General features: G+C 38.0%; 1 pseudogene; it reads right to left on the bottom strand.

The window, feature by feature from the left end:
- Positions 1–28,537: 28,537 nt before the first annotated feature.
- On the bottom strand, positions 28,538–30,133 carry LOC113878950 (annotated as a pseudogene).
- Positions 30,134–72,089: the final 41,956 nt, after the last annotated feature.

Here is a 72,089-nt window from a genome sequence, read left to right as displayed (position 1 = left end):
CATTTGTCTTTCTTGTAACCACAACACATTCACCAAGGAGAACACACCAAGAAAGAAAAAGGAGCAAATCGTGAACACAGTCTGATAAACTCCCTGAGATTGATATTCATGACATGTTCAAAGAGTTGTTTTCTTTATTTTACTGTCAAATCTCAATTTTACAAAGTATATTTTTATTTCCCATCATCATGAGATTGTGTGTATCCTGAAGCTTTCTAGAAATTTTTTCCTGTTAAATAAAGGTAAAATATAATCTATTTTATATTCACACTGAGTCAAATAATATAATTCAAATCATACACTGAATTTAGATGATGAAAATAATTTAGTCATTCTAATCTCTATAAGATAGAAATTTTCCCTCTGAGTTGGGCTCTGTATGTATTATAGAGGAAAAAGGTTATCAGATAACCATAAATTAAAATCACATTCCGGCAGAGCATTCTAATCTTTGAATAGCATCATGTTTCTTTCTGAAATGGTTTTTAGTGTTGTCATTGAATTTGCATGTCTGTACTATTGAAATAGCCTCCTTATGATTTAGAGGAACAATAGCTTGCTCTGGATAAAATTTTTACTTAATGTTTTATTTGAATCTTTTAGCTTATCATAACACTCAATAAAATGTATTTTTTTTCTGATTTGCAACTGATAGAAAAATACAGCAAGCACAAGCATCTCACATACAGATATGGCAAAACTTGAATCTCACAGAGAATGTCCTATGCATACTGATAAGTAGGAAATTATGAAAACTCCTTGGAAATTTCAGCTCTAACTGTTCATGCAATCAGAAAATTCTAGATAAGAATGCCCTATGAGCAAATTATTTATATTTATTTTCAGGTGAAGTTAATTTAAAAATACATTTACAAAAGGAGTGACTATTTAACTCTTCTGCTATTTAACTAAAATAGCAGAATTTTTGTCTTGAAAATGAGACACATTCAAACTCACCAATAGAATGTAGATTTAAAATCTGAATAATAAATAGTGTATCCAGATGGAAAATCATGTATTTAAGCCCATAGATTAAATGGGAATCAAATAAATGGCGAAACAAAAACTAGAGCACATCCAGGTTGATATTTTCTACAATTTTTGTTTTGGCTTAATTTAACCCCTGTCCTGGTTATCACTGCTCATGCAAGACATGGTTGCCTTCATATCCTCAGTTTATGAGTCATCAGCAGACTTACCGGGGTCCAGTCTGTCCTCAGAAGTTAATTCATTTCAATCAAAGTCTGTCCAAATTCACTTTAGCAGGATGACCTTCCCTGATAACTCTTTCTAAAATATCAACCGGCCCCTTACTTATTTCACTTTATGTTTCATGAGAGCACTTGTCACCAGCTTGTATGGTAGGTATGGGTTTGCCCATTTAGTCATCCTTGTCTCCCCACACTGGAATGTAAGCACAGGTTTTTGCTTGGTTCTGTTCTGTCTCAGCACCTCAGGACCTGGCTAGATGCTCAATAAATATTGGTTTTACGAATGAATTCATTTGTGGTTGAGGGAAAGATGCAATTCTGTTCTCACCCAGAGTGTAGCTTCATCCAACTAGAGGGTGACCTAGGATTCAACTTTTCCAAATTAGCAATGCATTCTCCACTTCCTGGCAGCACTCTCCAGCTTCCATCCTCCCACTCCTGCTTCAGCAGGATTCCCACATTCAGGTCTAGCTCTTAGCTGCCCTAGGCTCTTATTTCTGGTGACCCCACAAGGAGCAGCATCTTCTTTTCCTTGATAAGATTCTTCTGTTTCAAAGCCATTTCTACTGCAAATCCACTGGGATTTCACTGTGTCGTCTAGTCACATCTTTCCAGTGAGTTCAGACTTCCCTCCTCAGCCTGCCCAACATTTCTGCACGTTGTTACAAGGGCCTTGAGGCCTTGCATTTTTCGTCTTGGACTTCCTTGCCAGTGTCTCCTCCATAGTTCACTGTTTACTCTGCTCTTGTGTCAAATTTTTAGAGTACTTCTGGCTTGTGTCTATGCCTCTCCACTGAAGTAATTATCTGTAACTTATGCCTTACTTTGGGATAATGGGCCATAGTTTCAAAGTATTTGTATGTATGTTTCTCTGTTTAGTTAAAAATAATACATTTCATTAACTGGAAAGTGACTCTTGTTATTTTTAATGACAATCCCCTTTGCACTTATGTTTTCAGAAAATGTGTCTATCGATGCTTTCAAATTGTGGTGCTGATGAAGACCCTTCAGAGTCCCTGGACTGCAAGGAGATCAAATCAGTCAATTCTAATGGAAATCAATCCTAAATATTCATTGGAAGGCCTGATACTGAAGGTAAAGGTTCAATAATTTGGGTACCTAATGCCAAGAACAGACTCATTGGAAAGACCCTGATGTTAGGAAAGATTGAAGGCAACAGGAGAAGGGTTTAGCAGAGAATGAGATGGTTAGATAGCATCACTGACTCAAAGGAGATGAATTTGAGCAAATTCCAAGAGACAGCAGAGGACAGAGGAGACTGGCATGCTTCAGTCCATGGGGCTGCAAAGAGTTGGACATGACTTAGCTACTGAACAACAACCTTAGTACAATCTATTTTTGATCCTAATAGAAAACATTTTTCCTCTTTCTGTGACCTCAGGAAAAATCTCTTCTCAAAGGTAATAGATTCACTTCGCTTGTATGCATGTTCAGTCACTTCATTTGTGTCTGACTCTTTGTGACGCCATGGACTATAGCCTGCCAGGCTCCTCTGTCCAGGCAAGAATACTGGAATGGATTGTCATGCCCTCCTCCAGGGGATCTTCCTGATGCAGGGTTTGAATCTGAATCTCCCATGTCTCCTGCACTGCATTGGGATTCTTTGCCCCTGAGCCACCAGGGAAGACCTGATAAAATCACCTTAAATTCCCCAAAACTTCCCAAAGATTATCTTCCCAAATACCACATGCAAGTCTCCCCAGTTATGGTTCCTATAGCTCCTGAAATGGTCAATCATATTCTATCCCTAATTTAATTTAACCTACATTGCTTATGCCCCATAATGAATGGGCAAAATCTAATAATTAGAGATAATAATGGAAAAATAAACAATTAAGCACATACTGTATCCTCAATAAATTACATGCTTTTTGCGTCCATAAAGAACTTTACAAATGTTGTTTACTCTCATTAAAATATGTGAGCAATAATAACTTCACTAATGAGATAACTAGGTATAAAGGCATTAAGAAATTTCAAAGGGCAAGCAGTCCTTAAGTGGTTAATTGAATCTAATTGCTCTTCTCCACTATGCTAATGAACCTTCTTTGCCCTGCTCCTGAAGTTCATTTAATCAGAGCAGATCTGAATGCCTTGCCCTTGTGTGCTCACATTCTAATGAGTTGCCCCAAGAAAATCAGAAGAGAGGATGTATGTAAACAGGAAACCCCTGTGTGCATGTGTGCTGGCATTGGCTTTGGCCTTTGATCTGCTTCTCCACTGGAGAAAGAAAAGGTGTTGGAACATTTGCTTATATTCACCTTGACCTTTGTGAAAGATTTAGGGGGAGCAAAGTGGGGCTTCCCATGTGGTGCTGTTGGTAAAGAATCTCCCTGCCAATGCAGAAGGTGCAAGAAACATGGGTGTGATCCCTGGGTCAGGAAGATCCCCTAGAGAACTCGATAGAAACCCACTCCAGTATTCTTGCCTGGGAAATCCCATGGACAGAGAAGCCTGGTGGGCTACAGTCCATGGATTCCCAAAGAGTCAGACACAACTGAGCATGTGTGTGCGCACACACACACACACACACACACACACACTAGTCTAACCACTTTTCTTGTAAGTATTGGTTCTACTCATCTCCAAGTGTTCTAAATGGATACACCTGGTCATCTAGATTCAGTTGGAACATCATTAAATGCTCTGCATAAATCTAAAGAACAGGAAAACTTCAAATTGAACTTGTGAGAAAGGAAAGCACTCATTCTGAATATTTGCTACCTGAGAGCAGACTTTCTGCAAAATCTTGCTTTTCTTCTTTGTCTTGGCTATACACCATTGTACCACAGCAAGAAAAGTATTAGCTAAGTCAATATTTTGAATGCTATTACTAGGAAAAAGTTTATCAATAAATATATGTACTCATTTTCTTTCTCAGATATTATAAATTTGGGTTCAGTTCAGTTCAGTCACTCAGTCGGGTCCGACTCTGCGATCCCATGGACTGCAGCATGCCAGGTTTCCCTGTCCATCACCAACTCGAAGCTTGCTCAAATTCATGTCCATAGAGTCCGTGATGCCATCCAGCCATCTCATCCTCTGTTGCCCGCTTCTCCTCCTGCCTTCAATCTTTCCCAGCATCAAGGTCTTTTCCAAGGAGCCAGTTCTTCACATCAGGTGGCCAAAGTATTGGGGCTTCAGCTTCACCATCAGTCCTTCCAATGAATATTCAGGACTGATTTCCTTTAGGGTGGACTGGTTTGATCTGCTTGCAGTCCAACGACTCTCAAAAGTTTCTCCAACATCACAGTTCAAAAGCATCAATTCTTTGGCCCTTAGCTTTCTTTATGGTCCTACTCTCCCATCCATACATGACTACTGGAAAACCATATCTTTGACTAGATGGACCCTTTTCAGCAAAGTAATTTCTCTGCTTCTTAGTATGTATGCTGTTTAGGTAGGTCATAGCTTTTCTTCCAAGGAGCAAGCATCCCCTAATTTCATAGCTGCAGTCACCATCTGTAGTGACTTTGGAGCCCAAGAAAATAAAGTCTGTCACTATTTCCATTGTTTCCCCATCTATTTGCCATGAAGTGATGGGACAGAAGGCACTAAAATTAATCATTTATAAACAGAATCATCAATGAGACATTAATAATAACAAAATATTTTAAATACAGTAAGGGCCAAAAATAAGGGCTGTTACCTTATGAATAGGTTAAACTAGCAGTTTGTTTAAAATGAAAGCGAAAAATCTCTACTTAAGATTTTTTTGTTTGTTTGTTTAGTCTACGGGTTTTAAGTTACTCTCTAACAACTTCAGCAATCATTTTTCAGGAGTCTGACTAATTTACTTCTTTATAACCTACATATTAATAATTATTTTATTAATGTAATTAATCTGTTAAATTAACTCTTATTTGTTCTATTTTTAGACTATTTTATATAAGTTTACACAATAATAATTTTACCTCATTTGATTTGTAAAAGTTTGCTCATAAATTCATCAGGTAATTGTTAGTTATTGCAATATGCCTAGTTTTATATCCAATTCTTAGAATGCAAAGAATAGTAAGAAAAGATGCATAAACTCAAAAGGCTTGAATTGCAGTGAGGGAGAGAGATGAAAATGAACATGCAAAATCAACTGTCAAGGGTGTATATTGGATTGATCACGGAGGCATAGGTTGCCCACTCCAGTCTTCTTGGGCTTTCCTGGTGGCTCAGTTGGTAGAGTTGGATATGATTGAACAATTCAGCACGTGATAAACTCTCTTTTAAGTTGAATGTATTTGACTTACATTTATTTGTGGCCTCATTAAATCAATCCATTAGAAAAGGAATACACTTGGGTCTTGCATAATTGTAACTGGAGGAACTGACTATCTTAGGGGTAGGTCTTTACTTGAGGGCGATTCTTCAATATTTTAGAGTCTCAGCTTGTGTAACTATCCAGAGATTTGTTTCAGTTGTGTACCAGCTGTTTGCATATAACATGAAAACAATCATGTCCCCCAAAGACTGAAGTACCCTGTATGGGAGGATAATGGGTTGTTTTACCTTTATTTTATCTTTGTTTGTATGCATTTTCTCATGCTTTTACAATGAATATTTATTAGACAGACCAGAAGAAAGAAAAATATGACGACAATGAATTGAATCAGTTCTCTGTGCCTGGTTTTTGTATTCTGATTTAGTGTCTTCCAGGAGATGGAGGCTACAGCCATTATGTTCACTTATTTATATTAATTTTTTTTGCAATATTTTTAATTTAGGGGCTTCCCTGGTGGCTCAGATGGTGAAAGAGTTTGCCTGCAATGCAGGAGACCCAGGTTTGATCCCTGGGTTGGGAAGATCCCCTGGAGATGGGAATGGCTACCCACTCCAGTATTCTTGCCTGGAGAAGTTCATGGACAGAGGATCCTGGTGGGCTACAGTCCACAGGATTGCAAAGAGTTGGACACAACTAAGAGATGAACACTTTCACTTTTATAATGGATTTAAAATGTTTCAGAGGTACAGCAAAATGATTCAGTTACATACACATGTATATATTGTTATATATTCTTTTTCAGATTCTTTTCCATTATGTTATTACAAGATACTGAATATAGTTCCTTGAGCTATATAGTAGGTCTTTGTTGTTTTATCTCTTTTATGTGTAGTAGTGTGTATCTGTTAATCATCCTCTTTTTAACACAAAGTGGCATTAAAATCAGTAGCCAAACTAATGCATGGGAATAGCAGTCTTCCCCTCCACCCTTATTCTCTTTGACCCCTGGTACTGCTGACATTCTCCTGGACCCTGCCCACCCCCCACCTTATACCCAATCACATAAACCAATCCAGGATGCTAAGTGTCATCAGTAGCAACCACACTAGAGACACTGAGGAAAAGCAATGATTAGGGAATACTTGCCTACCCTTCCCTGGTGCTGTCACATTCTGGACAAACGCTCATGCAGAGTAGTGACTTGACCTCTCTATGACTCTGGGTGAGCTATGCAGGCCCTGGCCTATTATGAAGGAATCAAGCATTTTAAAAGATACTAAGGATGGAATATTTTAAGAGTTTTTTCATCTATAGAAATATTTAATTGCTCTTACAAGAAGGCAAGTGAAATTAGAAGCCAACTGAAAGTGAAATAAAAGTGAGAATCCCTGTGGGGTAAAAACTAATGTAGATGTGGAGTTAATGCATTTGGTTTTCTTTTTGGTTTTGATTATATTCATCTAGTCTTTATCCCCACTCCAGTACTCTTGCCTGGAAAATCCCATGGACGGAGGAGCCTGGTAGACTACAGTCTATGGGGTTGCTAGGAGTCGGACACGACTGAGCGACTTCACTTTCACCTTTCACTTTCATGCATTGGAGAAGGAAATAGCAACCCACTCCAGTGTTCTTACCTGGAGAATCCCAGGGACGGTGGAGCCTGGTGGGCTGCCGTCTTTGGGGTCTCACAGAGTCGGACACAAATGAAGCGACTTAGCAGCAGCAGCAGCAGCAGTCTTTATCCTCTGTGGGGACCCAACATTTCTTTTCAAGTGAGGATAAAATCCCAGGTTTAAAAAGAAACATTGGTTTTATTAGATATTAAAGTTTTGCATTTCGTTAGTGACACTGTGATTTTTTTTCTGAGAAATACTAAGCCATTTTTTGGTAAGGCACATGAAATGCTTTTTAACTACACACATTAGCAATCTCTTTCTAGAGAGACAAATTATGTCATTTTTTTTCTAAGCCTAGGCTTATTTAAAGTTTTGCTTTCATCACTTTATGTTCATAGATGGGTTTCTGGGAATAAAATTTCCTCAACTAAGTGCTGATATCATTTGAAGTATCTCAAGGATCCTATCTGAGATTTTAGCAAATGCTGTGGAGGAAGTTCCCAAATTGGGGAAAAATGGCAAGATCATTATCTGTAGCAAGCAAGTGTTGCATGCTTTCTCCTCTCTTACCCATATGAGGTTCATATGTTCTTAATTCAAATTTTAGTTTCAAATTTATATCATTACTATACTAGCTAATGAAAGCATACAGATAATATAGAACAATAGATAATATCCTTAATATAATCTGGGCTACCCCATGTGATAAATTTAAGTTTCTGGTATATTATTTCATTCTCTTTATGCCCATTTATGGGCTTTCCTGGTGGCTCGGATGACAAAGAATCTGCCTGCAATGTGGGAGACCTGGGTTCAATCCCTGTGTTGGAAAGCTGCCTTGGAGAAGGACATGGCAACTCACTCCAGTATTCTTGCCTGGAGAATCCCCATGGACACAGGCGCCTAGAGGGCTACAGTCCATGGGGTCGCAAAGAGTTGGACTGAACGACTAAGTGCGTAGCACATGCCCATTTATAGGTGAAAGAAGTGGGATCTAGTGAAATTAGTTAATTTGCAATCTTGCGTAGCTAGTTTATGGAAGAGATAAAAATACAGTTCACATAAGTCCGATTTTGAGCATATTTATTTCACCTCCACTCTGTAGGAGTTATTTAAATGTTAAACCAAACTCAAATTTTTATCCGCATAATATTCTTGAATATAAAACATTTCAAAGGCAACAATGAACTCTGAGTTTAAAAGGGAAAGAAATATTTTGGGATTTGAAATCATTAATAGACATTAAAAGAAAAAGCTTTTCCACATTCTAAATCTTTGTCTCCCCTTTTTTTTTATGTTCTCTATGGAGTGTTATTTGCTTTCTGTGTGAAAATGAACAACCCCCATAGCCCTTAATAAAAGAAAAACTACATGCATACATGTCTATATATGTGTGTGTGTGTATGTATGTGTGTGTGTATGGGTGTGTGTTTGCAAGCAGACACAGCATGAACACACATACAAGCATATACCACACAGAAATCCACACGTTATCTCTACAAACTTGGGGGGCCAGACCTCTACTTCTGCCTAGCAAACCAATGACAGTAAGGATATAGGGTGGACTATAGTAGCTTTTTCTTAAATACAAAGTTAATTAATTTTGTTTATGAATCTTCTGTCCAAGGCTCAGTAGAGCTGGCTTACTTCTGCTCTGTAAGACATTGGTTGGGGTGGCTCCACTGGGGATAGATGGCTTTCTAGACAGCTGGTGATTCACTGTTGAACTGGGACCACCAGGTCAGTCATGGCTGGAGACTGAAGGGTGCAGTGTCTTTCCTCGTGGATCTCTCCACGTGAGCATCTTCTTGGCTGCTTGCGCTTCTTCACAGCCTAGTGACTTAGGTCCAAGTGTGTGCATCCTGGGCCTCTCAGGTGGCCCTAGGGGTTAAGTATTCACTTGCCAATACAGGAGACTTAGGAGACCTGGGTTCAATCTGTGGATTGGGAAGATGCCCTGGAGAAGGGAATGGCAACCCACTCCAGTATTCTTGCTTGGAGAATCTCATGGACAGCGGAGTCTGACGGGCTACAGTCCATGGGGTCCCATAGGGTTGGGCATGACTGAAGTGACTTAGCATGCATGCACGTGTACATCCCAGGAAAGTTAGACAGAAAAATTTTTATCAAGCTTAGGAACCATCCTCAGATGGGCTAGATTACACTGTAGATTTCGGAACACCCAGATTCTAAGAGAGAACATACAGGCCCCACTTCTCAATGGGATGAGTGACCCTGGTTGGGTGGTAGCAGGCATATGCAAGTAAAATTAAATAAGAGCTTTTGCCACTCATTCTGACTGAGCTTTAAATAAGGAAATAAAAGCAGTCGTTGCCACAGACAATCTAAAAGTGACTTTACGTTCAACTCGAGCCCTCTGTTGTAAAATCAAGCTCTCCCTGAATGCACATCTGCTGCTGTTGATGCTAAGTCACTTCAGTCGTGTCCGACTCTGTGACCCCATAGACGGCAGCTCACCAGGCTCCCCCGTCCCTGGGATTCTCCAGGCAAGAACACTGAGTGGGTTGCCATTTCCTTCTCCAATGCGTGAAAGTGAAAGTGAATGAAAAGTGAAAGTGAAGTCGCTCAGTCATGTCTGACTGCTGGAGACCCCATGGACTGCAGCCTACCAGGCTCCTCCATCTATGGGATTTTCCAGGCAAGAGTACTGGAGTGGGTTGCCATTGCCTTCTCCAGAATGCACATCTAGAAGGGTGTATATTTTAAGTCGCAAGTCTTTATCTTCCCAGCAGCACACGTTACTTTTTTAAAGGAATATGCATGGTGGATGGCAAGAATTTTATTTCTCCAAATGTTACTTAAAATTATAATTTTTTTTTCTCTTCAGGACAGCGATGAACTGATTTCATACTGATTTCATTACGCTCTCCTCAGCACCCGACACAATGCTTTGCACACCTGGGCAGTTAATAATGTAATTTGATGATGAATTCTTATTATAAACTCTTCATGGGATTCAAAACTATTTCACTGTATGATTTGGGTTATGGCATTTGACCAAAGTCTTTTATTCTCTTTTTATTCATTTAATAAATATTTATAGAGGATTCTCAAGGTCACAGTTTTTAATTACAGGCTTTGAGAATAGAATAGAAGGAATCTAATAAATACCTGATCTTTTTTTTTCCTTTTGGAAATTATATAAGGTCCAGGTCAGACGATACAATTTAAATCTATTTATTCAACTTAGGGATATACAAGGCTGTGCATAAAGGCCATACCCTTGTCCTTTGAGAGAGGGGGTGGTATTTTTAGGTATTTTAGGTCAGTTTGGAATGTAAGACAATTACCCAAATGGTCAATCAAACAAGCACTCTGCACAAATAGCCAGAGACCTCCAACGAAGATACTTCTTCCTCCATCTCAGGGAGTCTGTTGTATTTCTCTGATCATAGTTATGTTTTATGTCTGCATTTTAAAATTCTGAAATAAATAGCAAATAAAGTTATTGTGATCCTCTGGACAATTTTAATTGTTCTTTCCTTTAAATTGCATCTATTTATTTTTTATTTATTTTTTTAAAATTGCATCTATTCAAAATGGATTTGGGCAGCAAACTGAAACTAAGATACTTGTGAGAGAAGGTTATATGTATTTAAAAAAAGGCTTTTGTCACTCTTTTAAATTTACATTTCTTTTTTTTTTGTAGGTTAAAATGTTTATATTAAGAATAACCATAAAATAAAAAAGACTTGATTATGTATATGACTATTGAAAGTAAATCAGCATTTTATGGTTATTCTTAAATTTACATTTCTAACACCACGTAGAGATCGGCCCTTATGAGGCCATTCGTAGTGGTGTGACGGTTTAAATTATTCACTCTTTGGGGACTTCCCTGGGGGCCAGTGGTTAAGAATTTGTGCTTCCACTGCAGGGGTGCATCAGTTCCATCCCTGGTCGGGGAACTAAAATCCCACATGCCACTCAGCCTAAATGAATAAATAAACTCTTTTAAATTATTATTTTTTCAGCGAATGCGTTTCTGGGCCCCACACCTGATTCTACATAAAGTGTGACCCTGAAAGCAATCAGGTTGCATTTCTTTGGCTATAGGTTGAATATTTGCATTTCACCAGCTCACTCAGACACTCACTCTCTTTCTCCTCCTGAAGTCAGTGACACATTTTAAATTCCTAATGAAACTGAAGTGCTGACCTCAGTCTTTCTCCTCACCTTCTTTCATTTCTAAGAAGAGGGCTGTGTCACAGGTCTACCCAAAGTTGTGGTCCCGTCAGAGCTGGACACACACGCCCTCCTCCTTGTGGGCAGAGTCCTGTTCTCTTGGCCTCAGGGGGTTGCTGTGGAAAGAGCTCTCAGATTCAGTGCTGCTAAGTGGATGGCCGTTTATGTTTACTTCAGCTGATATGCTAAGATGTCTATTCTTCCTGTGCCTGTGTACCTTGGCACTCAGTCATATCTGATTGTTTCCAACCCTGTGGATTGTAGCCTGCCAGGCTCCTCTGCCCATGGGATTCTCCAGGCAAGAAGACTGGAGCGGGTTGTCATTTCCTCCTCCAGGGGATCTTCCTCATCCAGGGATCAAACCCACATCTCTTGTGTCTCCTGCATCTGCAGGCAATTCTTTACCACTAGTACCACTAGGCAAGCCCATTCTTCTAGTAAGCCTATTCTTTTTCTTCAGCAACTAAAGAGTGTTAATAAACTATATTTTGTTGTTTGTTTTAATTTTGTATTCATATATTGCTCCGCTGCTGCTGCTGCTGCTAAGTCGCTTAAGTTGTGGCCGACTCTGTGCAACCCCTAGATGGCAGCCCACTAGGCTCTCCCATCCCTGGGATTCTCCAGGCAAGAACATCTGAAAGGATTTTTTTGTGTGTATCAGAGCAGAACAGGGACTGTTTTGGTGCAATTCTGTATCCTCTGTTACATGTGCAATTGTTTTTTTATGGGCTCTATGTCTTTTCATGGGAGAGCATTTATACAACTTGAGATTAATATTCCTTTTCCTGGGTTGAAATGAGTTTTTTCCTTAATTCAAATATACTTCTTTTTATTGCAACTCACTTGAATTGCTCTTCAGACCCAAGAAAGGTTCAAATCTGTTTGATTTTGTAAAGATCCACTTCAACCTGAAATGATAGGATTAGAGCCTGGATCTTATAGTTTAATTAATTTGTTCATAAAGTGTGTTAGTTACTGAAACTTGTGATGCTATTCTATGTTGAATTGTGTACTGCTATAGTAAACAGCTTACACGGACTGACAATGTCTCCTGCCTTTGATGGAAACACAAGGTCACTGGAGAAATTAACCAGGTTAAATATGTTGTTATTAGAGTCATAATTAAATTTGGGGGAAATCAGTGTACTGACATTTAATACATGAATAATACAGCTCCTTGCAATATTTATCCATTGTACTTCATAAATTATCATAATACTAAAAGTCACCTGTGGAGCAGAATTTGTTCATCTCTTTCTTCCTTTTCTGGGTCCATCTGTCCCTATACTTTCCCTAACCATTCCAATGGATGAGCTAACGATTCCAGGTTTCAGCCTTTCTTACTGTCTGGCAGCAATCACACCAGGCAAACATCCACATGCATTTCTTACAGTCAACACAGCCTGCTTTGAAATAATTGGCAATAAATATACCAGACATCTAAATTACTTCTTAATGGTTTAGAATTGAAAAGGAAGCTCTATTGACTCATTGACCTTGTATAACTCCTGGAGATCTTCAGAATAAGATATTTGAAGACCATTAATTCACTGTTACCAGGTAACATGAGACAAAGCAAGCCATGTATCCCTTGAGGATCTGACCTAAAATTAAAGATTATATTTAGAATCCTATTCTTCAAAGAGTAATTAATGTGTCAGAGTATAAACTGATATTTGTTTTCACACAAGCTGTTTTTCTTAAACTGTTTAATGCTTCCTTATAAATAGTTATTACAGAGAATATGGTAAGCAGTTTTTGTACTTGTATAAACTCTTTGTAAATACTTACTGGATTAATTTTTCAATTTCTAACTTTTAAACAACATTACATTTTTTACTACGTTTTTGAAGGTACACACTAGTGGATTGTATCAGTTAGGGTTATCATAAGGTGTGAATTGGAGAAGGCAATGGCACCCCACTCCAGTGCTCTTGCCTGGAGAATTCCATGGACAGAGGAGCCTGGAAGGCTGCAGTCCATGGGGTTCCTAGGAGTCGGACACGACTGAGCAACTTCACTTTTACTTTTCACTTTCATGCATTGGAGAAGGAAATGGCAACCCACTCCAGTGTTCTTGCCTGGAGAATCCCAGGGACGGGGGAGCCTGGTGGGCTGCCGTCTATGGGGTTGCACAGAGTCGGACACGACTGAAGTGACTTAGCAGCAGCAAGGTGTGAATTTGGAGGAACTGTTCTAATTTGCTCTTAAAGAGTGATTAGTCAAACAATGTTTTAGCATTTTATGATTTCATCATTTATCTCTAACTTAAAATTAGAATAGAAACTACAAATAGAAAAATTATGTTTGATATTTTTTTTCCCTCATAACATGACATCTTTTTTAACATTGTAAGTTTTTCGAAGAACATTTATTTGGTAGAATAAGACCATACGATAATGACTGAAAAACTGATTTTATGCTTTCTATAATTTTTTTTTGTATTAACATCTCAAATCACAGTATGAGACCACGTATTAAAATGAGTTATAAAAAAAAGTGGCTCTTGTTTTAGGGAAGATGTTGCAACATCTTAGAAGTCATGCCAGTCTTTATCCTGATTTGGGAGTTGTCTTTTCAATTGGGGTTGATTCATACTCAAAATGATGACAAATATTAGCATGATATATAATATTTGCATTTTGACTAAGGTTAAAGTGATTAAGTTAGTTTTATTTAGAGTTGTAAACATTGGACATGATAATAATATATATTCAAATTTAATATTCTGAACTAAATTCAAGGGATCTAAGCTAAAGGAAATAGCTTTGATTAGAGGTTTTCTGGCTAGCAAAGCAGAAAACAAAAGAAATTGCTAGAATACTTCCTGAGACCACCCCCACATTGTTCTTTGTTCTAATCAAAGTTGGATATGGGTCAAAAATGTCCTAACACTTACTCATTGCTTCTCTGAAAAATACCCAAACTAAAGAAAATGAAAAGTGAGAAAAAGGAGTGTAAACAAGGCAGACGAAATATTCCCAAGAGGGAGATTTTACTCAGACAGGCATAAGGAACTGAGAGAAATGTTTCTCCATCATCTCAGTGAAGTGACAAACAGCATATTTGTTTCTAAAACAAAAATATAAAAGATACGATTCAGATGTAAAAGTTTAAAAATATTATTATAGGAGGTTGAAATTGGGAGATAAAAATTGGGCACCAATTTAAAAGGGAAGGGAGTAGTAAAATCTTGATGGAATGAAAGTACTTTAGAAACAACAACATAACCAGGACAGAGGACAGAATCAGAGATATGACAACAAAGGAGATCAAATTTTATCTTCAGAGAGAGCCAGACTATGAAACAGTTGTGGAGAGCATCATGAATGAACCACTGGTGATACTAAACTGCAGAGCATTAAAAAAAGAAAAAAAAAAAGTCATCAAGTAGAAGTTGTTGTTTAGTTGCTAAGTCATTTCCAATCCTTCTTCAATCCCGTGGATTATAGCCTACCAGGCTCCTCTGTCCACGGGATTCTCAAGGCAAAACTACTGGAGTGGGTTGTGATTTCCTTCTGTGGTGTGTCTTCCTGACCCAAGGATCCAACCCGTGTCTCCTGTATTGACAATTGGGTTCTTTACTACTGAGCCACCAGGCAAGTCCCGCCAAGTAAATATTCAAACCAATCACGGACAAAAACTTTCTTGAAGTAAAGAAAGACTGGCATCTGAAGATGAAAAGTCACATCATGGGGTGTGGGTGGGTGAGTGTGGGAAAGAAAGGTGAAAATTATGAAACAGACCTACCAAAAAAAGCCAGATGCTGCTTAGATTAGAAGGAATCCAAATATTGAGGAAAACATGAGCATGGCTCAGAGTTTTCTAAAATAGCTTTTAACTATAAAAGAGTAGAGAAGTTTCTACAAACGTCTGAGGAAAATATGTCCAAAGAGTTTTTTGCTTAACACAAGTATTCTTCAAATATAAAGTCAAAGATTGAGTCTCTCAATTTTACAAGATTTCAGAGGACTCTTGACAGTGAATATTGAAACTAGAAATAAAATAATGTAACAGATGGGAAATATTTAAATATTTTAATGTAGATAACTAAAGATAAATAATTGTAAGATGCATTTTTATATAATAACAGGTAAATGCTATAAGTAATGACAGTAAAATAAAAAGATAAAGTTTTGAAATTAGGAAACATCAAAAGAAATATAAATGCAAACATTTCTCCATTTATCACAACAGGGGAATGATCACAAAATAGGGCTTAAAATAAAAGTCAGAAAAGATTGTGACATTTTTCATAATAATACCTTTTCTTAGCTCCAGAAAAATCTCATGATAATTGATGTTAGATTTCATTAGCATTCAGTTCAGTTCAGTCACTCAGTTGTATCCGACTCTTTGTGACCCCCTGGACTACAGCTCGCCAGGCTTCCCTGTCCATCACCAATACCTGGAACTTGCTCAAACTCATGACCATTGAGTTGGTGAAGCCATCCAATCATTTCATCCTCTGTTGTCCCCTTTTCCTCCCTCCTTCAATCTTTCCCAGCATCAGGGTCTTTTCCAATGAGTCAGTTCTTTGCATCAGGTGGCCAAAGTATTGGAGTTTCAGCTTCAGCATCAGTTCTTCCAATGAATATTCAGGACTGATTTCCTTTAGGATGCACTGGTTCCATCTCCTTGCAGTCCAAGGGACTCTCAAGAGTCTTCTCCAACACCACAGTTCAGAAGCATCAATTCTTTGGTGCTCAGCTTTCTTTAGGGTCCAGCTGTCACATCCATACATGACTACTGGAAAAAACCATAGCTTTGACTAGATGGACCTTTGTTGGCAAAGTATTATCCCTGCTTTTTAATATGCTGTCTAGCTTGGTTATAGCTTTTCTTCCAAGGAGCAAGCATCTTTTAATTTCATGGCTGCAGTTAACCATCTGCAGTGATTTTGGAGCCTAAGAAAATAAAATCTACTAGTTTCCATTGTTTCCCGATCTATCTGCCATGAAGTGATGGGACCAGATGCCATGATCTTAGTTTTTTGAATGTTGAGTTTTAAGCCAACTTTTTCACTATCTTCTTTTACTTTCATCAAGAGGCTCTTTAGTTCTTTGCTTTCTGCCATAAGGGTAGTGTCATCTGCATATCTGAGCTTATTGATATTTCTCCCGGCAATCTTGATTCCAGCTTGTGCTTCATCCAGCCCAGCATTTTGCATGATGTACTCTACATATAAGTTAAATAATCAGTGTAATAATATACATCTTTTACATACTCCATTCCCAATTTGGAACCAGTCCATTGTTCCATGTCTGGTACGAACTGCTGCTTTTCTCAAGAATCAGGTAATGTGGTCTGATATTCTCATCTCTTGAAGAATTTTCCACAGTTTTTTTGTGATCCATGCAGTCAAAGGCTTTGGCATAGTCAATAAAGCAGAAGCAGATGTTTTTTTCTGGAACTTTCTTGCCTATCTAATGATGCAATGGATGTTGGCACTTTACTCTCTTGTTTCTGCCTTTTCTAAATCCATCTTGAACATCTGGAAGTTCTCAGTTCATGTACTGTTGAAGCCTGGCTTGGAGAATTTTAAGCATTATTTTGCTAGCATGTGAGATGGGTGCAATTGTGGGGTAGTTTGAACATTCATTGGTATTGCCTTTCTTTGGGATTGGAAATAAAACTGACCTTTTCCAGTCCTGTCAACACTACTGAGTTTTTCAACTTTGCTGACATACTGAGTACAGCACTTTCACAGCATCATCTTTTAGGATTTGAAATAGCTCAGCTGGAATTCAATCACCTCCACTATCTTTGTTCATAGTGATGCTTCCTAAGGCCTACTTGACTTTGCCTTCCAGCATGTCTGGCTCTAAGTGATTGATCACAGACACCATCATGGTTATCTGGGTAGTGAAGATATTTTTTGTATAGTTCTTCTGTGTATTCTTGCCACCTCTTCTTAATATCTTCTGCTTCTGTTAGATTCATACCATTTTGTTCTTTATTGTGTCCATCTTTGCATGAAATGTTCCCTTGTTATCTCTAAGTTTCTTGAGATGTCTAGTCTTTCCCATTCTATTGTTCTCCTCTATTTCTTTGCACTGATCACTAAGGAAGGCTTTCTTATCTCTCCTTGCTACTCTTTGGAACTCTGCATTCAGGTGGGTATATTTTTCCTTTTCTATTTTGTCATTAGCTTCTCTTCTTTTCTCAGCTATTCGTAAAGCCTTGTCAGACAACCATTTTGCATTTTTGCATTTGTTTTTCTTGGGGATGGTCTTGATACCTGCCTCCTGTACAATGTCACGAACCTCCATCCATAGTTCTTCAGGTACTCTATCTGTCAGATCTAATCCTTTAAATCAATTTGTCACTTCCATTGTATAATTGTCAGGGATTTGACTTAGGTCATATCTGAATGGTCTAGTGGTTTTCCCTACATTCTTCAATTGAAGTCTGAATTTTGCAATAAGGCACTCATGATCTGAGCCACAGTTAGCTCCTGGTCTTGTTTTTTTCTGACTATATAGAGCTTCTCCATCTGCAGCTGCAAGGAATATAATCAATCTTGATTTTGCTATTGACTATCTGGTGATGTCCATGTGTAGAGTTGTCTCTTCTGTTGTTGAAAGTGCGTTTGCTGTAACCAGTGTTACAGCAAATGATCAGTGTTATATACTAATGTTAATTGTTTCATTAACATTCACTTCAGTTCAGTTCATTTCAGTTGCTCAGTCATGTTCGACTCTTTGCGACCCCATGAAACACAGCACACAAGGCCTCCCTGTCCATCATCAACTCCCACAGTTCACTGAAACTCATGTCCATTGAGTCGGTGATGCTGTCCAGCCATCTCATCCTCTGTCGTCCCCTTCTCTTCCTGCCCCCAATCCCTCCCAGCATCAGGATCTTTTCCAGTGAGTCAACTCTTTGCATGAGGTGGCCAAAGTATTGGAGTTTCAGCTTCAGCATCAGTTAGTAAACAGTTAATTGTAAGGTGTACCCCTGTTTTATGCAGTGCTTATGAAGAAAAATAAATGATACAAATACACTATGCATGCATGCTCAGTCACTCATTCATGTCCAACTCTGCAACCCCATGGACTATAACCTTCCAGCTTCCTCTAACCATGAGATTTTCCAGGAAAGAATATTGGAGTGAATTGCCATTTCTTTCTCTATGGTATCTTCCTGACCCAGGGATTGAATCCCTGTCTCCAGTGCCTCCTGCATTGGCAGGTAGATTCTTTACCATTGAGTCACCTTGGAAGCCCCAGATAAACTCTGCATAGTATTAAAACTTCCTTAACTATAAGAGTCATTCTGATTTCAGAGTTTAGAATGTGGAAACAAGTATCTTTAACTGAAGCAACATGGTGTGTCCTTTGGTGAAGAGGCATTTATCTGAACTTCAAAAATTCCTGTTGGTTTTAATATCTGCATTTTATATTTCAGTAATTTTAAGATCTTTATTAAAAATAGCATTAATGTTATTTTGCATTTATTCATATATTCCTACATGTTAAAAATGTACATATATTCTTTCTCTCCTTCCCCTTCTATCTCTATATCTACCCAGACATTCATCCACTCATGTCCTTATATATATTTTCATCCATAGAATGACTTATGTAAATGTCTCCATCACATAGTAACTAAGGTTAATTCACGTGGTTGAATTCAATGCATATATATGTGTGCTTATGTGTATAAGAATTCATTTCTTGGCTAGTCTCTTCCTTGAAATTTTTGTAATAGACACCTATCAAATTCTCAAAGAAATCATTATTCTTAGAAAATTTGTTTTCTGTCCAGGAATAACCATAAAAAAAAGTGTCTTGCAATTTTTCTTGGGAGACCTTGTTGTATTACCAGCCAAAGGAAGAGATTTGTTCCGATTTGAGTAGGTGTGACTCTGCATGTCTAGTTTGGTGTCTGGGCAATTGCTTTATGATTTTTTTTTTTTTTTTTGCCTCATGACATCTTTGAGAAGTCAAATACATACATACATGTATCTACACACACAATTTTTTCTTTCATTGTCCTACATTTGGAAAATTACTGTGAAACAATTTTTAGAAACCTGAAAAGAAGTAGCTGAATGTAAAGTATAGAGTTTTGGGGCTGTGAAGTGCTGGTGGACATTTTTCCTGGTTTATTTCTTGCTAATAGATTGCACTGCTCAGTCATATGGAAGATCATCAGGGTCTCTGTCTCAGGCTAATCAATTTACTGCCATAGAGGAATACTTGTCATATGACAGTCATATGACTATGATTGTTATCACTGATAGTTGACTTATGATGTATTTCTTCTACAAGTAATAATTAAATTTTGATTACACTTTAATATGCTAATGTGCTGACTCATTGGAAAAGACCCCTGATGCTGGGAAAGATTGAGGGCATGAGAAGTAGGTAACAGAGGATGAGATGGTTGGATGGCATCACCAACTCAGTCGACACAAGTTTGTGAAAACTTTGGGAGATAGTGAAAGACAGGAAAGCCTGGAGTCCTGCAGTCCTTGGAATCACAAAGAGTTCAACACAACTTAGTGACTGAAAGTGAAAAACAACATAAATAATCCTTATTCCCATTTAATTACCTTAAAATTTGAGCCAAACCAAGAAAGTCATGAAGGAGAAGCATAAAATTCTAGCATTGTCCCTTATTCAAAGGATGTTACTGGGGAATTTATTTAATGTCTCAAGACCTTAATTATTTTCATCTACAAATAATTATTTTTTGTGACAAATAAATGATAAAATGTATGAAAACATTTTACCAACAGTTACCAACATGTAACTTCAGATATATACATATTTAACAAGCACTATTTATATTATGGGGTTTCCCTGGTGGCTCAGATGGTAACGAATATGCTTACCATGCAGGAGAAACAGATTCGATCTCTGGGTCAGAAAGATCCCCTGGAGGAGGAAATGGCAACCCACTCCAGTATTCTTGCCTGGAGAATTCCAAGGGCAGAGGAGACTGAGGGGCTATAGTCTATGTGGTCGCAAAGAGTCAGTCATGACTGAGTAACACACATACACACACATACACACATATGTTATATATATTTCCATCTAAATATGTCAAGAGCAAGATAATGTTCTTCATTAACCACAGTAGCTCTAAGGACAAGTAAGGAGGGAAGAACCATAAAATTACCCCAGGACCATTGATAGAAGCAATGGAGTACAATGGAGTTCCCACCTTGAAAAAGACAGAGTTGTGGAAAGTGCAGGGATTGCCCCCAGCTGGGAGCTAGACCACATACCCACTGTCTTTGGGACATAGTTCTGTCAGCCCTGTGGTGTCTGTAGCCTCCAAGCTGCCATTTGGAACTTGCTCAGAACTGTGGGAATTTAGGTGATATGGGAAATGTAATTATAAAACAACCAGAGGATAAATAGCATCTTCAAAGTTATCTTCAAATACAAATGCAAAATTTCTCCTTCATATTTGTTGGTACACAGAAAACTAATAATATGTGACATAGACAATAATCACAACAAATTTAATCCAGAAACGAATGTAAACAACTGAAAGGATCAGAGAAAATTGAAATTAGTGTACAATCATTTACAAAGAGATAATGGAAAAATGTTATCTAAAACGAAACAATATCTATGCAACTAAACCAGAGTAATTGCATAGTAAATCTAAGCAATAATAAATGGCAAGAAAATTGAAACAAAACCGATAAGAACAGCTCTGAAACATCATTTTTGTTCACAAATCTGCCCGTGAGTAATAAAAACGAAGTTCTTTTCTCCTGTTGTTTAGTTGCTGTTGTGTTCAACTCTTTTGTGTCCCCATGGACTGTAGTCCACCGGGTTCCTCTGGCTATGGGATTCCCCAGGCAAGAATACTGGAGCGGGTTGCCATTTCCTTCTCCAGTGCACCTATTGACTATGGTATTATTTTATTAACATGGTAATCTCATGGCAGGTGATAGAGAGGAGATCTGGAAGCAAATTCTGGATCTTCATTTAAATAACATATGAGTTTGGGAAATTTACTTAATCCCTACTACTTCAATTTCTTCATTTAAAAACTATTACAAAATAGCAACTCAGTAGTGAACATTGAAGACTAATCAACTGATGAAGTTCATCTCATACTGAGTCCATAATGTTAATTTTAATTACTGATTACATGTTTAGCCTTGAAATAAGCTTCCTAAATTAGTCATTTAGTGAGTATTAATTATTTTGATGAACAATGAACTTAATGTGCTATGGCTTTTTTGGTTTGTTTTACCCATAACTAGATATTTTTTCCCCTCGTGAAAGAAAATAAAATCATTTAATGCCAGATTGAAGGTCCTTGACTCACTATTCCAGGTAAACTAGTGTATATATCAAGGGTTTCACAGATCATTCTTGACTACCCAACAAAATTATGGAGGCTGAAGCTTCTGAAGCTTGCTTAAGCAATTGTACAGTGTTTTGTTTTTTTTTTTTTAATTTTTGTAGTTGTTGCTTTGTTTGTTTGTTTGTTTTTAATTTTATTTTATTTTTTTTTTTTTATTTTTTTTTTTTAAGTGAACTACATTTATTTTTTTTTTTTCTTAATTAATTTTATTTTATTTTTAAACTTTACATAATTGTATTAGTTTTGCCAAATGTCAAAATGAATCCGCCACAGGTATACATGTGTTCCCCATCCCGAACCCTCCTCCCTCCTCCCTCCCCATACCCTCCCTCTGGGCCGTCCTAGTGCACCAGCCCCAAGCATCCAGCATCGTGCATCGAACCTGGACTGGCAACTCGTTTCCTACATGATATTTTACATGTTTCATTGCCATTCTCCCAAATCTTCCCACCCTCTCCCTCTCCCACAGAGTCCATAAGACTGTTCTATACATCAGTGTCTCTTTTGCTGTCTCGTACACCGGGTTATTGTTACCCTCTTTCTAAATTCCATATATATGCGTTAGTATACTGTATTTATGTTTTTCCTTCTGGCTTACTTCACTCTGTATAATAGGCTCCAGTTTCATCCACCTCATTAGAACTGATTCAAATGTATTCTTTTTAATGGCTGAGTAATACTCCATTGTGTATATGTACCACAGCTTTCTTATCCATTCATCTGCTGATGGACATCTAGGTTGCTTCCATGTCTTGGCTATTATAAACAGTGCTGCGATGAACATTGGGGTACACGTGTCTCTTTCCCTTCTGGTTTCCTCAGTGTGTATGCCCAGCAGTGGGGCTGCTGGATCATAAGGCAGTTCTATTTCCAGTTTTTTAAGGAATCTCCACACTGTTCTCCATAGTGGCTGTACTAGTTTGCATTCCCACCAACAGTGTAAGAGGGTTCCCTTTTCTCCACACCCTCTCCAGCATTTATTATTTGTAGACTTTTGGATCGCAGCCATTCTGACTGGTGTGAAATGGTACCTCATAGTGGTTTTGATTTGCATTTCTCTGATAATGAGTGATGTTGAGCATCTTTTCATGTGTTTGTTAGCCATCTGTATGTCTTCTTTGGAGAAATGTCTATTTAGTTCTTTGGCCCATTTTTTGATTGGGTCGTTTATTTTTCTGGAGTTGAGCTGTAGGAGTTGCTTGTATATTTTTGAGATTAGTTGTTTGTCGGTTGCTTCATTTGCTATTATTTTCTCCCATTCTGAAGGCTGTCTTTTCACCTTGCTAATAGTTTCCTTTGATGTGCAGAAGCTTTTAAGGTTAATTAGGTCCCATTTGTTTACTTTTGCTTTTATTTCCAATATTCTGGGAGGTGGGTCATAGAGGATCCTGCTGTGATGTATGTCGGAAAGTGTTTTGCCTATGTTCTCCTCTAGGAGTTTTATAGTTTCTGGTCTTACGTTTAGATCTTTAATCCATTTTGAGTTTATTTTTGTGTATGGTGTTAGAAAGTGGTCCAGTTTCATTCTTTTACAAGTGGTTGACCAGATTTCCCAGCACCACTTGTTAAAGAGATTGTCTTTAATCCATTGTATATTCTTGCCTCCTTTGTCAAAGATAAGGTGTCCATATGTGCGTGGATTTATCTCTGGGCTTTCTATTTTATTCCATTGATCAATATTTCTGTCTTTGTGCCAGTACCATACTGTCTTGATAACTGTGGCTTTGTAGTAGAGCCTGAAGTCAGGTAGGTTGATTCCTCCAGTTCCATTCTTCTTTCTCAAGATCGCTTTGGCTATTCGAGGTTTTTTTGTATTTCCATACAAATTGTGAAATTATTTGTTCTAGCTCTGTGAAGAATACTGTTGGTAGCTTGATAGGGATTGCATTGAATCTATAAATTGCTTTGGGTAGTATACTAATTTTCACTATATTGATTCTTCCAATCCATGAACATGGTATATTTCTCCATCTATTAGTGTCCTCTTTGATTTCTTTCACCACTGTTTTATAGTTTTCTATATATAGGTCTTTAGTTTCTTTAGGTAGATATATTCCTAAGTATTTTATTCTTTCTGTTGCAATGGTGAATGGAATTGTTTCCTTAATTTCTCTTTCTGTTTTCTCATTATTAGTGTATAGGAATGCAAGGGATTTCTGTGTGTTGATTTTATATCCTGCAACTTTACTATAGTCATTGATTATTTCTAGTAATTTTCTGGTGGAATCCTTAGGGTTTTCTATGTAGAGGATCATGTCATCTGCAAATAGTGAGAGTTTTACTTCTTCTTTTCCAATTTGGATTCCTTTTATTTCTTTTTCTGCTCTGATTGCTGTGGCCAAAACTTCCAAAACTATGTTGAATAGTAATGGTGAAAGTGGGCACCCTTGTCTTGTTCCTGACTTTAGAGGAAATGCTTTCAATTTTTCACCATTGAGGATAATGTTTGCTCTGGGTTTGTCATATATAGCTTTTATTATGTTGAGGTATGTTCCTTCTATTCCTGCTTTCTGGAGAGTTTTTATCATAAATGGATGCTGAATTTTGTCAAAGGCTTTTTCTGCATCTATTGAGATAATCATATGGTTTTTATTTTTCAATTTGTTAATGTGGTGTATTACATTGATTGATTTGCGGATATTGAAGAATCCTTGCATCCCTGGGATAAAGCCCACTTGGTCATGGTGTATGATCTTTTTAATGTGTTGTTGGATTCTGATTGCTAGAATTTTGTTAAGGATTTTTGCATCTATGTTCATCAGTGATATTGGCCTGTAGTTTTCTTTTTTTGTGGGATCTTTGTCAGGTTTTGGTATTAGGGTGATGGTGGCCTCATAGAATGAGTTTGGAAGTTTACCTTCCTCTGCAATTTTCTGGAAGAGTTTGAGCAGGATAGGTGTTAGCTCTTCTCTAAATTTTTGGTAGAATTCAGCTGTGAAGCCGTCTGGACCGGGGCTTTTGTTTTCTGGAAGATTTTTGATTACAGTTTCAATTTCCATGCTTGTGATGGGTCTGTTAAGATTTTCTATTTCTTCCTGGTCCAGTTTTGGAAAGTTGTAATTTTCTAAGAATTTGTCCATTTCTTCCATGTTGTCCATTTTATTGCCATATAATTGTTGATAGTAGTCTCTTATGATCCTTTGTATTTCTGTGTTGTCTGTTGTGATCTCTCCATTTTCGTTTCTAATTTTGTTGATTTGATTTTTCTCCCTTTGTTTCTTGATGAGTCTGGCTAATGGTTTGTCAATTTTATTTATCCTTTCAAAGAACCAGCTTTTGGTTTTGTTGATTTTTGCTATGGTCTCTTTTGTTTCTTTTGCATTTATTTCTGCTCTAATTTTTAAGATTTCTTTCCTTCTACTAACCCTGGGGTTCTTCATTTCTTCCTTTTCTAGTTGCTTTAGGTGTAGAGTTAGGTTATTTATTTGACTTTTTTCTTGTTTCTTGAGGTGTGCCTGTATTGCTATGAACTTTCCCCTTAGGACTGCTTTTACCGTGTCCCACAGGTTTTGGGTTGTTGTGTTTTCATTTTCATTCGTTTCTATGCAAATTTTGATTTCTTTTTTGATTTCTTCTGTGATTTGTTGGTTATTCAGCAGTGTGTTGTTCAGCCTCCATATGCTGGAATTTTTAATAGTTTTTCTCCTGTAATTGAGATCTAATCTTACTGCATTGTGGTCAGAAAAGATGCTTGGAATGATTTCTATTTTTTTGAATTTACCAAGCTAGCTTTATGGCCCAGGATGTGATCTATCCTGGAGAAGGTTCCATGTGCACTTGAGAAAAAGGTGAAATTCATTGTTTTGGGATGAAATGTCCTATAGATATCAATTAGGTCTAACTGGTCTATTGTATCGTTTAAAGTTTGTGTTTCCTTGTTCATTTTCTGTTTAGTTGATCTATCCATAGGTGTGAGTGGGGTATTAAAGTCTCCCACTATTATTGTGTTATTGTTAATTTCTCCTTTCATACTTGTTAGCATTTGTCTTACATACTGTGGTGCTCCCGTGTTGGGTGCATATATATTTATAATTGTTATATTTTCTTCTTGGATTGATCCTTTGATCATTATGTAGTGACCTTCTTTGTCTCTTTTCACAGCCTTTGTTTTAAAGTCTATTTTATCTGATATGAGTATTGCTACTCCTGCTTTCTTTTGGTCCCTATTTGCATGGAAAATCTTTTTCCAGCCCTTCACTTTCAGTCTGTATGTGTCCCCTGTTGTGAGGTGGGTCTCTTGTAGACAACATATGTAGGGGTCTTGTTTTTGTATCCATTCAGCCAGTCTTTGTCTTTTGGTTGGGGCATTCAACCCATTTACGTTTAAGGTAATTACTGATAAGTATGATCCCGTTGCCATTTACTTTATTGTTTTGGGTTCGAGTTTATACACCGTTTTTGTGTTTCCTGTCTAGAGAATATCCTTTAGTATTTGTTGGAGAGCTGGTTTGGTGGTGCAGAATTCTCTCAGCTTTGGCTTGTCTGAAAAGCTTTTGATTTCTCCTTCATACTTAAATGAGATCCTTGCTGGGTACAATAATCTGGGCTGTAGGTTATTTTTTTTCATCATTTTAAGTATGTCTTGCCATTCCCTCCTGGCTTGAAGAGTTTCTATTGAAAGATCAGCTGTTATCCTTATGGGAATTCACCTGTGTGTTATTTGTTGTTTTTCCCTTGCTGCTTTTAATATTTGTTCTTTGTGTTTCATCTTTGTTAATTTGATTAATATGTGTCTTGGGGTGTTTTGCCTTGGGTTTATCCTGTTTGGGACTCTCTGGGTTTCTTGTACTTGGGTGAGTATTTCCTTCCCCATTTTAGGGAAGTTTTCCACTATTATCTCCTCAAGTATTTTCTCGTGGTCTTTCTTTTTGTCTTCTTCTTCTGGAACCCCTATGATTCGAATGATGTAGCGTTTAATATTGTCCCGGAGGTCTCTGAGATTGTCCTCATTTCTTTTAATTCATTTTTCTTTTATCCTCTCTGATTCATTTATTTCTACCATTCTATCTTCTAATTCACTAATCCTGTCTTCTGCCTCTGTTATTCTACTATTTGTTGCCTCCAGAGTGTTTTTAATTTCACTTATTGCATTATTCATTATATATTGACTCTTTTTTATTTCTTCTAGGTCCTTGTTAAACCTTTCTTGCATCTTCTCAATCCTTGTCTCCAGGCTATTTATCTGTGATTCCATTTTAGTTTCAAGATTTTGGATCAATTTCACTATCATTATTCGGAATTCTTTATCAGGTAGATTCCCTATCTCTTCCTCTTTTGTTTGGTTTGGTGGGCATTTATCCTGTTCCTTTATCTGCTGAGTATTCCTCTGTCTCTTCATCTTGTTTAAATTGCTGAGTTTGGGGTGTCCTTTCTGTATTCTGGCAGTTTGTGGAGTTCTCTTTATTGTGGCGTTTCCTCACTGTGTGTGGGTTTGTACAGGTGGCTTGTCAAGGTTTCCTGGTTAGGGAAGCTTGTGTCGGTGTTCTGGTGGGTGGAGCTGTATTTCTTCTCTCTCCTTTCGAAGAGTTGGGTTGCTTTTCTGGGTGCCTGACGTCCTCTGCCGGCATTCAGAAGTTGTTTTGTGGAATTTACTCGACGTTTAAATGCTCTTTTGATGAATTTGTGGGGGAGAAAGTGTTCTTCCCGTCCTACTCCTCCGCCATCTTGGCTCCTCCTCTGTTGCTTTGTTTTTACATTGTACTCCTAACTCCTAGCAGAGCTATTGATGAAAAAGTTGTATAATCATGTTTATTTAATTAACAAATAAAAAAAAGCCAAGGGAATTATTGTATAAAATCTTTTCATAATCTTTAAAACGCTGATTTCTTTTTATTATTTCCAGCTGCATTTGAATTTCACATATTTCTTGGGCATAAAAATAGATAGAATGTGGTTCTTGGAAAGCTCTACTTTCCAGACCATTCTTGTGAAATTGTAAAATTTGCAGAATATTTTTTTTTCATTGTTAGCTGATTTGTCTAGTTCTTTATATAAAGTTTTTCAAAATTGAAATGAATATTTTTGTGGAATATTCAAGCCATGCATTTCTGGAGAATGTATCACTGTTTATCTGCTTCAAATATTTTTTTATGTAAAATAATTTGCATCATTCATACTTTAAAGGACTTTTATATTGTAGTTTTAGTTTTTTCACATATTAATATTCAAGTTACTGAACATATTAATACAAAGATATTTAAAACCAAGTGGGAAGCTTTAATTTTCATCTTTACAATAGATTTCTGTAACTGCCAAAGGGCTGCTTTGGATTTGTTTTGAATGTGAATTACCATTTCAATCTCAATGGTCTTTTTTTTTTTATTGCATCACTGTTTTTATTTACAACTTTATTGGCAAAAAAGAAAAGGGAGTAGTTTCAAACAGTTTAACACAGGGCATTGCAGTTGATCTTTTCAGATTAATGAAATTTCATTTTAAATGACCATCTAATTGTCCAAAGATATACAATAATGAACCTGCATATGCAGTTTCCTTGATGAAGTACAGGCTCGTATCTTAGGCAGTCTTTTAAACATATAAATACAAAGGAAATAGAATCACTCATTAAAAATTGCATTAAATGAAGGGTAATTTAAATTTATGTTGTCCTTGTAACAACACATGCCCAGTGAAAATCAAAAGCTGGAAAAGTAGTTTACACTTCCTACTTGAGTGGACAATAACAACAATCAATCATTTCCTGCAATGACCATTTATCTTTAATTTATCATGAACTACTCTGAACTTACTATGAGATGTAGCCAAAGTCACAAAACAAGATGTAGGGAGAATATTCCTTTTTTGGAGGAACTAAGCCCTCCAGAATCAGCATGGGAAACAAACATCCTGTTGAAGAGTTCTAGGTGGAAAAAAATTAATGTAGTCAATTTCAACTCCTGCTGAGCTGGCTCAATTTTTTCATTGACTTGTTTGGTGTCATTCTTCTAAATCAAGTGTGTTTAATTCTTCTAGTTCATCCAAATCTTCCCCAGTAAACAGATTTTCATCAACAGGAACAGCATCGATGGCTCCATTTTGCTGTCTTCCCCCTTTCTTGTCCTCTTCCAGATCACTTCTCTCACCATTTTCAGCCCTACCTCCGGAAGCTTCACTTAATTTGTTTCAATCCTTTTCTGAAGTATATGTGCTGAATCTTTCAAGACTGGCTACAGTAATACCTGTCTCACCTACATCTCTTGGAATGTACAGGCTTAAATCTATGTCATTTACACTCACTGAATCATCAACCTCATCACCACCTCTTCCCTGGGTGTCATGGGTATCATCTGCTTCCTCATCATCATCATCAACTAGTTCAGGGCGAAATTCAAACACCTCACGACCACTGATCACTAATGCTTTCCCAGCTTTAAAATCTGCTTTCCTTCTTTCTGTATCTTGCTCAAGTTTATCAATCTTTTCTTTTTATTTTATTTAATTTTTTAACTTTAAAATATTGTATTGGTTTTGCCATATATCAACATGAATCCACTACAGGTATACATGTGTTCCCCTTCCTGAACCCTCCTCCCTCTTCCCTCCCCGTACCATCCCTCTGAGTCATCCCAGTGCACTAGCCCCAAGCATCCAGTATCTTGCATCAAACCTGGACTGGCGACTTGTTTCATATATGATATTATACATGTTTCAATGCCATTCTCCCAAATCATCCCACCCTCTCCCTCTCCCACAGAGGCCACAAGACTGTTCTATATATCAGTGTGTCAATCTTTTCTTGTCTTTTTCTTTTCTTCCATGCAAGAAAAGATTTTAGAGTGATTTTGGTAACATTTGGACCTAGGGAAGAACGCTCTCTTTCAATTAGATCTTCTAATGAAATTTCATCTTCTTTCTCTTCTTTCTTTTTATCTTTTTTCAAGACAAATCCAGGAGGCGGTACATGACAATACATGCAAATATCACTCCCTCCAGGACATACCTCAAACCAGCCATATTTGTTGTTTTCAATAGCTTCAAGGAAATGCTTGCACACTATTTGAGTTTTTGTTTTTTTCTTTTCCGCCTCACCGTGCTTCTTATTCACAACTTCTTCCAGTTTTTTCTCATCCCAATTATCCATAGTATCATTTTCAAGTTCTTCATCTCTTGCATCAATGTAAACACTTTGCTTTTCACATTTTTTCTCCAGTCAAGTCATGAGAGAACTTACACTTATCTCCTTTAGTACACTGTCCTTGCTTGAAGAATGCACATACTATGGATTTGGGATCTGCACCTTTACTTATTTTTTGAGCAGCAACTACAGGTTTGAACAACTCATTTAGCTCTTGCAATGCTTTCTTCTTGTCATCTTTCTTCAACTTCTTTTCAGCTTCACTTTGTGCTACCTGACGTGGATTCTGTTGACCAAATTTAACTTGATGAGTGACAGCCTTGATAAACTTCTGTTGCTTTGCTCCTTTCTTATTCTTCAGACCAAAAGTTTTGTCTTCGATAATCTTCTCCTTCGTTTTCTGCTCCGTTTTTTTGCTGCCCCCAGCCTGAGCCTGTTTCTTGGGGGGCATTGTGGAGACAGTTTGCACAGGCCAGACTTAAGTGCAGCTGGACTTCCTCAGGGACTCTGGCCCTGCGGAAGGAAGAGGAGGAAGATGCGCGCTGCCATTGCCGCCGCACTGCACGTAAAGCTACTCCCTCAATGGTCTTTAAATCATGATTAGCAAGAAGATAAGTGTTAGAAATTATACACGTATATATAAATATTACAATGTTAGAAGTATATATATATACACATATATGTGGTTCATTTTTATTTTATGCTTATGTATATAAATTAGTTTGATAGAGCTGATGTAACAAAGTAAGGTACAGTTGGTAGATTAAAACAATAGATATTTATTTTCTCATAGTTCTGGAGCCTAGACCTCTGAAATTAAGGTGTCAGTAGGGCCATGCTTTCTGTGAAATTTCCAAGTGAGGAGATTCCTTGCCTCTTCCAGCATTTGGTGTTTGCAAACATTCCTTGACATTCCCTGGGTTGTAGATATTGGGTTGGCCACAAAATTTATTCATGTTTTTCTGTAACAGCTGAAAAATCCAAATGAACATTATGGCCAGCCTAATACATCACTCCAGTCACGTGTTCATCTTCTCCCTATGTGTCTTCAGATCATTTTCCCTCTGTGCCTCTCTCTTTGTCTCAAACTTTCTTTTTTATTATATAACGGCACCATATTGGATTAGAACCTGCAGTAAAGGCCTCTTAGTAACTAGATTACCTATACAAGGAGCCTATTTCCAAATAATGTCACAGCTTGAGGTCCTGGAGCTTTTCATTTCAAGATAAGTTTGTGGAGTGACATAATTAAACCAAAATAGTGTGTTTATTGAATGAATTTACCTTTGAGTAGCTCTAGTTTTCTCCCTTTTCTAAATGAAATAAGGAATCAAGATAAAGATAATTATCATCTTCTAACCAAATTTAATGGTCAAGAAAATTTTCAAATGGACTAAAATCTTGAAAACATGGCCTCATTCACATTTCTTTTAAAGATAGGCCATAGTTTTGCTTTCATGAGATACCTCTTTAAAATACAAACTGAGCACAAAATTCATTTTAGATCACATTTTTGGTGATTGGTTCAGCAGATCAAATTAGGCAGACTCTGTAGAGAAGGAAAATTTTTTGTTTAAATTTTTATCACAAGTTGAAAGAGTTGATTCCTTAGGGTGACATTGACATTATGTTAATGCAGGCAACTACAAACTTCTCAGAATAGTATATTCAAAGGACAACATCTGGCATCTGGAGGTCTTAATCCCAAGGGAGGAACAATGCTGCAGGGGACACAGCATAGCACTATTTATATTAAAATGGAAAGAACGGAAAGACAAAATTGTCTTTGTCACAAGAACATATACCTTCAATCTAATCATGATAAAAGCATCAGACAAATGTATTTTGAGGAACATTCTACAAAACACCTGAGGAGTCCTCTTAAATATTTTTAAATGACTCCTCAACGTCATTGGAACAAAGACTTTGAGAAAACACTGTTGTCAAGCGGGGCTTGGGAGACATGAAAATCAGTGCAATGTAGTATCCTGGATGGGCTCCTAGGACAGAAAATGAACATGAGGGAAAACACTAAGGACATTTTAAAACTTTGTTGATAATAACAGATCGATATTGTGACAAATACGCCACATTAGTGCAAGCTGCTAATACAGAGGAAACCGAGTGCTATAAACTCTCTGAATGATCTATACAACTTTTCCACAAGTGTAAGAGAATTCCAAGATAAAAAACTTATTTTACTAAAAAATGGAAGATGAAACTAACATTTGGCAAACTTTGTCTCCTGTTCAAGAAGGAGTTACTGTATTGGCTGAAGGAATCAACACTATCTTATCAAGAAAAAGTGGGGCTGCTACTCCATAGAAAAGGAGGGAGGCATATGTCTAGAATATAAACTATCCTTTGGGATAGCCCCATGTCCTACTTGGCAATCAATGGGAAACTACAGAAATATATAAGAGCCAGGACTGGACTGCTAATAGCCCAGAACCTTCAGAAAGCAAGATGATTTGGGATCATCCTATCAGACAAAGAACTACACCAAGATGCTGGCAAATGGGGAAGAAAATAAGGTGTACATCGTGAAGGAGTTCTTCTTCTGGCATCATGTATTTTTGCCTTTTCATACTGTCCATGGGGTTCTCCATGCACTGGTCCTTCTCCAGTGGACCGCATTTGTGAGAACTCTTCACTATGGCCCAACTGTCTTGGGTGGCCTTCCATGGCATGACTCATAGCTTCCTTGAGTTATGCAAGCCCTTTCGCTATGACAAGACTCTGATCCCATGATGCTGGGAAAGATTGAAGGCAAAATGAGAAGGGGGCAGCAGAGAATAAGATGGGTAGATAGCATCACCAACTCAGTGTACATGAATTTGAGCAAACTCCAGGAGATAGCGGAGGACAGATGAGCCTGGCATGGTATAGTCCTCAGGGTCTCAAAGAGTCGGACACAACTTAGTGACTGAACAACAGCAACAACAACAACAATGAATGAGTAAAGTTGTAAAAGTAACGACCATAAAATCAACTGTGGCAAAGAGGGGATTGTAATAGTTATGAGTATTTCTTTCTTATTTTGGTATTTATGGACTACTGTACAATTAACCAATTTTACCCCTTCTTCCATTTTTTTTTTATGTCATCTTACCTAGAAATGTTAGTAGATATTCTTATATTTTAGTATTTAGGCTGAAGTATATTAAGGAGGGCTATGACTCAGCTCAAAGAGGAGTGAACCTCACCCAAACATGGATAATGTAACTGCGTAACCTCTTGGGGAGCAATTAGAATGTTCTCAGTGTATGAGAAAGAGTAGAAACATTACGGGTGAAATGAAATATTTACTTTAAAATTTAGGATGGTTAAAAGAGACATGCATGCAAGCTAAGTCTCTTCAGTCATGTCCGACTCTGTGCCACCCCATGGACTATACCTCTAGGTTCCTCTGTCCATGGTATTCTCCAGGAAAGAATACTGGAGTGGGCTGCCATGCCTTTCTCCAAAAGAGACATAGATGCCAAGATAAATATAAGTGGCAAGATAAGAGGTTGACTGGTGGCACTGGACTGTGTCAACTTAGCTATGAGATGCACTGGGTTAGAGAAAGGTATGCAGGATATTGAAGGCAAGATCCGAAGGAGTGCCTTTAGATCTTACAGACCTTCTGGCCTTTTTGGGCCCATTTTGCCTTCAGATAATTAAGTCCTTATGAGTTAAGATCTCCATGGGAGGTGGAGGCACTGTCCCTCCCAGGCTTCCTCTCTGATCTTCTGGTTCAGGAGCTCAGCCAGGTGTTTTCCTTCAGGTTCTCCCCACCCTGGGCCAGATACCCTTGGGAAGGTCATCAGAATCTTCTATAGGTCATTTCACAGTCAAGATGGCGGGCAGTGAGATTGACACAGGCTCTCATTTGCTCTTGAGGGTTTTAGTTTGTCCTCATGGGTTTAAATTTGTTTTTGCGTATATGTCTGCTGCATTTCCAGCTCTTTTTCTGGATTCATGACACTTCCCCCAGGCTCATCATCATAGCTAGATGCTTTCCAAAGACTTCGTGAGCTCCCACAAAGGACCGTGTAAGGATTGATCACCAAAGTCAATGACCTACATCATGTCATTCCCGGTGCAAGCATGTGTGCTAAGTCACTTCAGTCATGTCTGATTCTTTGCGACTCTATGGACTGCAGCCCGCCAGGCTCCTCTGTCCATGGGACTCTCTAGGCAAGAATACTGGAGTGGGTTGCCATGCCCGTCTCCAGGGGATCTTTTGACCCCAGGATTGAACCCATGTCTCTTATATCTCCTGTACTGGTAGGTGGGTTCTCATTCATGGTAGTTCTGCTTATCTGGTCAAACCCTTAGTAATGTGAAACACACAAAGGACAGTTGTGGAGGTAGATGAACCAGAATGGGAAGCCAGAGGGCAAACATTAGCGTCACAAATCAGACAGAGAATTTGGAGAAGCATCTGGATTCTCCTTCCCCACCCCCAACACTGCTTGAAGAAGCAAAGAATAGCAGGTGTATCTGCACAAGAAATAAAGCAACCAGCAGCCACTATAAAGGCAAGAGGTGTCCTAGGAAGACAGTAGCACCTTGAGGACACAAGGAACCCAAGAAGCGGATCAAGGTGCCAACTCAGCCCACTAGGCAGCATGGCCTTCCCAAATTAGCCTGCTCAATTACAAGAAACAAGGTTCTGTAATCAATCACATCTGTACACAGAGACAAATGAACACAGGTTATCAAATTAAAGGAAAGTAGAGAAATCAAACCTTACTAATTACTTGAAGGAAAGCAGTAACATGAATGAGCCATCAACCTTAACCAACAGAATAATTCATTAACACTGGACTATGCAGGAGCAATCCTTAAGCATTTAAACATTTAAAACAAATGTGTTTAGATACACTGGACATGGATTTAATTCCCACAAAATACACTGTTATAAACTAGGGAAAAACATACTTTAAAACTTAAAGCCTTAATAAAACAAATGAAAAATGGGAAAACATAGTAAGAGGATGAGAGGCAGAAGGAAGAGAGCTCAGTTATTTACAAGTGAATATGAGTCAGATGAAGACCTACAACATCTTTTAGAACTAACACTCAAAAAAGATGTGCTTTTCATTATAGGGGACTGGAATGCAAAAGTAGGAAGTCAAGAAACACCTAGAGTAACAGGCAAATTTGGCCTTGGAATATGGAATGAAGCAGGGCAAAGACTAATAGAGTTTTGCCAAGAAACTGCACTGATCATAACAAACACCCTCTTCCAACAACACAAGAGAAGACTCTACACATGGACATCACTAGATGGTCAACACCGAAATCAGATTGATTACATTCTTTGCAGCCAAAGATGGAGAAGTTCTATACAGTCAGCAAAAACAAGACCAGGAGCCGACTGTGGCTCAGATCATGAACTCCTTATTGCCAAATTCAGACTTAAATTGAAGAAAGTAGGGAAAACCACTAGACCATACAGGTATGACCTAAATCAAATCCCTTATGATTATACAGTGGAAGTGAGAAATAGATTTAAGGACCTAGATCTGATAGATAGAGTACCTGATGAACTATGGAATGAGGTTCATGACATTGTACAGGAGACAGGGATCAAGACCATCCCCATGGAAAAGAAATGCAAAAAAGCAAAATGGCTGCCTGGGGAGGCCTTACAAATAGCTGTGAAAAGAAGAGAAGTGAAAAGCAAAGGAGAAAAGGAAAGATATAAGCATCTGAATGCAGAGTTCCAAAGAATAGCAAGAAGAGATGATAAAGCCTTCTTCAGCTACCAATGCAAAGAAACAGAGGAAAACAACAGAATGGGAAAGACTAGAGATCTCTTCAAGAAAATTAGAGATACCAAGGAAACATTTCATGCAAAGATGGGCACAATAAAGGACAGAAATGGTATGGACCTAACAGAAGCAGAAGATATTAAGAAGAGATGACAAGAATACACAGAAGAAATGAACAAAAAAGATCTTCATGACTGAGATAATCACGATGGTGTGATCACTGACCTAGAGCCAGACATCCTGGAATGTGAAGTCAAGTGGGCCTTAGAAAGCATCACTATGAACAAAGCAAGTGGAGGTGATGGAATTCCAGTTGAGCTATTTCAAATCCTGAAAGATGATGCTGTGAGAGTGCTGCATTCAATATGCCTGCAAATTTGGAAAACTCAGCAGTGGCCACAGGACTGGAAAAGGTCATTCCAATCCCAAAGAAAGGCAATGCCAAAGAATGCTCAAACTACCACACAATTGCACTCATCTCACATGCTAGTAAAGTAATGCTCAAAATTTTCCAAGCCAGGCTTCAGCAATATGTGAACTCTGAACTTCCTGATGTTCAAGATGGATTTAGAAAAGGTAGAGGAACCAGAGATCAAATTGCCAACATCCTCTGGATCATGGAAAAAGCAAGAGAGTTTCAGAAAAACATCTATTTTTGCTTTATTAACTATGCCAAAGCCTTGACTGTGTGGATAACAATCAACTGTGGAAAATTCTTCAAGAGATGGGAATACCAGACCACCTGATCTGCCTCTTGAGAAATCTGTATACAGGTCAGGAAGCAACAGTTAGAACTCGACATGGAACAACAGACTGGTTCCAAATAGGAAAAGGAGTACGTCAAGGCTCTATATTGTCACCCTGTTTATTAAACTTATATGCAGAATACATCATGAGAAACACTGGACTGGAAGAAACACAAGCTGGAATCAAGATGGCTGGGAGAAATATCAAAACCTCAGATATGCAGATGACACCACCCTTATGGCAGAAAGTGAAGAGGAACTCAAAAGCCTCTTGATGAAAGTGAAAGTGGAGAGTGAAAAAGTTGTCTTAAAGCTCAACATTCAGAAAATGAAGATCATGGCATCTGGTCCCATCATTTCATGGGAAATAGATGGGGAAACAGTGGAAACAGTGTCAGACTTTATTTTTCTGGGCTACAAAATCACTGCAGATGGTGACTGCAGCCATGAAATTAAAAGATGCTTACTCCTTGGAAGGAAAGTTATGGCCAACCTAGATAGCATATTCAAAACAGAGCCAACAAAGGTTCGTCTAGTGAAGGCTATGGTTTTTCCTGTGGTCATGTATGGATGTGAGAGTTGGACTGTGAAGAAGGCTGAGCGCCAAAGAATTGATGCTTTTGAAGTGTGGTGTTGGAGAAGACTCTTGAGAGTCCCTTGGACTGCAAGGAGATGCAACCAGTCCATTCTGAAGGAGATCAGCCCTGGGATTTCTTTGGAAGGAATGATGCTAAAGCTGAAACTCCAGTACTTTGGCCACCTCATGCAAGGAATTGGCTCATTGGAAAGGACTCTGATGCTGGGAGCAATTGGGGGCAAGAGAAGAAGGGGACGACAGAGGATGAGATGGCTGGATGGCATCACTGACTTGATGGACATGAGTCTCAGTGAACTCCGGGAGTTGTTGATGGACAGGGAGGCCTGGCGTGCTGGGATTCATGGGGTTGCAAAGAGTCGGACACGACTGAGCGACTGAACTGATGAGTCAGATGAATAATGAAATTTTCAACACACACATTTAATATGGGGTAGCAATACAATATCTTAAATATACTGGGGGACAATTAACTTGAAATTTGATTCCTCTGTTCATCTATACTAGAATTTGTTGGAAAAGACAAATGAAACCATTTTTTTGGTGCTCAAAGTCTCAGAAATTTTTATCAACTAGAGGGTATCTCTGAAATAATTATTTAGGAATAAATAGTTTTAAGGAAATCTAGGCTAAAAGAAGTCGCAATTCAAAATATAGCAGTAAATCTTAAGTATTTGTCTAAATAATTCTTCCCATAATTTAAAACAATCTGAATACAGAATCCAGAACATCTTAAAATAGAAATCTTGATCAGGGAGAAAAGTAAAAATATGCTAAAGGTTCTCTTCTTCATAGATAAGATGGAGATACTGTTTAGCTCCAATCTGTAGTGGAGAAATTTGAGATGAGTGGAACCAAAAGAATTGATCAAATCACCAAAATAATGAGGAAAAGGTAAAATAGCAAGTTGGGAACTAGAAAACATGAAATACAATGACAGAGATACAGCCAGGAGAATCAGTCTGATGAAGGATGAAGTGGAGAGCATCTCAGTGGTTCAAATAATCCAGCAAACATCCTGTGCAACAGGCTGTTTACAAGAAATGGTACTCAAAGTAGAAAAAATATAAAGTCTAAAGATACTGGGATGGAAATGCTTTTTGCACAAAAAATTAAACCACATATTATAACACTGATGTCAGATGAAATTCAAAGAAAAAGGTTTGCAAGGGTTCAGAGGATGCACCTTCATCCTCTTCATTCATTACAGTGCCAAAGCTCTGATGAATTAAGGAGACATTCATTAGGTCTGTGAAGTGTGTCTGAAGTATGGATGGTACTGTTGTTATTATAAGAAGGTGGCCAAGAACAAGACCGACCCAGTGCATAGTGAAAACAGGAACTTTCTTTTTTTTAATTTAATTTTATTTTTTAACTTTACAATATTGTATTGGTTTTGCCATATATCAACATGAATCTGCCACAGGTATACATGTGTTCCCCCTCCTGAACCCCCCTCTCTCCTCCCTCCTCGTACCATCCCTCTGGGTGGTCCCAGTGCACCAGCCCCAAGCATCCAGTATCGTGCATCGAACCTGGACTGGCGACTCATTTCATATATGATATTATACATGTTTCAATGCCATTCTCCGAAATCATCCCACCCTCTCCCTCTCCCACAGAGTCCAAAAGACTGTTCTATACATCAGTGTCTCTTTTGCTGTCTCGTATACAGGGTTATTGTTACCATTTTTCTAAATTCCATATATATGCGTTAGTATACTATATTGGTGTTTTTCTTTCTGGCTTACTTCACTCTGTATCAGATCAGATCAGATCAGTCGCTCAGTCGTGTCCAAATCTTTGTGACCCCATGAATCCCAGCACGCCAGGCCTCCCTGTCCATCACCAACTCCCGGAGTTCACTGAGACTCACGTCCATCGAGTCAGTGATGCCATCCAGCCATCTCATCCTCTGTCGTCCCCTTCTCCTCCCACCCCCAGTCCCTCCAGCATCAGAGTCTTTTCCAATGAGTCAACTCTTCGCATGAGGTGGCCAAAGTACTGGAGTTTCAGCTTTAGCATCATTCCTTCCAAAGAAATCCCAGGGCTGATCTCCTTCAGAATGGACTGGTTGCATCTCCTTGCAGTCCAAGGGACTCTCAAGAGTCTTCTCCAACACCACACTTCAAAAGCATCAGTTCTTTGGCGCTCAGCCTTCTTCACAGTCCAACTCTCACATCCATACATGACCACAGGAAAAACCATAGCCTTCACTAGACGGACCTTTGTTGGCAAAGTAATGTCTCTGCTTTTGAATATGCTATCTAGGTTGGTCATAACTTTCCTTCCAAGGAGTAAGCATCTTTTAATTTCATGGCTGCAGTCACTATCTGCAGTGATTTTGGAGTCCAGAAAAATAAAGTCTGACACTGTTTCCACTGTTTCCCCATCTATTTCCCATGAAGTGATGGGACCAGATGCTATGATCTTCGTTTTCTGAATGTTGAGCTTTAAGCCAGCTTTTTCACTCTCCACTTTCACTTTCATCAAGAGGCTTTTGAGTTCCTCTTCACTTTCTGCCATAAGGGTGGTGTCATCTGCACATCTGAGGTTATTGATATTTCTCCCAGCAATCTTGATTCCAGCTTGTGTTTCTTCCAGTCCAGCATTTCTCATGATGTACTCTGCATAGAAGTTAAGTAAACAGGGTGACAATATACAGCCTTGACGTACTCCCTTTCCTATTTGGAACCAGTCTGTTGTTCCATGCCCAGTTATAACTGTTGCTTCCTGACCTGCATACAAATTTCTCAAGAGGCAGATCAGGTGGTCTGGTATTCCCATCTCTTGAAGAATTTTCCACAGTTTATTGTTATCCACACAGTCAAAGGCTTTGGCATAGTGAATAAAGCAGAAATAAATGTTTTTCTGGAAGTATCTTGCTTTTTCCATGATCCAGCAGATGTTGGCAATTTGATCTCTGGTTCCTTTGCCTTTTCTAAAACCAGCTTGAACATCTGGAAGTTCAGAGTTCACATATTGCTGAAGCCTGGCTTGGAGAATTTTGAGCATTACTTTACTAGCGTGTGAGATGAGTGTATAACAGGCTCCAAAAACGTGTGTATAACACTCCGTATAACAGGCTCCAAAAACGATTCTGGGGAAATCTGTCTTCAGAGAAGAGTCTCATTTAAGGCAAGGTAAGAGTGGAACAACTGTTTACAAATCCCATGATGATAGAGGTGAGTTTGCAGATTATCAGGGAAGAGATGATTTTGAAGGCAAGAACTCCAGGGTGTGGGAAGAAATGAGGATAAAGAATATAAAGCAGAATGGGGCACGAGTCATGGAGGGGACAGTCATCTGAGGGGTATGCCCTGGGCTATAGGCATGCTTGCCCCAGAGAAATCAGCTGTGATAGGCCCATGCTTCCCTTTTCCTCCCAGTAGTTAAGCATCTGTCACAGAGGTAGCAGTGGGCAGACTGCCTTTAGGGAAGGCCATGAGGACAAGGTGGACCTTTTTAGGGTTTTGAGTTGACCTTCTAGTTTTGGTGGCTGGCACTCACAAAAGGAGGAGCCTCTGCCACTAAGGCTGCCGCCTCTCGAAATTTGCTTCGACCATGTTCTTGTTACTTGTCACTTTGTAGCAGCATCCTTTCTCTGCACAAATGCTCGGAAATGTAAAGAAGAATTATGAGATTCCACTATGAAACATAAATCTTGGTGAGATAAATGTTCAAAAGGAAGAAATGAAAATGCAAAAAGTTGGAGACGTATTCCTTATAGAAGGAAGTAAGTCATGTATGCACCTACAGACACTCATACACACTCATCTATGCTGGTATGCTTGGAAGTATCCTTACAGCATCTTCTGAGAGTGCAGAAGTGGCTAGAAACAAGCATGGCTGCGTGCATGGAGGTGGAAAGAGGGAGTTGAGAGATGTGAGATTTCCCCTTCAGGGCCATCCTAACAGCTTCTCCTCTGGTATCTCAGACTTTGGATACAGACTGCAGGATGGGAATCCTGGGTCTAACACTGACTAACTTTGTGATACTTGTATGCAAAACTAGCATAATTCATACAGTCATGGTGAGAATTAGCTGAGCCGATCTAAGCTGTGTGTCTAGCTTTGCATTTGGCTCAATGAATGCCCAATAACTTATTTTTCTAATCAGTCTTCTTTTTCCCTATTGGATTGTTTGGCAGAAGAGGAAAGTAAAAGGAAAAAATATATATATATATATGTACAAAATAGTATACCTGGAAAAACTGAACTTTAGTAAGAACTTTTCTTAAATAAATGGTGATATATATTTAGGGGGTCAGGTAGAGATACAGGTAGATCTATACAGGTAGATCTATGTCTGCTAGCTGGATGGGGCCTCATGGAAAGCTTTTCATCAGAGGAACACATTTATTTACAACTTCATCTCTTGTCAGATATTAAAATATAGATTATTATACCATCCAGTATATCTGTTTGACTCCTCCTTCTCTTTCTCCTCTGACTACTAAAGATTTCAAAAGAAATCAAAGTCTCAAAAATTTTATTTTATGTGGAGAAAAATCAACCTTCAAAAACTCTATCTTGTACCACAATAAAGGTGTTTTTAAAAAGTCTAGTTTGGGAAGCAAGGTTTTAAATATTTTGCTTATAAAGGTGCTACTGAATAGTCAGATTTATTTTTCTTACCAGAGGCAAAATAATACACTTGGTTATTTTTCTATTGGAAGTTGTGGCAGTATGAATTTGCACCAGCAGTGGAGGGAGCTTCCTTGTTCTGCAGCCTTGCCAGGTCTAGGCATGGTGAACGTACATTCCCTTCACTCATTCTGGAGGGTGTGTAATGATAACACATGTATGGATCACCTTTACACATTTTTGTTTTTGTTTAGTTGCCCAGTCATGTCTGACTCTTGCATGCCATGGACTGTAGCCCATCAGGCTCCTGTGTCTATGGGATTCTCCAGGCAAGAATATTGTTCAGTTCAGTTCAGTCTCTCAGTTGTATCTGACTCTTTGCAACCCCATGGACAGCAGCACACCAGGCTTCCCTGTCTATCACCAACTCCTGGAGCCTACTCAAACTCATGTCCATCACATCAGTGATGCCATCCAACCATCTCATCCTCTGCCGTCCCCTTCTCCTCCTGGCTTCAATCTTTCCCAGTATCAGAGTCTTTTCCAGTGAGTTGGTTCTTCGCATCAGGTGGCCAAAGGATCAGAGTTTCAGTTTCAGCATCAGTTCTTCCAATGAATATTCAGGACTGATTTCCTTTAGGACGGGCTGGTTGGATCTCCTTGCAGTTCAAGGGACTCTCAAGAGTCTTCTCCAACACCACGGTTCAAAAGGATCAATTCTTCGGCACTCAGCTTTCTTTATAGTCCAACTCTCACATCCATACATGACTACTGGAAAAACCATAGCTTTGACTACACAGACCTTTGCAGATAAAGTAATGTCTCTGCTTTTTAATATGCTGTCTAGGTTGGTCATAGCTTTTTTTCCAAGGAGCAAGTCTTTTAATTTCTTGGCTGCAGTCACCATCTGCAGTGATTCTGGAGCCACACAACCCACACCCCCCCATCAAAAAAAAGAAAAAAAAGAAATCTCTTACTGTTTCCACTGTTTTCCCATTTATTTGCCATGAAGTGATGGGACCGGATGCCATAATCTTAGTTTTCTGAATGCTGAGTTTTAAGCCAACTTTTTCACTCTCCTCTTTCACTTTCATCAAGAAGCTCTTTAGCTCTTCTTCATTGTCTGCCATAGGGGTGGTGTCATCTGCATATCTGTGATTATTGATATTTCTCCCAGCAATCTTGATTCCTGCTTGTCATTCATCCAGCCCAGCATTGTTGCCATTTCCTTCCCCATTTCAACTTTACTTTTACTCACTTTAGGACATTTCATTGACTTAGTCATCTTTGGTGCACTGTCTGTACAAGTTTCTTGCTGTTCTCAGTTTTCTTTATGATTTCTTCTTGGGAAAAAATGGATTATTATGACCTGTATTTCTGAATTCTTCAACCTATGAGATTTTTTTCTGATTACTCTTATTATTACCTATTTCTAGCTTAACTAATGGTGATATGCATATGAACATAGTTAATATGATTCCAATCTTTTAAATTTGGTGACATTTTAGTTGAAATCTGATAAAATTATAATTATTTAACTTAACTATTTCTTATGTACTGACTAGAAATTCCAGTAGATAAACTGAGCTTACTGTTTTTATAAAGATCCTTTAACCATGTTCATGTATTTCTTTCTGAGCCTTATATTATGTCCCATTGACCTATTTGTCTATCCCCTTCCTAATATCATTCTGGCTTAATTAATGCAACCTTGTATTATGTCTTGAATTTGATAAGTGTGAATACTCTGGATGTTTTGCTTCTTCAGTATTATGTTGATAACTCTGGGTTTCTTATTTTTCTACATAAAATTTAGGATTTTTTATTGGTATCTACAAAATAGCTTGCAAGTATTTTTACAGAGATATATTTATTATTTTGTAATGCCATGTATTAGCCCTGATAATTTTCTTTATTCTAAGCCAACTTTGTAATTAATAGAGCTACTCTAGTTTCTTTTGCTTAATGTTGGCATGGGACATCTTTCTCCATTACTTTTGCTTTATCTATCTGTTTCTTTACATATAAAGTCTGTTTCTTGAGACTTTATAGAGTTGAGTCTTGATTTTATATCCACTTTTACAATTTCTGTGTTTTAACTGATATGTCTAGGTCATTAATTTAAGACACTTATTGATATCATTGGATTTAATGTTTCCATGTTTATAACTTTCTATTCACTACATTGATTCTATTTTCTTTTTAAATATGTTGCAGCTTTCTTACTTTTTCTGGTATTATTTGGGTATTTTGTTTGATTCCATATTCTTTCCTCTCTTACCACATCAACTATACTTCCTCCAATTTTTTAAGTAGTTACTCTAGATTTTGCAAAATACATGTACAACTAAGTTAAGTCAACTTTTAAGTATTGATAGTACAATATCACTTCATGAGTAGTGCAGGTAACAAAATATTTCCATTTCATTCCTCCTGTCCCTCATAATCCCCACTCCAGTGCTCTTGCCTGGAAAATCCCATGGACGGAGGAGCCTGGTGGGCTGCAGTCCATGGGGTCGCTAAGAGTCAGGCACGACTGAGCGACTTCACTTTCACTTTTCACTTTCATGCATTGGAGAAGGAAATGGCAACCCACTCCAGTGTCCTTGCCTGGAGAATCCCAGGGACGGGGGAGCTTGGTGGGCTGCCGTCATTGGGGTTACACAGAGTTGGACAGGACTGAAGCGACTTAGCAGCAGCAGCAATCCCTCATAATATGACTTATTCATTTCACTTATTTATCTATAGATCAATTAAGATAATAAAATATAATATTTCATTTTAACTATTTTTCCCCTTTCTTGATGTTCTTTACGTAGGTTTGAATTTCTGACCATATCATTTTACTTCTCTCTGAAGAACTTCCTTCAACACTCTTGCAAGGGAGGTCTGCAAGAGTGTTGAAAGAGTGGAAAATTCTGAAAGAGATGGGAATACCAGGCCACCTGATCTGCCTCTTGAGAAATCTGTATGCAGGTCAGGAAGCAACAGTTAGAACTGGACATGGAACAACAGACTGGTTCCAAATAGGAAAAGGAGTACTAAAGGCTGTATATTGTCACCCTGTTTATTTAACTTCTATGCAGAGTACATTATGAGAAATGCTGGACTGGAAGAAACACAAGCTGGAATCAAGATTGCTGGGAGAAATATCAATAACCTCAGATATGCAGATGACACCACCCTTATGGCAGAAAGTGAAGAGGAACTCAAAAGCCTCTTGATGAAAGTGAAAGTGGAGAGTGAAAAAGTTGTCTTAAAGCTCAACATTCAGAAAACGAAGATGATGGCATCTGGTCCCATCACTTCATGGGAAATAGATGGGGAAACAGTGGAAACAGTGTCAGACTTTATTTTTCTGGGCTACAAAATCACTGTAGATGGTGACTGCAGCCATGAAATTAAGACGCTTACTCCTTGGAAGGAAAGTTATGACCAACCTAGATAGCATATTCAAAAGCAGAGACATTACTTTGCCAACAAAGGTCCGTCTAGTGAAGGCTATGGTTTTTCCTGTGGTCATGTATGGATGTGAGAGTTGGACTGTGAAGAAGGCTGAGAACCGAAGAATTGATGCTTTTGAACTGTGGTGTTGGAGAAGACTCTTGAGAGTCCCTTGAACTGCAAGGAGATGCAACCAGTCCATTCTGAAGGAGATCAGCCCTGGGATTTCTTTGGAAGGAATGATGCTAAAGCTGAAACTCCAGTACTTTGGCCACCTCATGCGAGGAGTTGACTCATTGGAAAAGACTCTGATGCTGGGAGGGACTGGGGGCAGGAGGAGAAGGGGACGACAGAGGATGAGATGGCTGGATGGCATCACGGACCTGATGGATGTGAGTCTGAGTGAACTCCAGGAGTTGGTGATGGACAGGGAGGCCTGGCGTGCTGCCATTCATGGGGTCGCAAAGAGTTGGACACGACTGAGTGACTGACCTGATCTGATCTGATTTATATATATATTATATATTCATACTAATAAAATCATACCTTTAATACACTTTAAGCCACATATTCAAATATAAACATTGAGTGATTGGAGTCATGGAATAAATATATATGAATTTACAATCCTAAATTCATTGGAGTTTATCTTCAATTCTCATAAGATATAGTATATGAATCTTAGAGTCACAATGATGAACTAAACCCAGACATTGTTCTTGCAGATTTCAATTAAATACACCTAATGGAGGGACATGCATTAGGCTTTCAAGAAAATTCACTGTGATTTTTACATATCAAGAAAAAAATTTAATATCATGGGCATGTGGCACATGACTCCATAATTGCTATATATACAAGTTGTTGCTATTATTTAGTCTCTCAGCCACGTCTGACTCTTTTGTGATCCCATGGTCTATATAGCCCTCCAGGCTTCTCTGTCCATGGGATTTCCCATGCAAGAATACTGGAGTGGGTTACCATTTCCTTCTCCAATACATACACAAGAGATACATACAATTTTTACTGATTTTATGGACCATGTATGTGTTTACTGAACTTCAGTTTTGGAGACTCAGTGAAAATATTTATTGCATTGAGTTTGATGGTCAGAAGTCAAGAGAAATGCTTGGCTTTGTAGTATCAAGATTAAAGTTTTAAGTACTCAATGTGCAACCAGCCAAACAGATGAAAACCGAGTGTTTAGACTGTGTGCCTTAGTATCACTGGTTTAGGCTCTAGAAAAGATGAAACTTCAACCTTTTTTGTGTCTTTCATTTTCAACACTATGCAGACTAATTATCACATAAATTTTGAAAGAAATCCCTATGGTCTTCCTAACCATAGTTCTGGGTTTTCAAAAGAGAAGCATTTGTGAAGGTTCTCACCTCTCAATATGTCTAATTAGCTTTCCTTGTGCATTGAGACAAATTTCTTTCAAGATTCAAAGCCAAAGTTAGAAACAATTTAAAATGATATCAGAATCTAGTCTGATAGCACTTTGATTTTCAATATAAAATGAAAGGTTTGAGAAACTATAGGCAAATTATCATGTTAAATTATAGGCATTTATCAATGTTTCAGCCCTTTTAAAACATTTTATTGCAAGTTATTGAAATGATAACAGATTACTCTGAATTTTCATATCTTTTAAATTTTATATTACTTTTAAATTTTATATTACTGACATTAAAATATTACATTATTTCAGCATTTTAATTTGATATACATGAATAGATACATGAGACTATGTAGAGAGCAATAGCTACAAAAATTTTATATTTGACTTTGCTTTAAAATCAAACTTGGGACTTCCCCAGTGGTCCAGTGGTCAAGACTCTGTACTCCTAATGCAAGGTTTGATCTCTGGTCAGGGAACTAGGATCCTGTATGCCACACTGGGTGGTTAGAAAAAAAATTAGGAAAAATGAAAATAAAATCAAACTTTATTCTTAATGTTAAAAGAATGCTGTTTCTGTACTTACTATCATTTATTCAAATCAGAAATATCTCCTTAACATATTTTCGAGTTCTGGTGATTTTAGAAAAAAATTTATTACTGAGGATATAGTTATATAAAACATTCTTCTTTGTCTGAAGTCCTAATTTAACTGGGCCACATGCAATTTTCTTTACTAACAGCTCTATGATAAAGAAAATTTGGAAGCAACTTAAATATTCATCAATGGTTTATTTTACTATAGCCAATAATTATATAACTCATGTCAGGCACTGTTCAATTACTTTCTAAATTTCTCTGATAAGTTTCTTGTACATTTAACCTGATTTTGGTGTCTGGTTTTTGGCTGATCCAAACAAACAGAGATAGTATATAGATCCAGGTGGCCCAGAATGTTACTGATGACTGATGTGATGTTAGTGACGCTTCCTTCTTAAGCTATGAAATGTCTATGGCTCTAGACCCATGTTTTGGATTTCTTTAACAAGATAAACCATTCTTTAAAGAGAGTGGTATTTTTTATCCTTGCTCCCTGTGATAACGATTTCTTCACTGGGGAAATAAACTTTAATTAGCAGAGCGCATTTCCACATGACTTAGGCATTCTACCAGTGATTTATAAATTATACATCACATGCCTTGAGATTTATGTTGTGAGATTTTATGCTTGTCATCTCAGATGTAAAGTAAGGAAGCAGGAAGCCAGAATATATGACAAAGGTAAGAACAGCCACCCGGTTTTCTTCACTTCGTTTGTGAAGACTTCCAACACTAGGGGGCAGTAAGGCGGTGTTATCTGTTTCAAATCGTTTGGCTTACCTCAAGCTAACGGCTTCCCTGGTGGCTGGCTCAGAGGTTAAAGCGTCTGCCCGCAATGAGGGAGACCTGGGTTCGATCCCTGGATCGGGAAGATCCCCTGGAGAAGAAAATGGCAACCCATTCTGCCTGGAGAATCCAGTGGACAGAGGAGCCTGGTGGGCTGCAGCCCACGGGGTCACAAAGGGTCAGACGCGACTGAGCGACTTCCCTTTCACCTTCAAGCTAAGGATGGAATCTTGCCATCTCTAGCAACACAGATGATCTAGTGGATATTATGCTAAGGGAAATAACTGGGACAGAGAAAGATAAACACCATATGATCTCAAACGAACAAAACAAACAAAATGAAAGTAGACTCATAAATACAGACAACAAATGGAAGTTTGCCAGAGGAGAGGAAAGAGTGTGTGAAATAGGTGAATGGAATCAAGTAGTACAAACCTCCAACTATAAAATAAGTAAGTCATGGAGATAAAGCAGACAGCATAAGGAATATGGATGATAATATATAATAATATATAACTTCATATGGGAGCAGACAGTTATTAGACTTCTCATGTTGACCATTTTATAATGCATACAAATGTCAAATCATTGTGTTGTACACCTGAAACTAACACAATATTGTACTTTATATTTCAATCAAATAAAAAGGGATTTCACCAACAGATGACCCAAAAAACTATTTTATAATATTTAGTTTAATCATTATTAAATTCTGTTTTCCAAAACTTTTTAAAAGTTTGAAAAAATTAAAAGTACTCTTGTGAATGGTTCTATCATTTGAAATTATGGTGTTTAACTTGATAATTTAGAAATAATTTATTAATTGATTTGAAATTTTGAAAGAGGGAATTCTCTTCTAACTTTGACAGGTTTTTTTTTTTTAAACTACCTTTTATTTAATTGTGATTATAAAATTCAATTATATGACATTTAAAAAGGGCAAGAATGTTAGGATAGAGGGAAAATCTTATTTTATGGGATGAAAGGATGGGAAACTTTGTAAATGTTTAAAATTTTCAGTGTTTTGACTATGGTGGCAAATGCATACTATAAGTTTTCAAAATCGTTCAAATGAACACCAGAGTAACATGGATTTTATTGTTATTGTTATTCAGTAGCTCAGCCATGTTTGACTCTTTGTGATCCCATGTCCTTCACTTATTTCCATCAAGCTGGTGATTCCATCCAACTATCTCATCCTCTGTTTTCCCTTTCTCCTCCCACCTCCAATCTTTCCCAGCATTGGGTTTTTTTTCCAACGAGTCAGTTCTTCTTATCAGGTGGCCAAAGGATTGGAGTTTTAGTTTCAGCATCAGTCCTTCCAATAAATATTCAGTGTTGATTTCCTTTAGGACTGATTGGTTTGATCTCCTTGCAGTCCAAGGGACTCTCAAGAGTCTTCTCCAACACCACAGTTAAAAAGCAGCTATGCTTCAGTACTCAGCTTTCTATATAATGTCCAGAGTTTTTAACTATGTTTGGAAGAATAGAAACATATATGTCTATTGAATCCTCCTAGAACTAGAACTCTTCTAAACTTTCATTTTATATAATAAGTAAACATACAGTAAAAAAAAAAAAAAAAGTATATTGAGAAAGAGAAACAAATTAAGCAAAAATAATTTTTTTAAAGTAATACAAACAAACCCTCAGGAGTTCTAGATATTGGAATCTTCATATATGTATTTTTAATATAATTGTAAAGTGTTATACATAAAAGTAAAAAGACTATAGGAGAATAGTTGAAAAAATGGATATCTATGAAAAAGAAAAAAACTGAATACATGGGGACTGGCAAAAAACCAATATTTATTTAAATATAAAAAAGTAGAATTCATATAAAAAAGGAGAGATAAAAGATCTGAATAAAATTCAATCAAGACTGAAACAAATACAGATACCCATGTGCATACATAAACATATTGATGGTTAAGTTAATGCTATGAAGAGCTATATCCAAAAAACTGAATTAGGAAAATGGAAAATTTTATGGAATACTATAATTAAAAATTACTCATATTATCCAGATTAAAGACTAAAAATGATTAGATCACTAAACCTTATGTAAATTTGATTGCTACTCAGTCTCATCACTTTTAAGACATAAGTGAAGTCGATCAGTTGTGTCCAACTCTTTGCGACCCCATGAACTGTAGGCCTACCAAGCTCCCCCATCCATGGGATTTTCCAGGCAAGGGTACTGGAGTGGATTGCCATTTAACTGAAACTTTAAAAATATGCTTGGGGCTGGTGCACTGGGACGGCCCAGAGGGATGGTATGGGGAGGGAGGAGGGAGGAGGGTTCAGGATGGGGAACACATGTATACCTGTGGTGGATTCATTTTGATATTTGGCAAAACTAATACAATTATGTAAAGTTTAAAAATAAAATAAAATTGGAAGAATAAAAAAAAAAAAAAAAAAAAAAAAAAAAAACAAAAAAAAAAAAAAAAAAAATATATTTATCATTGTATCATAAAAACTCTTCTGGAAATTAGGAAAAGCAATAAGTCTAATTCAGTCCCTAAGCTAGTTATGTCAAAAATTTAAAAATTCAATTAAATTAAAATTAATTAAAGTTCAATTCAATTCAATTGAACTAAAATTCAATAAAAATAAATACTATGAGGTAACATCATTTTTCCTCATATATAAAACATTTTCAATAAAATTTGAGCAAACCAAATAAAGCACTTCTACAACAAAACATTATGAGTATTATGGCTTATTTTACCCTTGCAAGTATGCTAAATGTTAGTTGATAATAACATTATTAGACTAAAGAAACAAAATCAAATGGTCAATGCTATTGATACAAAAAAGACATTTCATGAATTAATATTAAAAAAAATAGCCAACTAGTAACGGAATTAAACTTCATTTAATTGGTAAATGTTGTCTGTCAATATCTTACAACAAATAATGATGTGTTGTTGTTCTTCAGTTGTCAAGTCGTGTCTTTCTCTTTATGACCTCGTGGGCTGTAGCACACCAGGCTTCTCTGTCCTCCACAATCTCCCAGAGCTTGCTCAAATTCATGTACATTGAGACAGTGATGCTGTCTCATCACATAGATAGTGATGCTATCTAACTATCTCATCCTCTGTCACCCCCTTCTCCTTTTGCCTTCAGTCTTTTCCAGCATCAGGATCTTTTCCAATGAGTTGGCCCTTTGCATTAGATGGCCTAAGCATTCGAGCCTCAGCTTCAGCATCAGTCCTTCCAATGAATATTCAGGACTGATTTCCTTTAGGATTGACTGGTTTGATCATGCAGTCCAAGAAACTCCACAGCACCACAATTTGAAAGCATTAGTTCTTTGGTTCTCAGCCTTCTTTATGGTACAGTGTTCACATCCATACATGATTACTGGAAAAACCATAGCTTTGGCTATAAAGATCTTTGTTGGCAAAGTGATGTCTCTGCTTTTTAATACTCTGTTTAGGTTTGTCACAGCTTTCCTTCCAAGGAGCAAGTGTCTTTGAATTTCATGGATGCAGTCACCATCTGCAGTGATTTTGGAGCCCAAGAAAATAAAGTCTGTCACTGTGTCCACTTTTTCCCCATCTATTAGCCATGAATTGATGTGACCAGATGCTATGATCTTTATTTTTTGAATGTTGAGTTTAAAGTCAGCTTTTTCATGCTCCTCTTTCATGCTCATCATGAAGCTCTTTAGCTCCTCTTCACTTTCTGCCATTAGAGTGGTATCATCTGCATATTTAAGGTTATTGATATTTCTCCCAGCAATCTTGATTCTAGCTTGTGCTTCATCCAGTCTGGCATTTCGCATGATGTAATCTGCATATAAGTTAAATAAGCAAGGTGACAGTATGCAGCCTTGACATATTCCTTTCCCGATTTGAAACCAGTCTGTTGTTCCATGTCCAGTTCTAACTGTTGCCTCCTGAACTGCATACAGGTTTCTCAGGAGGCAGGTAAGGTAGTCTGGTATTACCATGTCTTTAAGAATTTTCCATAATTTGTAGTCAAATGCTTTAGTGTAGTCAATGAAACAAAAGTAGATGTTTTGGGGGGTTAAACTGTAAGTTTTCCGTTTTCTTTGTTGACAATTATAAAAGTAGGGAAAGTAGGGAAACAAATATAAAAGTAGGGAAAGAAGATATATAAATGTCCATTTTGAAACATACTGTCCTCTGAGCACACATGAAAAAAATACATTAATTCAAAGGTAATTATTATGCCTTATATTACATAAGACACCACCATAAGTTTTCATCCAAAAGCACTTCTGTGAACTGTGATGTCAAAAATATGGAATAGCTTAATGTGTTTAATAATATGTTTTGAAACTAGTGATGATGTAAGTTGACACATTTCATTTATCCTTTTTAATAAAAAGGAACATTTTGTATGAGTGTTTTCATCATCCCTGAATTCATGCTACAGGTATTTAGTCAACAGTCTCTGCACAACTTACTATCAATGTTGTGGTCAACTGTAGATAGCTTATCTAAGAAGACTATGGATTATTTCTGGTCCAATATTTGTTTATAGTTTAAACTAGACAGGCAAATAGAGATTAGAAGTGAGATATTAGAAATTATAGAGCAATTTGGTATTACCATAAGAATCTATTTTATTTTACCAAAGTATCTTGCTGTACAGATTAGAAAAAATTAAAAAAGAGTGTTTCACCAACAGTATCTTATGGAGCATCATCTAGCTAATAGAACTACTAAAATTAAGCTAGAATATATGAAAAATTGCCAGTTTAGTAGTTTAATATGCTTTATAAGCTAGCTATTCAATAAATACTCATTATGACTCACAGTCTCATATCACATGTGGCAAAATAAAGTTATCTGATTTGCAGAAATGATCCCATTTTTGCAAATAAAGAAAAACTAGATAACCACTAGTCAAGTAAGAATTCCTAAAGTGTATTGAAGATAGGCTTATGTAATATCTAAACATCCTTTCAATTCATTCTATATACCAAAATATCCAATCTAGGCAATATTTTCATTGTTTTTCTTACATTTCATTTCAAATGATAGAATTTCCTTTTCTGATTGCTTAGATTCATGTATATGGTAACTGTATATTTAAGCTTTAGTGATTGCATTCAGGCTCTTTTTTCCCCTCAGCCAAGTAAGGGTATTTGTGGTTTGACAACATTTCTGTGATTTCTCAATGTAGTGACCCAACTGTTTTCACTTTTCTACTGAGAAAGCTCTCCGGTAAAATTGTGAGGTTAGCTTGATTTGTAATAGATGCTTGTTCACTGGGAATAATAGGCCTGGTCAGGGAACCAATTATTTCACCCTTTCCTCTTTCTAATTGCCAGACAGCAGAAATTCTCAACTTCTAATAAGAAAGTATGCATTCAACCAGTGTTTGTTGGGAATAATTTATAATAGATTTCACTTTTAGTTTATTGTTTTCCAGAGGCTTATATCTTCTCATTGCATTCATCTAATTTTATTCTGAATTATTATTGCTGCTTCAGGCTTGAATGTATTTGTGTTTTTCATACTGTTTTATAAGTGTATATGGCTCTTGCCCTCCACACCAGGAACAAGAATGCAATACATAATTGGTGTAGCGCTCTTTATTGCCCCAATGGGATTTCTTTCCTGATTAAAAATTAAAGGTGGCGATAAGATTTTTAAGTTTTCTTCTAAGTGAAAATGTATTTCTGTATTGGATCCCTGTCATAATGAGTAAGTATGGTCATTAATGATTATAAATGAACTATTTAATGGTAATTGAAATAGCAGTGAGGTTTAGAGGGCTAAGCTCATGTCATATGTTCTAGGGGAGTCATGTATTACATGCAAAGCTTCTTGATGTGGACTTATAATGATATGTTTGTGTATCTGTGAGTTAGTCAAGGTAAGTTTATAGGCTTCCATTGTGTTCACAGAACTGTGGAAGGTACATGAGAGGCAATGAAATATGAAAGGTATCACCTAACACTCTTAATTTGTAAAATGGAAACTGTGCTGTGTTGTGCTAAGTAGCTTTAGTCGTGTCAGATTCTTTGTGAATCTATGGACTGTAACCCACCAGGCTCCTCTGTCCATGGGATTCTCCAAGCAAGAATACTCGAATGGATTGCCATGCCCTCCTCCAGGGGATCTTCCTGACCCAGGGATGGAGCCTGGGTCCCTTATGTTTCCAGCATTGGTAGGCAGGTTCTTTATCACTAGCACCAACTGCAAAGTCCCAAAATGAAAACTATTTATATATAAATGAAAATGAATTTTGCAGGGAGTTGACTATCCCTATGCAGAGAAAATGCATATCAGAGTTTGTAGAAGAGAGAAATCATGGTGAAGATGATTTGTAGTTTTGTAGATGACAAGGCTTGGAAGAGAGAGAAAAGTTTATAAAGTTAGAAGTTTTTAGTTAAATAAAACTTTGGGGATAATACTATCAAAAAAGAAAAGCCTAACTTATAATGGATAATGGTGAGTAGCCTTGGTGGTATGTTTACATAATAAAGATGCCTGAAGATTCCATTTTTGATTAATACCTACATCACCTAAATAGACTCATTCTGTTTCTGTATGGGTACACAGTCCCTCAGTCATCCCTGACTCTTTGCGACCCTATGGATAGTAGCCTGTCAGGCTCCTCTGTCCATAGAAAGTTCCAGGCAATAATACCGGAACAAGTTGCCATTTCCTACTCCAGGGATCTTTCTAACCCAGGGATTGAACTCACTTCTCTTGATATGTACAAATAAAATATGACAGTGAAAGGTGTCAAATTTAGTCTTGCTGTTTAACAATTTGACTTCCAATTTTGCTTGTAAAATTAGTCAGGATATTAAAAGCAACTGTAATTTTATTTAGTGTTTACCTGCATCTTGCAGCAATGTCTTATTTATTCCTCCCCAAATTTTTAGGTTTGACATTATTTCAGTTACGCTCTTTCCTTTCTCTTGCATATTTTGTTTAGGTGGAAAAGTAATCAGTTTTGTTACATGTATGAAAATGATCACTGGGAGCAACTTTTAAAGCTTTTTGTAAAATACTGTATTTTAAACACCATATATGGGGTTGAAGGAGATTGTCAAAGAAAAGACTGACAGGAATATCTATGAACAAACTCAGAGAAGTTTTCTCCCATGTATCTTTGATATGGAGAATCTCAGCATCATTGAGACATAATGGTTTGTAGAAAGTAGGTTAGAAAATCCATTAACATCTATCATTAGAAAACCCATTATTATCTATCATTAGATCTTAGGTGACTTTTTAGAAGTTTGTTTTTCATCTAGAATGATGTTATAATTTTCCTCTCAGCAGAGGAAAAATTACTCACCAATTTAGTGTGGACTTCCCAGCCGGAGCTTGTGGTAAAAAACCCATCTGCCAGTGCTGGAGACGTAAGAAACATGGGTTTGATCCTTCGGTCAGGAAGATCCCCTGGAGGAGGGCACAACAATCGACTCCAGTATTCTTGTCTGGAGAATCCCATGCACAAAGGAACCTGGTGGGCTACAGTTCTTAGGGTCTCGAAGAGTCGGACATGACTGAAGTGATTTAGCACACACACATTATATGTTGTGTTATTCTATTCCCAAAATCATTGTGAATGATGACTGACACTTTAAAGTTAAAAGATGCTTGCTCCTTGGAAGTAAAGCTATGACAAACCTAGACAGTATATTAAAAGGCGGAGACATCACTTTGCCAACAAAAGTCCATATGGTCTAAGCTATGGTTTTCTTAGTAGTCATGTATGGATGTGAGAATTGGACCAAAAAGAAGGTGAGCACCGAACAACTGATGCTTTTGAACTGTGGTGCTGGAGGAGATTCTTTTATTTTATTTTATTTTATTTTTTAACTTTACAATATTGTATTGGTTTTGCCATGTATCAAAATGAATCTGCCACAGGTATACATGTGTTCCCCATCCTGAACCCTCCTCCCTCCTGAGAGTCCCTTGGACAGCCATGAGATCTAACCAGTCAATCCTAAAGAAAATCAACCCTGAGTATTCATTAGAAGGACTGATGCTGAAGTTGAAGCACCAATCCTTTGGTCACCTGATGTGAAGAACTGACTCATTGGAACAGACCCTGATGCTGGGAAAGATTGAGGGGATGTGGAGAAAGGAGGGAGACAGAGGATGAGATAGTTGGATGTCATCACTGACACAATGAACATGAGTTTGAACAAACTCTGGGAGATAGTGAAGAACAGGGAAGCCTGGGGTGCTGCAGTCCATTGTGTTACAAAAAGTAGGACATGTCTTAGCAGCTGAACAACAACATTATATGTTGATAAATAGGTATGGCAGAATCTCTTTTCACTTAAAGTTAGCAGAATAGTACTACTTTAAAAAATTTTGGTCGTAAATTACAGTATCTTGATTATATAATATGAACTTATGAACTTACATTTGTAAAAAATCTTTAAATTCCTAGATTTCCTATGATTTTGTTCTATTTTTAAAGTATAAGAATATTTGTTTGGAATCTTTTCAAGAATAAAACCAGATAAGAAATTTAAGCGTTTTCAAATATGTGGAATATATTGAAACATGCACACACATATAAAATGAAAAATAGCACTACATCTAAAGAAGGGCTCTCATAATTTTGGTTTTGTGAGTCAAGTGTAATGAACTGGCCAAGGCTCTTGAATTATGATGTTGACGCATTTTACCACAAAGAGTGTTATTTGCTCTAAAAGCACAAATTATATTTTAATTTCATAATTGAAAACATCTTATTTTGCAAGGGCTTAGCTATTTTCTTCTGTGAATTTCTATAAGATAAAGCCATATAGCCCATGCCTAAATGTTATAACTAGATGGAGTATGCCTAGTACTTTTATATACATTGTATGGTATTTAATTTAATTGTTTAAAAATTCAGCAATGTAATTTTGCCTTTGATTATATTTTCAAGTTGCTCTACATGAGATAGGTTGTTAAAATAAATATAGCATGTGCAGATTTTATTGCATGCCATCTTTTGAATGGCTTTAGGGCAACTGTTTGTACAAAACTGAAGTCTTGTGTTCCCAGTTTGCAACTCAGATAGAAAAGTCAGGAATCAAAGAATGAGCAGCACTTGTAGGCTGTGATTCTATGCTGTAAATAGCACAATAATCAGGCTAGTGAAAGTAAGTAAGGGCACGGAGAAGGCAAATGCTTTCATTTTTTTTGGAAGTCTTTATATGGGCATTTGACAACAGATTAGCCTGCCGTGTAATTCTTTGGTGGTATTTACCATGTTTTACTTTTCCTCTCTATTTATTCACTTGATGAAATCAAGGAAGTCTCTAAGTAGAATTCTGAAAGGCTAAGAGAATCCAAGCTTGGATTCAAAGTTTGCTACAGATCCCAGAAAGGAAGAGAAATGTAAATGAGTAATTGTACAAGTGAGAATTTGCCATATCTGTATAATGCATGATTTGCCAAGCATTTATTTTCTAGTTTTGTAGAAGAGCCAAGAATACTTGTTGAATTCCCATCCATTCCTCCACCTTGTGCTCTTCTTGAATTTTCTCCCTGAAAATAATTGAAGAATTTAGTTTTTAATATTATGTTTTGAAAATGGTCGCATTGGAATTCTTATTAATGTGGGCAAGATATCAGAGTGAATCTTATATTTTTCCAAAGAGCAACTTCTGCTGTTAGGAATTTAGTTCCTCTGAAAACTATCATTTCATTTTGTGATAATAATTTACAAATACAGCATTTTAAAAGTAATCTTCCTTACTGACAGGCACGTACAGCTCCAAGAACATTTATTTATCAGGGACATGACAGCAATTTAACTAATAGAATTGTGGTTCTCTCTCATTTCTTTTTTTTCTCACAAATTCAGTAGTATTTCTTTGGGTATAGGCTTAACCTATACTTTATAGGCTTAACCTTACTCTGCAATATTTTAAATTCATTTTGGCCTATGGTAAACTTAGGGAAAAATAAACAGAGGCCCAGCAACATTGGTTCAACTCAAGTTTCTACCACCTATTAACTGGATAACCTTTGGAAAGCCATTTACCTTCTCAAAGTGAATGTTGAGCCCTTTGTCAAATGAAATTAAAATAACTTTTGACTGGCTCTCATGACTGTAAACTGGATCAAATGATCCTGTAAACAGGATCGATGATTCCTGTACAATTCTGTTCAAGCCTGTAAGATATATTGCAAATTTAAGATAATTTTAGTTCCAGTGAGTACATATGAAGTTTACAGATGCATGAGAAGAGAAATATAACCAAAGCCACAATTCTTTCTCTAATGTAATGTGTTTTGTTTGTTAGAATTTACTAATCAAAAAAAAAATAATAATAATCTCGATAATTTTCTAGATGCTTTAGAGTATTAAACATGAAACAAGCACATTTGTGCACACACACAAGCAAACACATACACACACTCTACATGATAATGGCATGAGGCAATTTACATTCCAGGTACAGGTGAGAGATGGATACTCATATATACCAACTCAGTATATTTAAATGTGGTATATCCAAACAATGGTTTGAGATTTCAAGATAGAGGCAATTTCTGTGGGTAGTAGAGTGCCTCGGGCAATGTTAGAGAAATCTTCAAGCAACACTCAGAGTGGTTTAGGTTTGCAAATCAGTTTGGGCCTCTATATACTTACTCCTCACCTCACCAATCTGCTCCTTGCCTGCAAATTTCCAAGCTCTCCATTCCAAGGTTACTCTTGCCTGGACCATCTTGTCATTCAGTTGCTAAGTCATGTCTGACTCTTTGTGACCCCACAGACTGCAGCATGCCAGGCTCCTCTGTCCTTCACTATCTCCCAGACTTTGCTCAAATTCATGTTCAAATTCATTCGGGGATGCTATCTAATCATCTCATCCTCTGCCTTCAATCTTTCCCAGCACTGGGGGGTTTTCCAGTGAGTTGTCTCTTTGGATCAGGTGGCAAAAGTATTGGAGCTTCAGCTTCAGCATCAGTCCTTGCAATGAATATTCAGGGTTGATTTCCTTTAGAAGTGACTGGTTTGATCTCCTTGCTGTCCAGGGACTATCAGGGTTCCTCTCCAGCACCACAATTTGAAACCTTCAATTCTTTGGCATTGGAGCATCTTCTTTCTGCCTAAAATGCTCTTTCTCAAGAAGGCTCCATGACTCACTTCCTTGCTTAAGTCAGGTCTCCTTTCATGTATCCCTCATGCATAGGGGTGCTCTCAACTTTCCTGAAAGAAACAGCTGTCTGTCCTGAGACAACCTGCTGTCTGCCCTTCCTCACTCTTCGTTTTCATAGCACTGATCACTCATTTACTATGTACTATGCAGTTTTGCAAGGATTGCCAATATAGATGCCATGATCTGCCCGCCCAGGTACTGAGAAATAGAGATGTCAAGTAAATTGTCAGCAGGGGCATAGTTGTTGTTGGAACCAGGATTGGAGCCCTTTAAGACATATTTCTGAGTTTTGTACTTTATCCGCCTTTCCTAGCTGAAATCAGTGAGCACATAGGCCTGACTTGACCTACTTTCATACACATGCAGACATTTCTAATTGCATGTGATATTTAAGTGAGAAAAATCACTTCTGAACTAATATTTGTAATTCTTTAAAACTCATTTTTGGGAAGAGCAGTTCAGATTTTTATCTCACATCTCCGCATTTTGTTCCTCCTTATACTGACTGGCTTCCCTGTGGCTCAGTAGTAAAGTATCTGCCTGCAATACAGGACGGACAAGAGATGTGAGTTTGATCCCTGGGTCAGGAAGATCCACTGGAGAAGGAAATGGCAACCCACTCCAGTATTCCTGACTAGGAAATCCAATGGACAGAGGAACCTGGCAGGCTACAGTCCACGTGGTTGCAAGAGTAGGACACGACTTAAGTGACTTCACCACCACAACCATATTGACTTGCTGAAATCTCATTTATCATAGTCAGAAGAAAAGTGCAGTGGTTAAAAGATGGACTGTGGAGTCAGTAGCCAGGATATAAAGCCCTGATGTTCTTCTTGGGGTGAGCACCTTGGGGAATTCACTTACTCCCTGGATCTGTTTCATCTGTAGGAGAATAGCAACTTACTTAATGTTTGTGAAGATACAGTAAGTTAACATATGTAAACACTTAGAACAGGTTGGATAGTGCAAGAACAATGTATGTGTTAATTTAACAAGACAATTGTATTGTTTTGTACCATATGTATTTGAAGTACTTTTAAATTATTTTTGTTTTAGAATAATTTTAGATTTACATAAAAGTGGCAAAGATACTGAAGAGATTTTCTGTATACCCATTACTGTGTGCCCTTAACATTCAGTTCAGTTCAGTCACTCAGTCATGTCTGACTCTGTGATCCCATGGGCTGCAGCATGCCAGGCTTCCCTGTCCATCACCAACTCCTGAAGTTTACTCAAACTCATGTCTGGGTCAGTGATACCATCCAACCATCTCATCCTCTGTCATCCCCTTCTCCTCCTGCCTTTAATCTTTCCCAGCATCAGGGTCTTTTCCAATGAGTCAGTTTTTTGCATCAAGTGGCCAAAATATTGGTGTTAATATGTAAGTGTTAATACCTCACATAACCTTGGTCCTTAAGAAAGTACGTTCCTGGTTGCTAGGGAATAGGGGCTATCTGAAGGTCTATGGGGCTTCCCTGGTGGTTCAGATAGAAAGAATCCATCTGCAATGCAGGACATCAGAGTTCGATTCCTGGGTCAGTTGTGATTCCTGGTTGGATCCCTGCGTCAGGAAAATCCCCTGGAGAAGGGAATGGATACCCATTATAGCATTCTTGCCTGGAGAATTCCATGGACAGAGGAGTCTGGTTGGCTATATTCCATGCAGTCATAAAGAGGTGGATACAACTGAGTGACTTAACACTTTCACATCACTTCAAGGGGTTGATAACTTCAAGATTTCTTTTTGAGATAATGAAAATAGTCTAATATTGACTATGAAGTTGCTTGCCCATATATGTGAATATACTAAAATTTTTTAAATTAAATTCAGTAGGTGAATTGCATCTCAATAACAGTTTAAAAAGTAAAAATTTCCTCAAAAAATGACTTTAAGTATTGACATATATAATCAGAACAGGTTAATCATATCTTGGAATTAGATAAGCCACAGGATTATTGCATTACAGAAACTGAACACACAGATGTAAAGTAAGTAACAGAGGAAATGTCTCAAAAATAAGGATACTTGTAGCTGTTCACAGTTTAGGAAAGTGATTTAAGTAACATCCCCCAACAGTATGACACAGTATCACAAATGAGCAAAAGGGAATATGAGATGGTGGGCTTTCTGAACCCCAACCACCAGACTGGTGATGTCAGCCATATGCCTGTCACAGCCTGGGGTTCAGGGAGCAAACTGTCTCCAGGCAAGCAAGGAGAAGAAAAGGGGAAGAATGAGGGGTCTTTTTTAAAGGAAAGATTTTGTTTTAGCAGTGGATTAGAATTAAAAATGAAAAGTTGATCCTCAGGCTAAAATGGAGTTATATATACAGGTTTTTTTCAGGTGAGAAGAGCCCTAACATTTACTGTGAACTTACTTTGTTTAGACATGGGCTCACAGAAGAAAAGAGAAGAGAAAGGTCAAGCATAGCTATTTTGGGTTTCAGAAAATTGCCATCACAAATCTGGTATTGAAAAAGGAAGGAGGTCAATGAATTAACAATGTGAAATCCTCTTGTTATAATTAGATGTAAACTAGTTAAGATTTCCTGGCAGTTAGGAGAAGGGTCAAGGGGGACAAAGAAAGCAGTCAGACTGGCTTGCTTACATACCCACTTGAAATATCCAGAATGTATTACTTTATCACGTTACTTTTAAGTCATTCAAAAAACCATTTTTTTCTGGTTATGTTCTCTTAGGTTCCTGAATCCAATTCCAGTGTGTGTGTATGTGTGAGTGTGCATGCTTCCCCACATCACCAACAAACACTTCTCATCCACCAGCTTGGCGTCCTACAATCCAACTTAATTCTGATTCTCTACCCAGAGATTAGTCTCGGATTCAATTTAAGGGTTCAGAGCAAAAGATTGGTTGAGTGTTCAGTCCTACAAGACTTTGCCCTTCCCCTCCCCACTTCAAATGCCAATTTCAAGCTTAGGTTGTTACCTATACTTCTGACCAATTGTCTGTGAGTCAGAATTTCCGCTGATCACCTTGGGTGTGATTAATTTGCTAGAGTAGCTCATAGAACTCAGAGAAACATTCTTTTGTTGACTAAAATAAGATGCATAAAGTGAGAGTTGTGAGTTAAATTTTATTTGGGCAAAGTGAAGACTGCAGCCTGCGAGACAGCACCTTAGAGAGTTCCAAGAAATCGCTCCAAAGAGATAGTGGGGGAAGGCCAATACATGAGATTTTGGTGAAGGGGGAGTGCAATGCAATCAAGCACTTACTTTACAAGAGGTTTTCTTTTAGTCACAAGGAGCTGAGTCCCTTGGATTTCAAGGAGATCGAATTAGTCAAACTTTAAGGAAATCAATCCTGAATATTCATTGGAAGGACTCTTGCTGAAGCTGATGCTCTAATACTTTGGCTACCTGATCTGAAGAGAAAAGACCCTGATGCTGGGAAAGACTGAAGGAGAAGGGGACGGCAGAGGATGAAATGGTTGGATGGCATCACTGACTCAATGGACATGAGTTTGAGCACGCTCAGGGAGGTGGTGATGGACAGGGAAGTCTGGTGGGCTGTAGTCCAGTCCATGGGGTCACAGAGTTGGACACAGCTGAGTGACTGGACAGCAACAATAATGAAGAGCTGACATCAAACACCATGAAGGGATTTAGTGTTTTCTAGGCATAAACAGGTGGTGCTACTAGTAAAGAACCTGCCTGCTAATGCAGGAAACATAAGAGACATGGATTTGATTGCTAGGTCAGAAAGATCCCCTGGGGTAGGAAATGACAACCCACTCTATTATTCTTGGCTGGAGAATCCCATGGACTGAGGAGCGTGGTCAGTTATAAGACCATAGGGTGGCAAAGAGTCAGACACGACTGCAGTGACTTAGCACACAGGCACACACCAGATTTAAGTAGATGCAAGGATTGGGTTCATGAAATTAGTTTCTAAAAATATCTAATTACCTAAAGACCTGTTCTACCAGTTGTCCTGGAGCACAGAGTGCCTCACTCTCCACCCTGAACTTATTCAGGGCAACTTGAAGGTCAACAACTGCAGTAGCACAGGATTCAGTCTCCACAGAAAGAACGAAAAGAAAGAAAGTGAAGTGGCTCGGTCGTGTCCAACTCTTTGTAACCCCATGGTCTGTAGCTTGCCAGGCTCCTCCACCAATGGGATTTTCAAGGCAAGAATACTGGAGCTGGTTGCCATTTCCTTCTCCAGGGAATGATCCTGACCCAGGGATTGAATCTGGGTCTTCTGTGCTGCAACCAGACTCTTTACCATCTGAGCCACCAGGGAAAAACTAGTCTCCATAGAGGCAGATGACAAATGCCCTTGGCTGATCACATTCAGTCCTTTTGGGCTTTAATGAAGACTTCATTGCAGAGACATAATTTGTTAAATCATTGACCATTGGCAACTGATTCACCCTCCAGTCCCTCTCCCTTCCCTGGAGGGCAGGGTGTGGTACTAACCTCTGGTCTCAAGGTTGGGCCTCTTGGCAACCAGTTCCCATCCTTAGGTGTGGTCCCAAAGTTACCTCATGAACTTAAGAAAAGAAAATTTTATGGCTCTCCTCACCTAGGAAATTTCAAGAGTTTTAAAAGCTCTGTGCCAGAAGCAGGAATGAAAATCAAATAGGTATTTCTTACTATAAATTATATAGCAAACAATCTCATTATTAAAGTGGTATTTTTAAGCAGTTATAGCTATGTCATTTTTAAACCATTAAAATTTTATCGATGACAGTTCAGTTCAGTTCAGTCACTCAATCATGTCCAATTCTTTGCGACCCCATGGACTGCAGCACTCCAGGCTTCCCTGTCCATCACCAACTCCTAGAGCTTGCTCAAACTCATGTCCATTGAGTTGGTGATGCCATCCAACTGTGGGGAGCCAGCATGAGGCACTCCGCCCATGGCAAAGGTCATGAGGAAGGAGGCTCGACATACGCAAAGGCGGGATCGAGCCTCAGGAGTCCCCCTGGAAATCCTCGAGCATCTACCCCCATAACCAGAGCCTGCCTACTTTACTACCTTGTGTTCTCACCTACACCTCTGACTTTACGGGGGACTGTCCCCCACCACCTCTTTTGGAGAAGAAGTTAACTTAGAGCTCCAGTTAATAATAATTCCTGGGCGTGACAGGAGTGTTTCAACCTACAAACTCCTCTGAAGGTTCTCTAGCCTGCCTGACAGGCTTGTCCGGCCACATGTGATTGCTCACAGCCTCCCAACAATGAGAGGCACGAGATGCTTTAAACCTTCTAAAAACAGGTTCTTTAGAGAAGTTAGAAGACTATTAGTATAAGTATAGTGGGCTGATTAGAAATTGTATTGGTGAAGGGTTTTTCATTTGTTGAGCCAATGTTTACTGCTAAGTCTCCACATCCCCTGCCCTTATACACATTAATGAATATATAGAAGAAATAAGTATTAACCTTTGATATTAATCATGTTAGACCTTAGGCTAAGTAAATTCTTTCCTTGATTAAAACCCACTACATCCTCACCCTATAGGAATGTAACTTTATTTGGGTGGTGTCTGTTTTAAGAATAATCACCCTTGGAGAAATAAGTGTTCTGGTTGACTGACTGCCGTCACAAGGAGAGTGTCATAAATTGTCAGCAGGCGCCCTTGGCCAGAAGATGATGTAACACCCCTAAGACCTCTGTATACATTTGTGTGAAGCACCTGACTTTAATAAAAGTCAGGACTGCTGTCCCCACGTGACTTTTGTATAACATTTCAGTGTATAAAAACAGACTCTGGAAAATAAAGAATTGGGATCAGTTCCTCGAAAGACTGGTCTCCCCATGTCTCTCCCTCTCAAATTCTGGCTGAGTCTCCATCTGGAGCGCGGAACCCTCTATGCTTACTAATTATGCCTGGGCTTCTAAGATCCGACAGGGGAGGCCTCAGTGTCTCCTCTCCTTGGGGAGAACGGAAGGATGCCTGTGGCCTACGTAAGTGGTGCAAACTTCTTGTGTTGAAGTTTTATTGGTCTCCCGCATAAACCAAGCTACTCAGCCTCTTTTCTCCACTGAATTTTCCTACTGAGCTATCCTCATTCTATTACTCTTTATATCTTTGATGAATATTTAAATAGTCACCGACGCCGTCTCCCCTCGAATACCCTGGATCAGCCGGGGCTGGACCTCTGTCGTCCTTTTCTCCTTCTGCCTTCAATCTTTCCCATCATCAGGGTCTTTTCCAATGAGTCAGTTCTGCACATCAGGTGGTCAAAGTATTGGAGCTTCAGCTTTAGCATCAGTCCTTCCAATGAATATTCAGAACTGATTTCCTTTAGCATTGACTGGCTTTATCTCATTGCTGTACAAGGGACTCTCAAGAGTCTTCTCCAACCCAGCAGTTCAAAAGCATCAATTCATAGATGCTCAGCCTTCTTCATGGTCCAAATCTCACATCAATTCATGATTACTGGGAAAAAGCATAGTTTTGAATATATGAATCTTTACGGGTACAGCAATGTCTCTGCTTTTTAATAGGCTGTCTAGGTTTGTCATATATGTTCTTCCAAGGAGCAAGTGATACTAATGATAACAGTAGTTATATCAGACATATAAAAATGGTTAAATAATTCTGAAAACTAAATCTCTGAGTCACATCTTTGCTGGAAGGAATATATTTCATATAACTGGCGCATCTTTTTATGGAAAAATAGGAAAACATTAGTGGTAGGATAAAATTTGATATAGAATTAAAAGAGCAATTCCAATATATATTTATTTATTTTTTATTGAAGTATAGTTGATTTGCAATATTATTGATATAGTAGATTCAGGTGTACAACAATGTGATTCAAAGTTTCTATAGGCTGTATTCCATTTATAGTTATTAAATATTACACATATTCCCTGTGCTGTGCAATATATCATTATAGCTTATTTATTTTATACAGACTAGCTTGTACCTCTATACTCGTATCCCTGTCTTGCTCCTCCCACCTTTCCTTTCTCCACTGGTAACCATTAGTTTGTTCTTTATATCAGTGAATTTGTTTCTTTTTTGTTATAGTCACTAGTTTGTTTTATATTTTAGATTTCACTTATCAGTGATAACATATAATATATGTCTTTCTCTGTTTAATTTATTTCATTTAGCATAACATCATCCAGGGTATATATGTTATAAATGCCAAATTTTAATTCTTTTTCAAGTATATATATATATATATATATATATATATATATACACACACATATATAATGATATATATGCATGGAATATATAGGTGGAATGTATATATTGTGATATATATGCATGGAATATACACGTGGATGATATATATATATATATCTCCCAGCTTCTTTATCCATCCATTTGTTGATGGACACTGAGTTTGCCTCCATATCTTGGCTATTGTAAATAACACTGCTATAAACACTGAGGTGCAAATATCTTTTCAAATTAATGTTTTTGTTTTCTTTGGATATATACCCATGAGTGGAATTGTTGGACCATTTGGTAATTCTATTTTTATTTTTTCTGGAAAACTCCATATAGTTTTCCACAGTGACTGCACCAATTTACATCCCCACCAGCAATGTGCTAGAGTTCCCTTTTATCCACATCTTGTAAACATTTGTTTTTTGGTGTGTGCTTTTAGATGATAGCCATTCTGATAGGTGTGAGCTGATATCTCATTTTTTTAAAAATTTGAGTTTTCCTTGTGATTAGTGATGTTTATTTTTTCATGTGTTTTTTGGTCATCTGTATGTCTTCTTTGGAAAAAAAGTCCATTCAGGTCTTCTACCCATTCATTAATTGAATGTTTGTTTTTGTTATCGAGTTGTATAAGCTGATGATATACTTTACATATTAACACCTTACTTATAGTCCATATAATTTGAAAACATTTTCTCTCATTCAGTAGATCGATGATACTATAACATTGCTTTGGCAGCTGATAGTGCCCAGCACCCGATGAGTGTTGGACACAAGTCTTTCACACACAAGTCTTTAAACGTAGCGTTTTTCACAGAAAACGAGAAAACCAAATGGATCCTCAGGAATGAAATCCTACCACTTTAATGGTTACTTAACAGGGCACTTTGGTATCTTCCAAGGACCAGTTTATATACAAACAAACCTATGAATTTGCCATGCTGATTTTTAATGTTTCCCTCCCTCATTTGAGGGGTTCCCTGGTGGCTCAGTGGTAAAGAATCTGTTTGCTAATGCAGGAGACTCAGGAGATGTGGGTTCAGTCCCTGGGTGGGGAAGATTCCCTGGACTAGGAAATGGCTACCCACTCCAATATTCTTTCCTGGAGAATCCTATGGACAGAGGAGCCTGGTGGGCTATAGTCCATATGATCTCAAAGAGTTGGGCACGATTAATTGACTGAGCACGCATGCTTGCCTCATTTGAGGCAATTTTCTCTTGAGAAATTTCATTTTTAGTGTTAGAATTCTTACCTAATCTCAATAATATTATAAAAATGGAAGGAAGATCTAAAATATCAAAGTTCATTTCATTTCATCAGCTTTCATATCCCATAGTGTCATATACATAAAACATACACTACTTTCTGTGTATACAGTAAGATGATGATGCTTGTATTCTGATATAGTAAAAGATTTTTTACACATTTTACTTTCTGATATCTAAATTATTTTGGCTGTTTCACTAATTTGCTGGTTGACATAAGATAACTAACTTAATGTTAATTATGGGTTAAGCTTTCTTCCTATGCTTGTCAGCTGTGAACAGTGTAATTATAAAATGTCTAGGTATAGTGAAAAGGAAAAACAGAAACTCATTGGTATAATTTGAGGAAAGTAAATTATTCAGAGTTACTTTAAGTTAGAGAAATATACAGACACAGGACACATGATACATATGTGAAATATGTACATCTAAAATATTATTTTGTTGTGTAAATATATTTGAAACCTGTGTTCTGTAAATAAAAACAATGATTGTTTTTACCATGTCTCCTTATGGTACATGGTGTAGGCTACAAAAGTGAAAAATGATACATCTGAAGCCAGTTATGGTTCTATCCTGTAAAATTAACTTTTATATACAGGGCTTTCCTAGTGGTTCAGTGGTAAAGAATTGCTTGCCAATGAAGGAGACATGGGTTTGATCCCTGACTTAGGAAAATCCCCTGGAAAAGGAAACGGCAACCCACTCCAGTATTCTTGCCTGAGAAATCCCATGGACAGAGCAGTCTGGTGGGCTACAGTCCCTGGGGTTGCAAAGAGTCAGATGTGAACTTAGTGATTACACAACAATATATTTTACATAAGGCAAGTTTGAAAATAACATAAGATGATTTGAGTTTTATCCTTTCTTGTATTGTTTATGATAACCAAGCTAATTCTTGGGGCATTAGTGATATAGTATTATTTGTCATGCTTCTAATTTTAAAGAGAAAAAAATTATTTGATTCTTTAAAACTTGACTTCATACTAATAGTTATATTTGATAAAATTTTTCTGGTGACAGCTGTGCCAGAGTATTAGACTTGTTCCCTGTTATCTGTCCTATCTCCATTTACATATGTTCCTTTACAAATATTAAGATATTTGCAGCAGCATTTTCCATGGTTCAGATGCACAAAGGAGCCCAGAGGGAATAACTGTGACATGAACACAACCGCACTTCTACTCAGGCTGTGTAAAGTCTGGACTTCCTGGAAGCAGAGAGGGGTGCAGGAATTTGAGTGTTCATGGTTAGTGAGGAAGTGCTCTTCAGGAAAATCTGTGAGAAAGGGAGTGAAACATGATGGGGATTTAATCAAGGACATGCTCTTAAAGGCTTTGGATCATATACCTCATCATCATGTTTTCCCTCTGAAGTCGGGTGCCTGGCTGTGACTAAAGGGGTGAGATTGCCTTCTGGGTAGGATGGCTTCTTTTATGTGAAGGCAGGTTTCTATGTAGTGTCAAGGAATAAGAGTCCAATATTTCTAGCAAGGGGCTTCCCTGAGACCTCAGTTGGTAAAGAATCCACCTGCAATTCAGGAGACCCCAGTTCAATTCCTGGGTCAGGAAGATCCTCTGGAGAAGGGATAGGCTACCCGCTCCAGTATTCTTAGGCTTCCCTGGTGGCTCAGCTGGCAATTACTAGCAAGTGATGAATAAGTAGGCTGGGATCTGGGCAGGACACCACAATGTCCTCTCCAGAGGTTAATAAGAGAATTATTGATGGAAGCAATATTGGTTTATTTCACAACATGATGATCTCTGGGTAGTTGCAGCTGGCTTCTTTTAAGGGAAATAGAAGTTCCATAGCTCTTAAGTTTAGGTCTTATATTGATAGTGTTTATTAATCAAATAAAGTCACAAGACCAGGCTTGACATAAGTGGCTTTCTTATCAGAGGCAGGAGAGACAATTGACTGCAACTATTTAGTATACTATCTGAAATGTTAAGTATAATCTTTATTGCAACATTTTGGTGGAGAAGGCAATGGTAATCCACTCCAGTAATCTTGCCTGGAAAATTCCATGAAAGGAGGGGCCTGGTAGGTTACAGTCCATGGGGTCGCTGAGTCAGACACGACTGAGTGGCTTCACTTTCACTTTTCACTTTCATGCATTGGAGAAGGAAATGGCAACCCACTCCAGTGTTCTTGCCTGGAGAATCCCAGGGATGGGGGAGCCTGGTGGGCTGCCGTCTATGGGGTCGCACAGAGTCAGACACAACTGAAGCGACTTAGCAGCAGCAGCAGCATTTTGGCAGGTAAACTTTTCCTTTTTTTTTTTTTCCATGTGAAAAAGCAACCACACAATAGACTGAATTGTCCCAGAGAGTTTTACCCACAAATAATATTAGCTTCTTTTCCAGTTGTGAATACTGGCCAGATCCCATTGAGGCAGGAAGTAGATGGGTCCCCCAAGGGTAAAGCAGTTGGAAATTCATCCACTGTGAACTATTCTCCAAGTCAAGAATAGGAAGACAACTGAGAACGGAGGCTGGGCCCTAACCAGACTAGTTATTTCTCCGTCTCGAAGTCAGGAGACCTGTCTGACTACACAAGTGCAGGAAGGCTCCTTGGAGGTCAAAACGGGAGTAATGGTAAGACATCTTCAGTGAAAGCCATCTAGGTTATGAGATGTGTGCATGCACATGGGAGGAGCCTTCGATATATCAAAGATGAACTCTGAGCTAGGCAAATGTGAATGATTGGCCAAATGAAAATGGAAAGAAAGGTCTCATAAAAGTAATTCAAACTGCCACAAGGGCACGACCCAGCAAGTCTGTCTCTGAATCTGCTGGTGTGTCTATCCACATATACTGTACTCTTTGTTCCTCCTAATAAATACTTTACTGTTATCACTGCTTTCCTTATTTGTGGGAATTCTTCTTCTGCAAAGCTGAAAGGCCAGGTCCTGGTCACTGACCACTGGCCTAGTGGCTAAGATTTGGTGCTCTTACAGCGGTGACCTGACCTCACTCTCTGGTGGCGGATCTGAAGCCCTGCTTCAAGCCACTGCAGTCCAAGGCCTCCTGACATCTCCATCAGTTGAATCAAAGCCCCACCTCCCTCCATAGGGCTGGGTAGGATAATTCCTCATGCAGAAGAGGCATGATCGCTTGATTCTTCTACATACTATACAGATTCTTATAACCTTCAGTTTTCTTTTGGGACAAAGAGACTTCACTCCTCCCTCTGACTGTCTTTTTCCTTAAGAAAACTCACGTCAGGGTAAAGACCTGGAGGTATTGGGGGTGTGTCAGTAAGGAAATACTTTCAGATATGAATGGAATGGAGGCTGAACATGGCTAGGCTAGAATAAATGAACACCCATTTAACCTATGAAAACTATCACGTGGGAAGATCAACATTACTGTTTCTATTTCAGCTTTGGGGATCCTTTTCTTCAACAGTCACATGACATTGCTTTCTAGTTGGGATTTGGGGTATACTTTTTATCTAACTCAAGCTCATTTCATATAACAGGAACATTTTGAAAAGAAGTACACCTTAATTGGAGTCTTTTCCATTCAATTTTCATAATAACATCTCTTGTATTTTCCCCATTTTCATATAAGAGTGAAAGGAGTTTTTTTTTAAGCAGTAAATCTGACTGTTAAATATTTATATAGGTAGCTTGACTCAATTTCTCATTTTCTATTAGATACTCTTCCTTTAAAAATTTTTATTTATTTATTTGGTTGTACCAAGTCTTAGTTTTGGCATGTGGAATCTTTTTGTTGCAAAAGACAGGATCTAGTTCTCTAACTAGAAGTACAGCCCAGGTCCCCTGCATTGGGTATGCAAAGTCTCAGCCACTGGACAAGCAGGGATGTCCCATTTAGTAGATGACCCTGTTAGCATTGTATTAATAATCCTAATCTGAACCCATAGGATCAAACTATTAGTCAATGCCTCATTTGTCGTTTTTCGCAGTAGTCTGTCAATCCTTGGGAAATCTCCCTGAGGAGGTCATAATAGCTAGAAGAATTAAAAAATATATATATATATATAAGAGCTTTCATTTTGTCTGTGAATAGATCTAAGGTTAACCTGTGGACTGAAGGAGAGGTGAAGATTATATTAGCCTGTTTCCATTCTTTTTTAACAAGCATTACATTTCCTGACCTCTGGCCTCCGGGCTCACCAGCTGATATTCTAATGATTCACAAGGGAAAGACTGTAGTTGCCATGAAAACAAAAAACTGCTCAAATTTCCCATTGTAGAAAGCACGGTCGCTTAATAATCCCAGCTGCTGCTTCTGTGAATTAACTACTGCATTCTGACCATTGCCATGCTTCCAGTACAGCTCTAGGTAATGCTTGATTATAGTCATGGTATCGAACTAGGCAGGGACCACAGGAGATGTGGGCTTGATACCTGGGTCAGGAAGATCCCCCTGGAGGAGGAAACTGCAACCCATTCCAGTATTCTTGCCTGGAAAATTCCATGGACAGAAGAGTCTGGCGGGCTGCAGTTCAGAGGGTCGCACGAAGAGTGTGACATGACTGAGCACTCATGCATGTGACACTGTAATGGAGCAAGGCGTAGTCTTCTCCTTATGGGCACACCTGGCTCAAGGCCTCCCCAACAGCCTGCACAAATCTTTCTTGCTGTTGTTCTGCAACCATACACTCTTCTACCCAAGTCTCCTCCCTCCCCTTTCTTTCTCCATAGGTATTAAATTTCATCGCAGTCTGAAGGCTCTCCTCACCTCCTCGTACTCTTAATATTTCTCTTACACATTTAATAGTACCTTGGAGAAAAGTTCTCAGCCCCAAAATAAAGCTATTAGATGGAGGGTTTTTTTTTTTTAAATGATGTAGAATGAAAGTAAGAAACCAGAATCAATATTTTGAAAGTGTTGAATCTAGAATCCAACCCAATGAACCCACACATCTCAGTGCCTTAACAAAATCAGCATTTTCTTGCTCTTCAATCTGTCTAATA

Source organism: Bos indicus x Bos taurus, chromosome 20 (genome assembly GCF_003369695.1).
Source record: "Bos indicus x Bos taurus breed Angus x Brahman F1 hybrid chromosome 20, Bos_hybrid_MaternalHap_v2.0, whole genome shotgun sequence".
Classification (NCBI taxonomy): domain Eukaryota; kingdom Metazoa; phylum Chordata; class Mammalia; order Artiodactyla; family Bovidae; genus Bos; species Bos indicus x Bos taurus.
Note: the sequence above shows the minus strand (reverse complement) of the source record. Positions and strands in the feature narration are given on the sequence as shown.